This window comes from Microtus oregoni, unplaced genomic scaffold (genome assembly GCF_018167655.1).
Source record: "Microtus oregoni isolate MIOR12 unplaced genomic scaffold, Mior012 000023F_ref0000262, whole genome shotgun sequence".
Lineage (NCBI taxonomy): Eukaryota > Metazoa > Chordata > Mammalia > Rodentia > Cricetidae > Microtus > Microtus oregoni.
Window position 1 is genome coordinate 9,061,437 of NW_024543082.1, and position 72,089 is coordinate 9,133,525.

The 72,089-nt window shown below is 36.7% G+C and overlaps 1 protein-coding gene across 1 annotated transcript; it reads left to right on the forward strand.

The window, feature by feature from the left end:
* The first annotated feature begins 11,177 nt into the window (after positions 1-11,177).
* Zpld1 (zona pellucida like domain containing 1) lies at positions 11,178-54,476 on the forward strand. Its single transcript, XM_041673433.1, has 10 exons — positions 11,178-11,283; positions 30,945-31,165; positions 33,600-33,781; positions 35,338-35,410; positions 41,805-41,902; positions 42,477-42,557; positions 46,487-46,658; positions 47,849-47,957; positions 53,884-53,913; positions 54,301-54,476. The coding sequence occupies exons 1-10, from the start codon at positions 11,178-11,180 to the stop codon at positions 54,474-54,476; spliced, it is 1,248 nt and encodes a 415-aa protein (XP_041529367.1).
* Positions 54,477-72,089: the final 17,613 nt, after the last annotated feature.

Sequence of the window (72,089 nt, forward strand, 5' to 3'; positions counted from 1 at the left end):
TTTGAGAGTCTGCAGCTTCTCTTGTCCTCTGCTAGATCCTAAGTAACAAAGATGAGAGCACATCTTTATTCTTCAGGAGTTTATGGATTCATTAGGAGGGAAAATAAAGGTCAGCAGGGGTGACTGTGGATAGTCACCGCTGTCTGGAGTCTTTGAGGGTCACAGCTTGAGTGGCCAAGTGCGCTGGCATCCCACAACAAAGAATTACCTGAACCAAATTACCAATAACACTGACCTGGAAATTCTGAATTAAATGCAGTAAAATTTTAGGACTAGGATTATAGAATAAGATACAGATTTTTCTTGGAACACAGAAAAAGACACTGTCAACTTTAGAAAGAGAGGAGGTGTATTGATGGAAAAATGCCCTGAAAGAAGAGTTAGCAGTAAAAAACTCCTGAAACATGGGATAGAGAGAGACATTCTTGTGGAAGTGATGGGAGAGGGCAGGAGTTCCTGCTTTCCGGAACTCCATGCAGAGGAAGCAAGGGGAGTCAGGATGATGATACACAAAACAGCTTCTCACCTCTGGCAGCTGTGAGAACCCTTGAGTAGATAGGATGGCTGGAGGGAAGCAGAAACCTGAAGGTGAACAGGTAAGAATTTATTTATTTAGCCAGTTCAGAAAGTCACAGAGTTGGGGCTTTCTTATGCATTTTTTCTTTCTTTCTTTCTTTCTTTCTTTCTTTCTTTCTTTTTTCTTTCTTTTTTATTTATTTATTTTTTGGTTTCTCAAGACAGGGTTTTGCTGTAGCTTTGGAACCTGTCCTGGAACCAGGTCTTGTAGACTAGGCTGGCCTCAAACTCACAGAGATCTGCCTGCTTCTGCTTCCTGAGTGCTGGGATTAAAGGCATGCGCCACCACCCCCAGTTCTTCTGCATTTCTTAAGGTTATCTAGAGATTTAAAAATTATACTGTGTGTGTGGTGTATGTACACATGTGTAATGACAGTGACATGATGAGCTTTTGTTTTCATGCTGTCCTTAGTACAACATGGCCGAAAATACCATTAAGAAAATTTGTCTAGAGAACAGATCTACAATGATTTATGTTTAAATTTGTCCTGCATGTCAGTAGCCTAGTTAGAATACAACATGATCTGCAATCTTTATCCACAGCCAAATGTCGCCATCATGGTGCTCACTTCCTTCCATCCTCCTCCATGGTCACTTTGCCTGCCATCAGTTCTTCCACTTAGAGAGTTTATCACACTGGCCCCCAGCTGTATCTAGAGCAGGGCTCCTCCTTCAGATCCCCAAAGCCACTGCTGTGAATGAGACAGGAGCTGAAAGTCATGTCTGGAGTTATGTTCTATATTCCCAACTCTGGCTAGTGCCAAACTATACTTTTGTTAGAAGTAGGCTCATCTCATCCAGATTCTACTCTACTCCTCATAAGCAATTTCAAGAGGTAATACCCTTCCTTCCTGTCAACCTTGACAGTCTTGACTTTGATACTGGAAATGTCAGCCTGATTTCTGTCCCTTTGTGTAACTCAACTAGGGAAAAGATGAAATGCAATTAAGCACACCTGTGTGACATCGTTATAAAGGCGAGATTACTAGCTTAGACCACGTGGGTCTTTATTTCATCGATAGCGAGAGCTGAAAGAAGGTGCAGTGTGCCAGAGATGCTGTACAGTGAGCTACTCAGAGATCATTTGCTTTTGAACTTTCATATGAGACATTTCAAGTACACTACACTGAAGTGACATAATTGTATAATTGTTTATGTTTTGCATAATTCTCACAAACTTATCTTTTTTGATGACCCATTTTAAAGAGAAATACAGTTGCTACTTAGAAGTCTGCAGTAATAGTTATTTCTTTTTTAATGAGACAGTCCTTGTAACTGAATTTAAGTTTGATACAGTGGTCATCTTTAGTGATGTAAGAATGAATGATTTTTAAAAATTACAAAAATATTGGTAAAATAAAACCAGATGGTGCTTAGTAAGAAGATTGAGCATAGCAGGAGAGATAGTTGGGTGGGAGAAGCCACTTGCTGCCAACCTTGATAACCTGAGTTGGATCACAGACCTGTGTGGAAGAGAGAGGTAACTCACTCCTAAAAACTCTTCTCTGATTGCCATACACATGGCATGACACATTCCCAAGACCTCACTCGCACCCCCTCCCTTCTCTCTCTCTCTCCTTGTCTTTCATAGACATGTACAGCACACACACACACACACACACACACACCACACACACACACACACACTCTATCTCATACACATGCACACTCATCACACGTACAGTCTCTCTGTTATACACATGCACCCACACACATACATAAACACTAAATAAATGTAACAAAAACATCGAAAGGAAGTGTAAATATTGAGATTTAAATTTTAGGTGTTCTCTTTTTTCAGCATTTATCTGAAATAACTTCTGTGTAAAAAGACACTTGCATACTTGCTCAAACTCGCTGCCACTCCTGTGGACTTCACGCTTTCCTCATTATCACTGCATCGCATTTATGTTAGTGGACTGCTTGAAAGCAGCTAAGTCTTGAATTTTAGAAATATTCTGGTCGCTGATTTTTATTCTCTTTATTCGGTTTACTCACAGCAACCATGCATTTAGTCTCTTGCTATCATTTCCTCTCCCTAACAGACAAAGGTGGTCCGTTTGCCTCTTTGGTATTCTTCATAGGGAGGCCACAAAACTTATTATTATCCACCCTGAAACAACTTAACAAATAATACAAAAACCCAGGCACAATATGAGCACAGGGCTAAATGTGTATTTTAGGCAAAATAAAGTATTAGCACAAATTACCAGTGGCCTATTTTATTTTGTGAATATTGCTTCCTAAAGCCATTTGAGGAAAAGCACCAAAATTGTCATAGCAAGGAGACATTAAACAAGCTCACACAGCCAATGGGAATGTACTTTCCATATAATTTAAACTTTACTATTTTACTTCATTTTTGTTTGTGTGGAAGGAAGAACCAAACTATCCCATAGCGACAGGGTTAATGCTTCCTTTAGCTCTAAGAAAAGTAGGCTGGGGGGCTTCCTCCACATTTTTTTTTCTTAGAATGAAAAGTAAATATGAGAGTCTTCTGGGTGTGCCATATACAGCTTCATCAACTGTCATGGTAGGAAGGAAAAAGCAGGTTACCAGAACCTTCTCGTGTAGGGGTCTAACCTTGGGTAATAGACATAAGTGATCTTTCTCCTGCATCTGTTAAAGCTTTCTGGGTTTATAGGCTCCTTTCAGACTGACATCATTCTGTAGCCCCACACTTCACACTTGAGGTAATGGATATAAGTCGATCTTGTGACTTTGTCAGATCACACTGAAAATTAGTACAGAAGAGAGGCAGGATCCAAACCCATTGTTATGTTACTAACAAAACTGTGTTAGAAATTGTGACATATTATCACATTCTAGGAAATAGATACCATACCTGCCAATATCTGTTGGAAGCTAGGAAAAGTTATTAGATGCCTAGATTATGTTTTATGATGGTGCGGCATTTTTCTAAAATTAGGAATCTTTCATTGCATCTGGGTCATATAGCCAAAATTAATTTCTAGAATCTTTACTACTGTCAACACAATGATGATGAAGCTAAAATGTTTCCCCTTTGATCCCAAACTTCCTAAGACACAAACACATGCTGTCTATACTAATGCCAATCACACCACATTGGCATTTACTGTCAACCAATTCAACCACAATTACCACAAACTGCATAAACAGACTTGCCAATATTCTAGCTACTGTGTTCATTATTATATAAATGTAGACACAGCTAAGGCTGAATCACTCTCAGTGAGTTCAATTCTAATGTAACTGTCATACACAGTTACATCTACTGTAAAAATTTTAACAATACTTTTACTTACATTTGTGTGTTCTATCTCTTCATAGAAGGATGTCCAAGGGCAATTTATAATATTCTGTTTTCTTGTATACTGAGTGGGTCTTGGGTTCACATTCAGCTTGTCAGGTTTGGTGGCAAGCGACTTTGCCTGATCAGCCATCTCTCCTGAACAATATTCATGTATGTGACCCATTTTTATGGCATACGTTGATATATTGGAAAAGACACTGCAAGATTTCAAGTATTAATATTCAATCATATATATATATATAAATTCTTCACTTTATCCTTCTAAACTTTAAGTTTAAATTTCAAATCTTTTGAAACTTTACAGCCCTTGATAAATGTTTGTTTTGCTTGAGTACATCTAGTCCTTTAGTTCTAAACCTTGGACTCCTGAGACCAGCCCTTCCTGACATCCTCAGATAAACCAGGTTATTCCTTTTGAATTTCTCAAGGAAGGAACCTTTTATGTTTCTCCTCCAATATCACCAAATGCATTTACAAACACTTTCTGACCTTGACAGTATGATGCTGCCACACTCTTTAGTCTGTAAGTGCTGTGGAGGGGAGGACCATGACTACTTTGTTCCATCATTGCACCTCAAGAACTCCAAGTCTCAAACTTAAATAAAATGTTAAATAATTATTTGTAAAAACAAACAGTGAGCGGATTGACATAGAAATTTAAAATTGTGCAAACAATTTATTACAAAGTTAGTCAAGGAATCACCAAAACATGTAGTTCTATTTCCATTACTTAGTACTGTTGACAAGAATATATTTTTGATTATTAAGAAATCAGTTATAGTCAGCTGAAATAACTCATAATATCCTTCTCACCGGCTGAGTCCTTCGCTGTGTCTTCTGGTAAATATTATGTAAATCATCTCTACTAAGAAAGAAATATTTTCATTCTGTAATAGTCATTCTAATAGTCAATTGTCTACTTCATTAGATGGAAGTGATTATGCTAATCAATGAAATTATCATTTTATTATTAATTGGCTATGATTACACTTCATGTAAGATGGAGGAAGTCAATATACTAGCATAGCACAAAGCTCCTTCTGAATGATAAAATATACGAATGCCCTGCAAAAGAACTTGATGAATTATTAAGAAAAAAAGCTTTTAAAGTGATTTAGTTCAATGTGTCAGCTTCCTTACTCCCCTCAAACTAAGGTGCAAGGGTAAATGTTCTAAACTAAACACTGTGTGTCAGTTAATCACTAGATGACTAGAGGAAACCCTCAGTAGATAGACAAATGGAGAAGGTGGCCAAAGGAAAGACATGAACCCTCCCTGTGTGTCACAGAACACTGGCGTAGGTTTTTCTCTTAGGAGCAACATTTAGCTCTCATATTTCCTTGTGGTATACATCAGCACATTCAGAGCTATAAAATGTTGCAATGTGCTCTTGATAGTGACACACATTTCCTTTATTGTTTGAGGCATTATTCTGAAACTCCATGATGGGTTTTATTCTTTGTTTAGCAAGACAAGGATACTTTATGTAAAGAATATATATATGTGTAATAATGGATGTTTGAGTTGAAGGTTTTATATTTTCATTTTCTTTTCCATATATATGTTGCCTCTAGTGTCCAAGCATAATAGAAATAAACAATATAGAGCTTTAGTCTAGACATTCTGTCAAAAACCATCTCTCTTTATTAAAGAACCATGTTCTGCAGCACTCCAGGACTTTCAAAACAGTGATTCTGGAGGGTTAGTAAAAGCATTCTCTCCCCCTCCCCGCCACCGCAGTGGGAAGACTGCAGCAGCAGGATTCATAACTCGGATACAGGAGTCTCCCTGGAAAGCATCAGTATCTCTTTACCCAGGTCCTGATGCTTACTGCCGAGTGAGAAGTAGCCCTCATTTCCACACCTCAAACTGTGACATCTGTCTAAATACACACATTTGTTTTCCTCTCTTTCTCTGGAAACATCACTTTCCAGTTATTTGAAAGCTGTCTGAGATGTTCAGGATGTTCCCTGGGGGAGGAGGCCGGGATAGATGATGCAGAAACTTGGGGAAGGTGCCTCTGGCTGCTATAGATTGCACACCTGTGCAGGGCAGTGAGAGCAGGGCAAAGATGATGCCAGAGCACACTGCACAAATTTTTGAATCGTGTGTGTGTGTGTGTTTGTGTGTGTGAGTGTGTGTGTGTGTGTGTGGTGTTTCAAACTTCCAGATTTAGCTTAATGAAAAAGACACCAATCCTAGACTGTTCCTTATACATTTGAAGAAATTATACTTAGCTTGCCTTTTCCATTTTTCTTCCTAGCTATATAATCGAGCACATACGAAACCCATACAATTCAGAAAGCATGAATTTAGGTAAATTGCTGCACCCATAGGTCTTTGCAGAGCTATTTTTCAAGAGCAGATGAAAGTACTTTCAGGCATGTTCTCTCCCCACCCGCCCATCCCCTGATCACGGAGGAGGCACAGGGGTACTTAAGGAGTACTTAAGGTTCCTTTTCTCAGGCTCTACTTAGTATCCACCTTTACACATCTGCAAAGGTTGATGCAGCTGTTCAGAGTGTCTAGGTTATTCCTAGAGAATAATTTATGAGCTGAAAAGTTTTTTTTTTCTTTTTAAATTTGGGTAGTACTTAAATAGAAAGAAATGAAGTATAAGTTATGGGCAGAAAGAAATGGTTGTTTATAACTTAGAGCTGTTCATATGGATTGGTGATAAATCTCTGACTGCTTCATAGACAATTTCAGTCCTCCATCCCCACTTCCTCAGTCCTCACTCTTTATCTATTTTTACCGACAGCATTTATCACATACATATTTTATATTGTATTCATAGATTTTCCCCCTTGATTTCTTTTATTAAAATGTAAGTTGTATGCAGACATTCCCTCTCCCCATGGCTGTACTTTAGTTCTGTCCTCCCCACATAGTTCCAGTTACATGAAAACATTCAGTAATTATTTGATAAATAAATGATAGAAAAAATACGACATCCATCAACTGTCCTTTGTGAAAGCATAACTTCCGCTTGATTTGGTGCGTCATTTTGGACTAGGTTGTCACACACTGGCTGGGGGCAGTTTCTAGAGTCTTTGAGAATGGATCCTGTTATAAGCTGGATGCTTAGCTTCAGGCTCATTTGTTAACAATCCAATTTTTTTCATTTTATCCCCCAGAATAAGGAGAATAAATTACCTATTTGTCTAAAAGATACGTATAAAATGCTTAAAACATTCTGGCATACACTTGACCCTTACAGCTCATTTGTACTTTCACTAAGTCAATTTTCGAAAAAGAATAATATTCTTCATGCTCACCCTGCCTAAATAAAATATAGTTATAAAAATTATGTAGATATTAAGAAATATTTTGACTCAATCATCTGAATGATTTTGCTCCGAACATATTTAGGCATTCGTTATTAATATAATTTACTTTTTGTGAAGTAGAAGGACATTAATTTTATTTATTGAAAAACTCAATGAAATCAAATTGCAGTATAATCATTGCAAAGGCCAGGCTGAATTTTTAATTCTGGATTGCCATTTCCTAAATCTGTGATCCTGTATAACTCAATTAAAGTCTTGTAACATGGGTAAAAATTAAATCTATATTAGTAGTGGAATATTAAGCCCTGCTCTGTCATTGGCATACACCAAGTCTACACAAAAAGAAAGTTCAAAATATTATCTTATAAAATCTAGAGAATGGTGTTTATGAGAGAATTATATTAAATTTATGTTAATGAGAGAAGTGAGATTTTATTTATCTCACTTTAAATGTAATCCCAAGCAAATTAAAAATGTATACTTTTGAAAAATTTCCCACTTTAAAAGGAGATTGTAATATGGTAAATATTGGTATGTGGGGAAACAGATCATTTAGCAGCAGGCTTCCAAGGCATTGTTAATACCTATTAGTACCAGTTTGGGAAGTGTCAGGATGTCTTTGTTAAATTGACATTTATAACTTCTTTCTCTTTTCCTTAGCAAGAAACAGAGTGTTATTATGTATCCCGGATCATCCATGAATTCATGACAATTTTACTGCTTTGGTCTCTTGATTGCTAGGATAACAAACACACACTAAATTGTCTGGATTCTAATGTTTTTAAAATTCAGCATTTGTACATACAATCCTCTTTTCCTCTGCTGCATTCAGCTTAAGTTTATGACAGTCTTAAGTCACAGGCAAAAATCCTTTGAATATGAATACTTTCAAGTTTACTAATATCTAAGCATGTCACTGATATTTATAATTTTAACTGTTAGGCCATTTCCATACCACTGTTCTTGCCTACATAGGTATTCTGGTTGTTGTACTTATGAGTGGTGGAGAAGAGTGTCTAGGAAGAGTTCCCTGGAGCCAAAATCAGACATAAGACAGTTCAGAGCATCCCATGGTGGTCTACAGATATCATTTACACCTAAACTTTTTAGTAGAATTAGGACAGAAATAAATCCATGTGTGTAATAAGAAGAGCTGGGAAGCTTAAGCAGACAGAGGCTGCTGTTATAGCAGGCAGAGGCTCCTATTTCCTCTGCTGTTGGGAATGGTGGAGATAGAATTAAGGATAGGAATTTTGCAATTTTGCAAGCTGAAAGCGCGTTGTTTTATTTTCTCTTGTGAATAGACTACAGAGTGCTTTTAGAAGTCTTAAAAATGCCATGAACACTGCCAATAGCATGTGTATTCAAAATATATATTCACCTGTACAGAAGATGTTGCTAATTATACAGGTGAGTCCACATACCACCAGAAAATGAGCAATGCTATCAACTGGCACTAACCCAGGGCACACCCTTGTGTCTGGTGTTGGGGAGCCACAATGTTGAGTTGAGGAGTGCAGGTCTAGTCAGTGTTCTTTTCCTTGGAGATTCCAGTGCCGGAGAGAACTCATGGAGCAGTGTGTGCTGTCCCTGAAATGTAATATCAAAGCTTTCTGTGCTCTCAGAATTAAAGACTCAAGATCAACATCTTGGCTTTGAAATGACAAACGCAACAAATGGCTGGGAAGACCCCAAATCCGTACAAAAATATGTTCAAAAAGCAAAAAGCAATGTGTTTTCTATTAGTGGATGTTGCCTCCCACTTCTGCCTCTTCTTCATCAAAAAATAAAGTGCCACAAGTTTGAATCTTCAGGATGTGGCTTCAGCGTTTGTGCAAAAATAAGAAGCATGGTGAGAGGCCTCTTTGGAATAGCTTCAGATTTGATGTATAGCGCGTATTTCACTAGGGCTCATGGGCTGATTTGATTAGTAGGAGTATCCATCTATTTTCAACAACACAGATGTGTCTGATATTTTTATGTTTTTTCACAAAGAGAGAGGATTGTCACCATCCAAAAGACCATATCTATTTTCAAACTTGCAGTACTAACACTGGATTTGCTTATTCATTCTCAGAGGAAAAGATCTACGAAAGAGTACAATCTTTGAAAATGCAAAGGAAATGGCCACTGCTGATGGACGGAAATGAAAATGACCGCTCAATCATTTAGTAACTGCTGGTGCATAGGTAGCAAGCTCATGCATCAGGCTTGCTCTCAGGAAACACTGCGGATAGAATGGCTTTTCTTTCACTCACTTTTCATGTCAGTTAAACATCCCGAGACTCAGTTTTCCTCTTCTGTACAATAAAATAATGATCCCAACCTCATCCATTCATTAAGGGTTATATATAAATGAGAAGGTACAGGTGAACATCTGCCACACCCATGTGCTGAGAACACACTTGGGAAGTTGTGTTTTGTTTCTTAAAACAGAAGCTTGATGATGTCTCGGTCTAATAAAAATAATCCAACCAGATAAAGTTCCAGTCCATGGACCTGTCAGACACACTCTCTTTTTGGGAGAAAACAGTGTGGGTTTAGAGTTGCCAATATTTCCTGGGGCTTACTAGGGCTCACAGTTATAAGGCTGTGGCAGCATCCCGTTCAGACTGCCCTGCTCTTTTTCCTAGCCATCTTTGAGCCTCTAAAAGAATGGGCTTGTTCTGTTCTATTTTAAGTCTGGATGACTAGACCGTGGTGATGTAGATGTGGTCAGCAGAACCCAGAGTGTGCGGCAGCCATTCCAGTGAGCCCTTTGTTTATGGAGTGCCCCAAGGGAGTAGAAGTAACCAGATAGACAGTTGTTATCGCCAAAGTCATGAGGCTTGTGATTGAGGTGTGGTATGACATCGAAGGAAGGATACTCCTGTTGAATTATGTTTTTCAGTCTATTTTGGAGAGAAAAATCATACCTTCCTTTCCCACATCCCCACCAAAGTAACTCTGTTCACCATAAACTCATCGTTCTAAACATAAATTCAAAAGAGGCACATTTCCTTCCGTATGCTGAATACTTAATTAATCATATAAGTCAGATCTTTAAGGGCAGTTAAAATATTGTTTTTACCTCCAAAGTCCAAGCTTATAAAATGCATTTGACTGAGTAAACATTTATACTTTTGTCTTCTTTGTGCCTTTCATGTGTAGACCCAAACCACTAACTGAAATGATTTTTTTTTTATAGTGTACAAACGTTAGTGTGGGAATAAATTGAACATTTCTGGAAGCCATTTTAACTTCATTAGGCCAATAAAAGCTCATCCAAGAAAACATTATTGAACGTTCAGTCAATGCCCATTTATTTTTTCAAACCCACATTGGCATCTTACAGAACAACTTCCTTTACTTTATCCTAGGAATTCAGTTTTTTTATGCAAAGATAATAGTCTTCACATCTCATTAGGGAACAGTCATTCATTGACGCAACTATAGTGTTATTCCCACACATACAGCTTTCCTAGTCTTTTGCTTAATTCTTGTGCTTCCTGAGAAAATATTACACAAGTCATTGATTCTTGAGACAATGAAATAGTCTAAAATTGCTGTGTTGAAAGAAAGATATTTCTGATGTTCTTTGGTCATTGAGAATATTGATAATATTCTCAGAATAGAACATTGAATGCTTGAATACCCTGGGCTATTTGTGCACCCAGGATATTATTCAGGTACTGTTGCCTCTAAATTCATTAGTCTGCTTAAAGTGTGCTGTGTAAACTGGCTAGATGTTGAGCTGAGTTCATCCTATCTACAACTGATTTTTTCTTTCTCATATTGCATATAATCTTGTCCTCTTTTAGGAAAAAAAACCATTAGCTTTGTTACCATTTTCAAACTGAAGTCAAGGGATTAAAATTTGAGCCACTGTATCCAAAATCTCCATCCTCATTTTTTATGATTACTTTCTATGATCCCCCTGGCTTTGACTGGTTATCTATAAGCTCTTTGTCCAACAGCAAAGAAAAAGTGATGGTTGGTGATGACCACATGCTTGTTATTCTTTTCTAGATTTTACCATGGAACGGATATGGTTGCTGCTCCTTCTAGCTGCTAGGGCACATCCAGGGTCTGCTCAGTTCAACAGCTACAACTGTGATGCCAACCTCCACAGCAGATTTCCTGGTGAGTCTGGCCTTCATCCATTGTTTAATTAATTCTGAGAAGAACAGTTATGTGTGTCTAGCAGTCATTTAAATACATACAGAAAATGAGGTCTGTCTGTCTCTTTACATTGAATAAATATTAACAATGAAAGATGAGATCAAGACAATATTTCTGGATTTTTAATTTATATACACATTGACATTCAGAGTGGTTATAAAAGTCAATAATGTCATAATGACTGCTTGCAAATATAAAAAGTATAGTCAATGGACAATAAATTGTGTGTCTAATTTTCTTCAAAATTTGCCTAATTGATGACATATTTCTCAACTTAATTCAGACTTTTTAAAACTGTCTTTACATGTGAATATATTTATTTGGGAGTCATGTTTGTTGAAATAGCTGTGAAATATTATGTGATATTTCTAAAATATTGTTTCAATGAAATGTTTGTAACTATTAAATTGCATAAATCAATTTTCAAATGAATTTCACAAAACCTACCAATATAATAATAGTTGTGAAATTTGTCCATATTGGTGGACATGTCCTACAGATCAGTAAACCAACACATAATCAGGAGGTACTCTAAACGTTGTGTAAGTGCCATTCTTCATTAGCTAGAATTACCTCATTTCCATTCCACATTTACAAAGTAACTATCAGAGAGTTAGAAACTGCTTTCCAAGTCCACCATGTGAACTGCAAGACCTTTGATCAGCATTTGATCTTCTTCATACTTTCCAAACTTTCAATTTTGGAATATGTGAGAGTAGTAAACCAGAATAGAGCAATCAGTAGGTGGCTTCATTTGTTGAGGTGAGACTGGAGTATGGCCAAATGGTTTCATAAACTCAGACCTATTGTCTGGGTTCTTGGCCTGTGAGGCAAGATATAGAGGAATATATATTTTGTGGAATATGTTCAGAGGTGAATCTGTAGAATATGTGAAGATGAGATTTTAATAGTACTGAGTGTCGCAAATAAATTCTCTTTTAAAGTCACCTTTACAGCTAATCTCTACTTATAAGTGAGTACATACCATGTTTGTCTTTATTGGTCTGGGTTACCTCATTCAGGATGAAATTTTCTAGTTCTACTCATCTGCCTTCAAATTTCCTGATGTCATTGTTTTTAACCGCAGAGTAAAGCTCCATTGTTTAAATGTACTACTTTTTTTTTTTGTATCCATTCTCCAGTTGAGGGGCATCTAGTTTGTTTCTAAGTTCTGGCTATTATAAATAAAGCTGCTATGAACATAGTGGAGCAAGTGTCCTTGTTATATGATTGAGCATCCATTGAATATATGCCCAAGAAAGATATCACTGAATCTTGAGGTAGATTGATTTCCAATTTTCTGGAAAACCACTATATTGATTTCCAAAGAGGCTGTACTGCACTCCCACCAGCAGTAGAGGAGTGTTCTCCTTGCTCCAATCCTATCCAGAATAGGCTGTCATTTGTGTTTTTGTTCTTAGGAGTAAGATGGAATTTCAGAATCATATTGATTTGCATTTCCCTGATGGCTAAGGATATTGAACATTTCTTGATGTGGGAGTCCCTTCTGTATGCTCTGAATATCATTGGTTAATAAAGGAACTGCTTTGGGCCTATATCAGAACTATAAGGGAACAGAGCTAGGCAGGGGAAAACTAAATGGAATTCTGGGAGAAAGAAGGGCAGAGTCAGAGAGAAGCCATGGAGCTACCACCGAAGACAGATGCTGAAACTTTAGCTGGTAAGCCACAGCCATGTGATGATGAACAGATTATTAGAAATGGGTTAAATTAAGATGTAAAAGTTAGCCAATAAGAAACTAGAGCTAATGGGTCAAGCAGTGATCTAATTAATATAGTTTCTGTGTGATTATTTCGGGGCTGAGCAGCTGGGAACAAACAAGCGGCCTCCATTTCAACAAATTGGTACCAAATTGGCAAATTAAAATCTACTTAAAAACCTGAGAGAGCTTGAAAAGGAATTCCAGATACAAAAATACAGAGTTTAACACAGCTTCTTGCTGTTTTCTGGTAGTGTGCTGCAGCTTCTTTAACAGAGGTTTTCCTGACTCAGTGGTAGCAAAAACAATCAAACAAACAAACAAACAAAAACACACAAGCTGCAACTGCTGGCTTTCTGGGCCATGCTGCCAGTGAGACCTCTGGCTCTTTCAGGAGACCGAGAATTTAAGTGGGGTTTGTAAGCAGCATGTTACAAACTGCTTAATGACTTGACATAGACTGGCTGCATACTTGGAACTGAGGCAATGAGCATGGCTTGCAGAGGTGATGAAAGGACTTCCACCATGTTGGACTGTGGGGAGCAAGCATGAAGTTCCGTATATAGCCTAGTAATGCTGCATCTCAAGTTCATAAGAAGCACTTAGCATTTTAAGAATTAGTTCTGGTCAGAAAATAATCATAAATACACAATAAAGACAAATTCAGATTGAAAAGACCTCTAAATTGGTCACAGTGTTTAATAAGTGTATGTAGGCTTGGGAGAGAGAAGAAAAAGAATATAGACAGTTATAACGCGAGGGGTGCACCCACACACTGAGACAATGGGGATGTTCTACTGGGAACTCACCAAGGCCAGCTGGCCTGGGTCTGAAAAAGCCTGGGATAAAACCGGACTCGCTGAACATAGCGGACAATGAGGACTACTGAGAACTCAAGAACAATGGCACTGGGTTTTTGATCCTACTGCACATACTGGCTTTGTGGGAGCCTAGGCAGTTTGGATGCTCACCTTACTAGACCTGGATGGAGGTGGGTGGTCCTTGGACTTCCCACAGGGCAGGGAACCCTGATTGCTCTTTGGGCTGAGGAGGGAGGGGGACTTGATTGGGGGAGGGGGAGGGAAATGGGAGGCGGTGGCGGGGAAGAGACAGAAATCTTAAATAAATAAATAAATAAATTAAAAAAAATTTAAAAGAAGTAAATGGTTTAAAAAAATAAAGTCTTTAAAGAGACAGAGTAAAGAATAAGCCATGTAAAGATGGGGACTATACAGAGAATTTGGATTATGTATATCTTTGTGTTTTCTTTGAATTTTTTTGACTGCAGAGAGACATTTGATACTGGGGACTGCTAAACCAAGCCAACATATATATATATATATATATATATATATATATATATATATATATAATCTTGAATTCAAAATATGGGTCTAAAGATATGTTGCTTTGGAAAAGAGATTCTTCATTTGTTTCCACAGATGATAAGAACCTGTGGATTGCTTCCAGACTAATGTGATTTAATGGACCAAGACACCCTGAAATGTTGCCTTGAATACCCCTCAAAAATTACTTCACCCAACTGTTGATACACCATAAAAGACCTGATTAATAGCACCCCCAATCACCAGGAAGTAGTCTAGAGAACTATGCCCATATTCCCAAATATTTTTCATAAATGTTTGTTAATATTTAAAGGGGAATATGCTATAGAGATGAATACTTTGCATTGGCATGGATCTTGGTTTTTTTGATACAAATTTAAGGTCAATTCTGTTATATGTATTTCTTATCTTGATTAAGGTATTATGTTTGTCCAGCTCTCGTAAAAGTGTAATATATAATTAAGAAATATAGGTTAATAGATAATCATCTATAATAGTCAAGCTTGTAGTCATGTTAGTTAGATTTTCTAGATGTACAGAGATGTATTTCAGATGGATAGGCATTCTTTCAAAAACTATAGAATGTGGCATTTAAAATGTTTTAAGAATTTAAGATTTCTCATGACAATGAGACACATCTCCTCCTGGCAGCACCAAACTACTTCAGGAGGAAGATGGACATTCAAGAGGCTCCTTATGGAGTTTGCTAGTCATTTGGGGGAAAAAAACAAAACAAACAAAAAAAAAACAATGCTTTTGCTTGTATGGGTTGGTGAACTGGACGTGCAGGACCCACAGAGAAATGACTGCTGAACTTGCCTAAAGGTGAGTCAATCCTTTGGAGTTCCTGCTTCATGAAAGAGTCTGCCAGACGTTCTGAAAGACAGAGAAAAAACTGACTGACAAACTTTTAATATAGGCAGAGCTGTCTTTGAAATTTACTGCTTTATGGAAAAATCTGCTTGATACTATGGGCCTGTAGGCTGAAGATCAGATGCCCCAATAGTACAGAAGAACTTTGGGTGACTGTCTAGGCAGTGAGATGTCTCCATCAATTCTAGAGGTTTGGAAGTTGCTTACAATGAACTTACTGTTTATTTAGGTAATAGTATAGCCTTCTGGAGTCTTTGATGGAGTTGAAGAATGGATATTACTATAATTATCCTTAGTTATGATAAAAGATAAAGTAGATATAAATATTGTAACTAATTCTTGCTTGGTACCTGTTTTGTTATATGTAATTTTACTATATTAAAGTTGAAACTCTAAAATTTTTATTTTAACAATTTATTTAAGTGTTTCTTTGCAATTTGAGATTCTCTTGAGAATTCTCTGTTTAGTTCTGTGCTACATTTTTAGATTGGATTATTTGTTTTTGGATGTCTAATTGCTTGACTTCTTTATATATTTTGGAGGTCAACCCTCTGTTGGATATGGGGTTGGCGAAGATCTTTACTATTCTGTATGCTGTCATTTTGTTCTATTGAAAGTGTCCTTTGCCTTACATAAGCTTTTCAGTTTCATGAGCTACCATTTATTAATTGTTAATTGTCGTGGCTCAGTAACAAAGAGGGCCCAATCAGTACTCATGGATTTCCCTGGGATGAGGAAATTAAAGAAGTCTCCCAGGTAGACTGGAAGTAGGAATGGGAACTTGAGGGATCTGATGGGGAGGAGGGGCCATGGAGAAGCAGAGTAATAAAAGAGAAAACTGGGAACGGAGGTCATTTCTGGGTCAGGTAGAAATGTGATACTAGGGAAACTCCCATGAATCTACAAGGATAACTCCAGCTAAGACTTCTCACTGTAGTGGAGATGTAGCCTGGGCTGGCCATCTCCTGTTATTATATTGGTGACTCTTCTAGTTACCATCAGAGAGCCTTCTTCAGCCAGTATCTAATGGAAAAAGATGTAAACACACAGCCAAACATTAGGCTGAGCTAGGGGAAACTGCTGAAGGGAGGGAGGAAGGATTGTAGGAGCCAGAGTGGTCACAATAAAATGTACAGAATCAACTAACTTGGATCATAGGAACTAACAGAGTCTGAAACAACAACCAAAGAGTCTACATGATACTGACCTATGCCCTCTATATATATGGAATAGTTGTGTAGGTTGATCTACTTGTGGGACTCCTACCAAGGGAAATAAAGACTGTAATACTTTGGCTGGCTCTTGGGAGCCTATCTATTCTTTATACTGGATTGCCTTGTTCAGCCTTAATACAAGGGGAGGTACTTAGTCTAACTGAAACTTAATATACCATGCTCTATTTATACCCATGGAGGCCTGGCCCTTTCTGAATAGAAAAAGAGGAGGAGTAGATTGGGGTGGGGGCTGGGCATAGGGAAGAAGAGGAGTGAGTGGAAACTGGTCTGGATGTAAAATAAATAAATAAATAAAGTAAATTAAAACAATCTTTAGGATGGACAATTTCAAATGCACACATAAGTAAGAAATAGTTTAAAAAAAATCTCAAGTTGGCCATAGAGATTTATTTACTATGTATGTTTATAATTTTTCTTTCATCTCTCCCTTCCACTCTTCTTTCTAGGCTATTTTAAGTAAACTTACTTTTCATGCTTTGGTATGCATATCTAATGGAAATAAGTTTAAAAATCATTAAACTTTATGCACATATCTAATACACTTAATAATTCCTTGATATGCTTTAATGCTCAGCCAAGTTGCCTCTAATTTGATCATTTGTTCTATGCTATCAAATCTATAGGATCCTGACACTGTGGGTGCAGCTGCTTGCAAGTCAGAGGAGCTGTCAGCATGCTCTTCCTGCAAACCCTATGAACTAATTAGAGCTGCAGTTTTTTGAGTAAATCATATTTAATAGTATTTGGCAAGAATGTTCTGTTATGTAGTGTAATGGAAATTTTCTTACTCTATTTTGTAGGCAGGATAGAGACCCCGAATCTTTTGTAACATGGTTTTTGGTAGGTGTGATTCAGTCTGTTTTTTTTTTTTTTTTTTTTTTTTTTAACAAAAGACACGTTTGGAAATGTAAAAGACACAAGTTAGAATAGACTATGGGCAGAGAGGAAGACTAAGGAGCTACTGGCAGTGGGAGTAATAGGAGGAGACAACATTGTTAAGAGAAATGTTTCTGTTTCGCTCAGCAGAGGGTGAGATTGATTTGATTTGGGAGAGAAAGGGAAGGCTAGATGATATTTTGCCCACAGGCAACTGGTGTGGATGCTGTTAACTAATGTGGAAAATAAAAATACTTCGTGCTTTAAAAAGAAAGTTGGATTTTGGAAACAGTAGTTTAGGGGAACTTTCTGGAGAATGGATAGTGACATTGTCTCTCTTCTAGTAGGAAGTGCAGCCCCGAGTGTGAGAAGGGATATCCAAAGTGAAAACCGTTCTATAAAGTCTGAATCTCTGCTTGGTGTGTGAACAGAAAATGGGGGTGACATAAATATGGCAGGTTTGTCAAAAAGGCAACTGTTAAGATTATTTTTAAGGTGAAGGAAAAAGAGTAGCCTAAGCCAGAAATTTAGATGAGGCGTGTTTTTAGACCCTGAGTGCTGCATTCTCAGAATGGAAAGTCCTCAGATACTGGAAATACTAAGGAAGAAAGGAATAATAAAGAAAGAAAGTATAGCAACCCTGTGAGCGTAAAAGCTGTTTCTTTCATTTAGGAGAGAAAGAGAAATAAAGACACAGAGAAGAACAGAGACACTGACTGCTCCTCAAAACAGGCAGTGGGAGGAGCCTTTGCAAGAGCTGAGAGACCAGGTGGCTAGATAGGGCAGTCTAGACAGGAACTTATTTGAGTAGGTAAAAGGGTTTACTTTTTCTAAAGATTGCTCAGCAGAGACAAACTGGCTGATGTAATTCCATGTTTCTTCTCCTCCTTTTCTCCTTCTCCTTCTTTCTTTTCCTTTTCTTTCTCCTTCTTCCCTTTCTCTTCTTCCTCCTCCTCCTTCTTTCTCCTCCTCTTCCTTATTGTGCTTATATTATTTTCCAATTTTAATTTTTTTATAAAAATTTCATACACTGTGTTCTGATCACCCACAACTTCTCCAGATCTTTCCCACTGTCCCCCCCACACAACTCCACACCATTTCTTTCTTTCAAAGTAGAATGAAATGTGTTGATTGGCCACAAAGTGACAAGGACAGCAAAAGATTGAATTTATCCTGTGGTATAAACTAAGGGACTATGCTAAAATCATTCATTTATAGTAGCTGATAGTATCTACTGACCACTTACAGAAAATCATTTTGAGTAATTGTGGGATCCACTATCTCACCCTAAGTATGTCATTTTTGTCTCTAAAATATGACTGAAATCTGTATTTGCACCATATAAATGAATCTAATTAACATTTATGATTAATAATAAGTGGTTATATGTTCTTGATTTGTTCCAGAGTCCATTATTCCATTAAAAATGACAATCATGTGTTGAGATAATCACTGAAATAGAATTTCTTGGTCTAGAACTTCTCTGTGCCTACATAGTAAAGAAGAAAACATCTTTGGCATTGAATGAGTATTATTCTCAATGTGTCATGTGTACCATGTCAATGGCACGGATAGTTTGAAGATTAAAGAATTTGTACCCTCTTACCCAAGTAAAGCAGCCATTCTGTGTATGCTTAGACAAATAATAACTATCCTTGGTATAAGATTGTGACAACACCATTAATCATACATCCTAACTTTACCTGGTAATTGACTGCTTGTGTTGTTAATCATGTTTATCTAGAGGAAAATTTATCTTCCATACCATTATAATTGGAGTTGTCTTGCTATTTTGAAGCAAAGTTTACTCTAAAGGCAAACCTTTTCCTCCTCACAGTGTCTAGGAGATAGCGATGTTGTTATCTCCCTTGCTAAGTAATGGTATCCCTGGGTCATCAAGGTTAACCAAGTGCTATCTACTTTTTCTAAATAATCTGTATATATTTCAAGGAGGACAGAAAATACAACACCATGTGATTTAAAGTAAATCCTCTAATAACAGGGAGGAAGGAGAATTCTCTAATTTTCAACATAGAGGACCAATTTAATTTCCTGTTTCAATCTTACAAATGCCAAAACAGTCATAGGCATTTTCCTAGATCTTTCCAAATGTACCTACTTATATACAATCACCCACATATACCCATGTTTAAAATTTATATTAAAGGAACAAAACATCCCAAAACCCAAATAAAGTAGAAGTCTCAGGAGAGCTTTAGGATTTTATGAGTATTACTTCTTATTATGTCTTGTTTTGCAGGTGGTTTGTGGGAGAATAGAGTGCACAAATAAAGCCGAAGAGTTAATTGCTCATTGCCCTTTGACTCTGCATTTCTTTCCCACATCAGAGCTTCTCTTGGGGTCAGCAGGAGCTCCAGGATCTACTCAAGATTCTAAGCAGAGACAGGATGAGAATGAGTTTGGCAAAGGAGAGAAGGGCTGTCTAAATGCAAAGCAATGTTAATAAAGATAGGAATTATTCTCACCCCATCTGACCTCGGCTGTTTTTAGGACATTGGAGCTATTTTCTCTAATTTCCATGGCATTTATTCTTGGACCAAGATAGCCACCATGGTCCTAATTGGTTTAAATTTAAGGAAATGTCGTCTAATTTTGAAAGTAGTGAACTCTTTGCTACCCTAGCTAATGACAAGGAACAGACTCACGAGCTGCTGAGATGATACACACTCCCCAGACTAAACACACAGCTAACTTTTAAATACTGGACACTATATTTGGACAGGTGAAGTTTATCAATAAGAGTGCTGGCCTTTGAGACTGAGGGCTACGTTTTGGAGGCAGCCTCTGCTTTCAGAAGGGAGTAGTAGGGCGGGGTTAGGCAATATTTCTAGTCTTGTGAAAAAAAAGCACAACCAGAGAGACCACTGGTACTAGAACACCCATGTTCTGACACCATCAAAGGGCGAACTAAGTGGTTATGAGAAATCCTGGACAAATCAGTGTTTCCTAACTTTAAATTTGACACTCCATTTAAAATAACACTAATACCAATACTAGGCTTCATGTTCTCAGTGATAGGTACAGCTGTATTTGATTTCTCACAACAAACAAGCAAAGTCACTTTTAAACCTCATTTTATAGTAGGAAAACAGGATTAGATTTTGCCTAATGTTGTCAAGTTAGCACTCAACAGTGATATAATGGTAGGACTCTTTCTTCACTTGTTGAAACTCCTGCTCCCAAACAAACTTTGGATAGCAAGTTTAAAGATGATACTAGGACGATGAATTATGCATAAAATTATCTCCTCGTTAAAGAACCAAAAAGCCATATGGAGAGTTTATTTGTTTAGCCTTTCCAGTTAAAGAATTAAAGGGTGAACTACACATAATGAACTCATTTTGTCTTTGGCTTTGCTTAACAGTTGCGTTGTTCCATTCCTGAGGAGCAGGTAGTAGAATCATAATTTCAGGGAACATGTCTGGTCATCCGTGAAGATAAAGAAATCCATTTCTCCTGTCTTCCTACTTGGGGCAGTATTTTGGTCATCCGTTTGTCAAGGGGATGCTTGCTTCCTGCTTTGCACCTGTGATGATAATTCTTAAACAGATGAGGCTAAAAGACTGATTCAGGCACTGTGTCTGTCACATTCTTATTAATCGACAATGATAAAGCATTGTGGAGGAGAAAGCAATTAGTCAGCAAGAGCAGCAACTGAATAATTCAGCATCCACCCCCCCTTTAATAGTGAAATATTTACTACATGAAAATTGTACTTCCATTGTACAAGTAAAACCTGTATCTCCTCCCTTTTTTTTTCCTGCCTTAAAACGTTTATCAGACTCATCTGGTTCCAAGGTAGAGCAGCAAATGTGATTATAAGTCTTCAAAGTTTGCCTCAGACTCCACATGAATATCTGAGAGCCCAGGAAACAGCAGCTTGTATTTGCTAACGAGAAACAGATGTTGCTATGAAAAATAAGGTGGTGAGAAACCTGTTCAATATAGAGAGGAAACTTGAATCCCTAATCCACTTTAAATTCTTCATCAGCTGCTGGTATTTTGCGTAGATGAAATATCAATACCCCTGAAGGAATTCTTGCTGTTTTAGTACCAAAGCCCGATTCTTTTATAAAAACTTTGTGAAAGGAAATATAACTTTAAAAATGAGTTAAAGAAACACACACATCTGTTCTCTAGGTAATTTGTAAACTTGGTGCAAAAATCCACTGCTTTTATTTTAGGAACAGAAGAAACAGGAACGATATATAAAATATTCTTAAAGCCTATGATGATGGCACAGGTTATTATTAGAATATTTATTGCAGTCCAGGAGGTAGGTGATTTCCAGGTGAATTTTTTTTTTATGAATCTGAAAGCATTTTATCCTTGTGCAGAAAACATTCTTTCTTCTCCACACAACTGGCTTTTGTTTATGCTGTCAGCTTTGCACCGATACTTCTTTTCAGCGTGTGCACATCAGGCTGTGAATGTAAGATTATGTCCATGTGATCCTTGCATCTGAAGTATATGGCGCCTCTACCTGCTCACAGTGGACCATCCACTCTGTTGCACATCTTCAACCATTCCAGAGTCTCCCATGGGCAGGAAATAGTTCTTCTCAGTCCCTTCATCACGATGCACTGACTTTGCTAAATGCATCACTTTTGAAAAAAACCACTCCACTTGGCACAGTAGTGTTCTGCTGTGGTTTGTGGAATGGGGTATAGATGAGGACGGGAGACTGGTTCTTTCCTCAGCACTATCACGTGGGTTGCTCCTGGCATATTAAAGCAGAGGTAGGCTCAAGCTCAAGACACTTTTGTTCGATTTCATTCAGATTCAAAATCAGATATTTTCTTGGACTAAGAAGGGAGTTAAACACACACACACATATATGTTGTTTCTCTCCCTCTTGCTGCTTTTATATTTGAAACTTCCCTCTTATTCTAACCTGTGCATCCTGCATCCTACCCATACCCCTTTGGTGGGAATGCTTAGTTCCTTCAAGTAAAATCCTCCTAAGAGCTTCTGACCAATCAAAATAATTAGCCGTATCTTAGCAACTGAATTGACTGAGAGACTTATCACGTCAGAATCACGTGGGAGCTTGTGAGAGGTGTGAGCAGTGCAGGCCCCTCTTAAAGTCTACTGAAGCAGAATCTGTATTTTAATGAGCTTCCCTGGTAATCCACTTTTTCCATAAAGTATAAGAGGTGACACTTAGAGAACTCATGATGGGCTTGCTGACTCTAGATATTGGAAGCCACCATGCCCGTGCCGTCTACATTCACAACTGTCTGACACTCGCTGCTATTAGCCATGGCAGGCATCAACTAATATGTCAATGGGAAGAGTAAATGATTTTAAAATTTCTAGAAAAAAGGTAAGATAACAAGTTAGCAAGATTAATGCACACTTAAAAAGTAAGTAAAAATACTGGAACAAATAGCAAAACACTATGAACTGCATATTATTTTAAGTTTTTCAACGTGAAGTCAAATAGTAGATTCCAATAAGATTACCAATGTTCACTGAAAACTCTGAAGGCAGAGCCTTTCTTAGGCAGTCGGTAGAGACAGAATGAGGTACGGACAGTCAGGGTGGATCTGTCTGTCACCATATCTTTTCTTTGAAACTAAGAACCTCATGTTACATAGTTGGTAACCACGTGTGCTGTTCATGAAAGATTTACAGCAAAGGCATAATAGAAAAACATTTGCTAATATTATTAGGCACTCTGGGAAGAAAATCTAGAACCTTTGATAAGTTTATAATTTAATGGAAAACAAAATATCCGCTCACAGATAAGATGAAGGTAATAAAAAAAAAGAAAGAAACTTAGCCTCATTCTTAAAACAGTATGGAATAGAGCACATGATGAGAACCAGGTATGATATCGATACTAGGTAATCACAGCAAATGACTGCTTGGATATTACTTTGTCTGCTATTAATTTAATTTTCTTACTTGATTGTTTTCCTGAGTGGTTCCAGCCAGCAGCATAGCTCACTATTTAGAGTTGACAGAGAGCAGTTTATAGTCCCAATTCGCATTTTTGCTCTTTCCCATCTGATATTAATTTACTCTTCTTTCTGATGCCTATTGTCCCGTTTGTTTTGAGTGTACCATACAGACACCAGCCTCTCAAAAACTAATTCTATCCTCTTTATTTCCCTGAATTCTTTATCTCAGGGAATAATTTCTTCAGCCACTACATCACCTCCCCCCCCCAAAAAAAACTGATTGTCATTGATACCCACCGCTCTTCATGTTGTCACCTAATCAATTTCTTCTAAGCCTTAGACAACTGAAATGATTTCACTTTTTACTGACCATCTCTTGCCAAACACCCTTACTTGACCAAGGTAGGTGATAGGTCATGTTTACAAAGTGCTTCCGTAACATCAGGCTATTGTTGTCAGGGGCCATTTTCCAAATTTCTCCTTTATTGACTGAACCACAATCCATAAGCTTCTTGAGGTAACGGTGTATCCTCAGGCTGGGGGGGTGGGGGATGATACCTAATAAGTATACAACAAATGTACTTTTGAGTCTTTTATTGACATGAGGTGGGATTTAGTTTGGACATAGTAACATTAATAGCCTCTAGTCTATAACAAAAGTAGTCCATGATTTTTAAGTACTAAAATTTATGTATAATATTTTTATGTTCTAAGTAATTTTTTGTACTAGATCATGGTCTAGAACAGAAGTAGTTCTAGAACAAAAGTCTAGAACATGCTTTTTCATGTTTTCTGTTTAAAGATACTGAGTGCATTTAATTCAAAGACCTGCTTACATAGTCACATGATAGTCATAACAGTCATCATGCCTTACCCTGATGCAAATTTATTGAAGTCATGCAAAGTATAAATGTGCCATCATTCTGCTAACTATCTAACTCCTCATGTATAAAATAAAGTATCCTGATTGGAAGTTCATAGACTATACTTATCCTATAAATGGGTTAGATACATGGCAACCTCAGTATATATATGTGAATAACGGTAATAAACAACTTCTTTCTTCATGAGTAAAATGCTGTTCTTTTAAAATATAATTGTACTTTTGTCTTTAGACAGCACTTACTAGCAACATGTTTGCAGAACATTATACATATATGGAATAAGTAGAGCTGTCTTTGCTCTTTTCCTCCACAACCCCACAGTCAATTTATGTCAATTCAGCAACATACAGATAAGGCCACAAATTCTTAGCTTGTAACAATCAGACTCATTTTTATATCATCTTAGTACTTTTGAAATTTTAATTAATTTGTTATTTTACATATCAATCTCAGCCTCCCCTCCCTCCCTTTTCTCTTTTTCCCCACCCTCAACTTTTAACTTGGAGATCTATATCACCTTTCAGTGCTCTCAGAAGACTTAGCTTTGTCAAATTATATTATACTATTATAAGAACCAAGATCAGTGCAATTAATGATATCCTTGGTATCCTTGTATCTTCTGATACTGGGAAAGAAATATCCTGAAATCTGGCTTTAAGTTAGTACTAATCATTGCAGCACAGTGATTAATATTTGCCTGATAACAGAAACATCAAAATGGAAGTCAGTCTTTACTATGTTTTTAAGTTGTAGGATGCTCAAGAGTCGAACATAAGACAGAACATGAAAAATCAGAGTTAGATGGTTGACAAAGTGATGGCACGTTTATACTTTGCATGACTTTAATAAATCTGCATCAGGCTATCGCATGGCCACACTGATAGGTGAATGGAATATGCAATGTTGTTTTTACCAGTTTGATTTATTAACATATATTTTATTTTTTTTAATGAGACACTTAGGCTGTCTATGATCTCCATGAAGTACCTTGGCATATTGGCAATGTAACTGCACACAGACTGTGTAAGCAAGCATATCTGTGGGTTAAATGCATTCAGTATCTTTAAACACAGAACATTGAAAGTCATCTCCTAGGGACAATCACTGCTTTGCTCTCACTATTAACTCACTCTTATTGGGTTAATAATAAGTATCACAGAGCAAAATCTCATTGATGCCAGTCACTGGCAACTAACACTTCCAAAAGATTAGTTATTCAAAACAAGTATTAAATAACTGGAAAAATATCTACTTGGGCAGTAATTGTCCTTTAGCAACTTGAAGTATCCTTTGGTTTTCCTCTCCAAGTTTCCCAAATGGTGAAGTTGAGCTGAATGGATGTCTTTAGTATCTACAAACAGGAAAATGGGAAAATGTGTTTCTCTGAGGGACAGTGAAAAGTCCTTAGAAAAGGCCAGGATGGATTTGTACAGATCTCCTTTCTTCCCCTGTGAAAGTCCTTTAATTTGTTGCTATATCTTCAAGTGGAATCAGTTTGTAGTGAATTCAGCTGGGTTGCAGGGTTACAAGGCTTCAGCTGCAAAACAGAAAATGGAAGCAAGCTTAAGTCTGAACCCAGAAACCATTTCCATCCTCTCAGTGAACTCTAAGCAGTAATTAATTCTTTCAAACAGAGGTGTGAAAGTTGAAGACTCTGGCTGGCTTAAGTCAAGGAAAGGAAATCTGTCTCTTTGAATATGTTTATTGATATGTATTTTTATGTACTTATAATATATCAAGTAATATAATCTCACTTGTTCACTGACCATCAGGCAAAATCTTAATGAACCTGTTAAATGCTGAAGATTCCACTCAACTTTTAGGTAGATATTTTACCATGGTAAAGAGACAGATCATTTGGTTTACAAAGGTTTTCCAGATCTTAGCTGTTTTTGCCATATGGCTTCATTTCCTGACATATTTTCTTTGTATTTTAAAATATGATGGAAACGACACTACCTGCATCCCAAACACTCAAAACATAATTTTTATTCACACTACCCCACTGGCTTTTAATATTTTGCACTCTTTTATTTTACATAGCTAACTCCTGCAAAGTTAAGCTCAATGCCGTCTTCTCCAGAAAGCCAGTCTTAATGAGCTCACCTGGTCAACTTTGGCTTTTTCTGTCATCCTCACATATGCTGCCCAGTTCTTCTCTGGGTCGTGCTATTGTTCTTGCTTTCCTAAGTTGATTGATATAAGCAGTCCAAAACCCTTAGTGCAGTCTATTGCTCCAATACTTGATTTAATGAATTAATTCCTCTCTGGGGTGCATTGGTGAATATAATAGGTTTGGTACCTTCTGTGACGTTCAGTTTATAAGACAAATATCAAAATGCATGCATAATTTTAACAGTATATGACAGCAAAAACCAAAAATAATATACTTTGCATTTGGTATCAAGGAAATCTTTGAGAAAAAATATAAAATTTGAGACCTGCTGTGTTGAGTCAGGTACAGCCTGGGTATGGGAAGAGCTTGCAGTACCTTGTTGAGGATTAAAGTGCATGGAGTAAGATGTGCCAATCTTAAGGATGCACTTTGAAGTCTTGGCATTTTTAACTTGGGGCACATTTATAGAACCCCAGCTAGATCACTAATCATGAATCCTCCAAACATTCTTTATGCGCCCATGCTAGAAAGTCCTGTCCTAGGAGGTAAACACATTCTGGCATCTGCCACTCGGCACAGTCCTTTTAAATACCTGAAAAACATTTTGTTTAAGAAATTGGGGAAATGGGCACGAAACAAAGAAGAGAATGTGGAATGAGGCCAGTGGAAGACCAAGGGTAATCTTGAAGAGCTGGTTAAGGTGTGGACTTTGACCTCTAGGAAATGACTAACTGTTGAGGCTCTAAATAAATAGTTAGCACAGTTGGATTAAAATGCTACCAACTACTGTTGAGAAGTCTCTGTTCAGTTCAGTGCCCCATTTTTTAATTGGGTTAATTAGCATTTTAAAGTCTAGTTTCTTGAGTTCTCTATATATTTTGGAGATCAGACCTTTGTCTGTTGCGGGGTTGGTGAAGATCTTCTCCCAGTCAGTAAGTTCAAATGGCCAAAAGACACTTAAGGCCATGCTCAACTTCCTTAGCAATCAGGGAAATGCAAATCAAAACAACTTTGAGATATCATCTTACACCTGTCAGAATGGCTAAAGTCAAAAACACCAAGGATAGCCTTTGCTGGAGAGGCTGTGGAGGAAGGGGTACCCTCATCCATTGCTGGTGGGAATGCAATCTTGTGCAACCACTGTGGAAGTCAGTGTTTCGGTTTCTCAGGAAATTCGGGATCAACCTACCCCTGGACCCAGCAATATCACTCTTGGGAATATACCCAAGAGATGCCCTATCATATGACAAAAGCATTTGTTCAACTATGTTCATAGCAGTATTATTTGTAATAGCCAGAACCTGGAAACAACCTAGAAGCCCTTCAATGGAAGAATGGATGAAGAAAGTATGGAATATATACACATTAGAGTACTATGCTGCGGTAAAAAACAATGACTTCTCGAATTTTGCATGCAAATGGATGGAAATAGAAAACACTATCCTGAGTGAGGTAACCCAGACCCAAAAAGATGAATATGGGATGTACTCACTCATAATTGGTTTCTAGCCATAAATAAGGGTCACGGAGTCTACAATAGGTGAATCTAAAGAAGCTAAGTAAGAAGGTGAACCCAAGGAAAAACATATAGTTATCCTCTTGGCTAAGGGAAGTAGACAAATGCCGGGGAGAAAATTGGGATCTGGGGGTGGGGTGGGATGAGGGTAAGGGGAGATGGGGAAAGAAAAGTTAGAAGGGAAGGAGGGGGGGCCTTGGGGAAACAGGAGGATTGAGATAAAGGAAGGTTGGACAGGGGAGCACGGAACCACAATTCTTAGTTAAGGGAGCCACTTTAGGGTTGACAAGAGACCTGACCCTAGAGTGGCTCCCAGGTGCCCAAGCCGAGGTCCCCAGTTAGTTCCTTGGGCAGCTGAGGATAGGGAACCTGAAATGACCCTATCCTAGAGCAATACTGACGAATATCTTGCATATCATCATAGAACCTTCATCTGGTAATGGATGGAGATAGAGACAGAGACCCACACTGGAGCACTGGACTGAGCTCCGAAGGTCCCAATGAGGAGCAGAAGGAGGGAGAACATGAGCAAAGAAGTCAGGACCACAAGGGGTACACCCACCCACTGAGACAGTGGAGCTGATCTATTGGGAGCTCACCAAGGCCAGCTGGACTGTGACTGAAAAAGCATGGGATAAAACTGGACTCTCTGAACACGGCAAGCAATGAGGGCTGATGAGACGCAAAGGACAATGGCACGGGGTTTTGATCCTACTTAATGTGCTGGCTTTGTGGGAGCATAGCCAGTTTGGATGTTTACCTTCCTAGGAATGGACGGAGAGGGGAGGACCTAGGACTTACCACAGGGCAGGGAACCCTGACTGCTCTTTGGACTGGAGAGGGAGTGGGTGAGGAGTTGGGGGAGGGGGAGAAGGGTGGGAGGAGGGGGAGGGAAATGGGAGGCTGGGAGGAGGTGGAAACTTGTTTTTTTTTTTTTTCTCCTTTTCTCAAAAAAAAAAAAATGCTACCAACTACACCAAAACAAGAGGTGAAAGTAGTTCACAGATACTCAATAAATACTTTTAAATGAACTTTTTTTTTATTGTAGGAAAGATGATCACATAAATTTATGGTTACTTTTAAATGATTAATGTTGTTTAAGGCTGTAGAGATATCGCCCAAACTAAGTAGATTTGTTATCATCTGTGTTGGCCAACATATATTCATTTGTCTGACTTTCCCACCTATGAATGATTTGAATTTTTGTCATACACCTATCCATACTATTTTTCTTTTGTCCACAACAAAATTTTCAGTTATTGCACACAATTGTAGCAAGTTTAAAATGATTATCAAACATGGAAACTTCTACATTGACTTATCCACTTTCTCAAAAGATAGTTCATTTTACTTGTAAAAAAGTATAGAGAATCATATTTCAAAAAAATCTACTATTGACACTATTTAGAAGACTGAGTTTTTTAAGTAAATTAATTTTTTGCTGAATATCCTGAACAAGATTTACATATTTATCAGATGAACACTGATGTGGGATATCATTTTGTATATGTGTTGCTTATATTGGTTGATGAATAAAGCTTTTGGGGTCAATAACATAGTAGAATAAAGCCAGGCGGTAAATCAGAACACAAATAGAGAGAGAGAGTAGGTGGAGTCAAGGGGGTCTGGACAACCGAGAACGAAGGCAGTCTCCACCAATAAAACAGTCTATATCATAAGCCAAAAACTATATTACTGTATTTAGTTTTTTTCTTAAACAATCAGGGTAATTTATCAGAGCAGTACAAATGCCTCTTGCTTGTTTCTACACTTTGTAAATTCAATGCCTGCTCCAGATTCTTCGTTTTGCTGGGACACCCTGTTAAAAGTGGTGAACTTGCTGTATTCATTTCCTGCACAGATTTAACAAAGTCTCACCCAGCGAGCAATTTAAAACAATGGACACATGTTGTCGCCCAAGGGGAATTAAAGCCAGGGATGATTATCTCATGCTTCTGAAGGCCAGAAATTCAGCATCAAGGTGTAGCCACATTCCCATCAAGAGTGTCTGACAAGCACTCTGTCCTGTCCTTCTGTGGCCTGGTGATGTTCAGACAGTCTTGATGTGCCTCGGCTTCCAGACACGTCATTCTACTCTTCTGTCATCAGCTCAGGTTTTTCCTTGATCTTTCTACTGCATCAGCCATATTCAACAAAAGTTCACTTTACCGCAGTGGCCTCATCATCTCTTAATTAATTAAATTTGTAGCAATCACATTTTCAAATAAAACCTTGGGATAGGATACCACCCAGTGAAAGTAAAACCTGTCGCTAGGAATTACTTATCCTTGGAACTCTCCTTTTTCTACTCATTTTTCTTTATTATTTGTAGGAGAACGGTTAGAGGCATGAAAAGTCTCCCTCTCTCTCCTTCTCTGTGTGTGTGTGGTGTGTGTTTATGCATGTGCTCATTTCATGTCTAGAAGAATGCTTCCTGATAAATAACAGAGCCATGGGAAACCATGCAAGCTATGTTTTACTTTTCAATGGCCAGCTAATGCATTCATAATCACTGGCAAACTTTTTCTTTGAGCAACTGTGCATTTTGCACTCAGTATCAGCAAACTATTCTTCATTTTCTCTCTCCAGGATGATTTACTGTAGGCTAATTAAAATGGGCCTGTTCACAATGCCTTCTGTTTCTGTGTGCTGGTAGCATGAGCTACCAAATAGCAATGTGTTGAATAATTTGGTGGACGGCAGGTTTTAGCTGCTTCCTTTCTCTTGAGAAAACACATCATTTGTCCTGCTTCACTCTAGACAGGAGATCCGAATAACTCAGTTACTCCAGTCCTAAATTTCCTCAGTATACTGATTTTCTCCACTCAATTCTTCTGTCATTCAACAGTGCTAGACCGACATTTCATGTATATCCTCTGAACATCAGGCTCAAGGAAACAGAGGTAACTTATAATATCTAAAAAAAAAAAAAAAAAAATCTTCCCTTAAATAACTAAGTCAATGGTGATATTTCATGGCTGTTTTTCTTAAAGACCTGTATACTGGATTAAGAGTAGAAATGAGTTACACAAAGGAGATGGCAAATAAACCAGGCAGCACTCAGTCATCCACCTGCTTTCTACTGCGCTTTTATGACTAACTTTTGCTTTTATGTATTTTTTGTTTCAGCTGAAAGAGACATCAGTGTCTACTGTGGAGTGCAGGCCATTACAATGAAGATTAATTTCTGCACAGTCCTTTTTTCGGGTTATTCTGAAACAGATCTGGCACTGAATGGAAGGCATGGGGATTCCCACTGCAGGGGCTTCATCAATAACAATACCTTCCCAGCAGTGGTCATTTTCATCATCAATCTCAGCACCTTGGAGGGCTGTGGAAACAACTTGGTGGTAAGACTCCTATAAAACCCAGTGCTATATCTGAGGTCATAAATAAACACGTTCCCATTTCATGAAATAATCAGGAGCCCAATCGGTCTTCAGGAAGAAATTCCAATAAAGCCAAACAAATCACTTTCTTTTGCCTGTTTGAAGTATAAACTCCCAAATATACAATTCTGTCTTCTCATAATGGTTGTGTTGATAGGAGCTGGGCCGTGGAGAGGCATGTGCTGGGCGGTGCTACTCTAAGCAGCTCTGTTAGACTGACTTTGATGGGCATCTCTAAGTACAAGCCATATTCCTTACACTTTATGGATGCAACAGTTTTTGTTCTTTTGTGGTGATATAGACCTGATGACCCCATTCAGTAAGAAATATTAAATATAGAATGGGAGACTTGAACTCTTATTTCACATTTACCCTTGACTGGTTGTCGCTGATACTTTGTAAGACAGCTGTGTTTCTTGTGTGAACTTCTTTATGGCGTGGGATTGCCCTTTGCATTTAAAGTACTTATCATACCCAATTTTACCCATGCAATTCTGGCAGCACCTCTTTTCAGTTATTTTGATAACCAAATCAGTGTTTTGAGCATTTTTACCCTGTCTGAGAATTTATAATTAATATCATTCATTATTTTATTAATTCACTCAACACCGAAAATAGGAATAAGAAGAAATATACACTCCAGGGAATAAAAATTAATTGAAATTAATAATATGTGATGAGAGTACTAATTACATTAAATTTCACCTAGTACTATATTTTATTTAGCTTGCTCAAATATCATTTTATCAATAAATCCTAATAAAAGTGGCACAATACACACAATAGCACAGTAAAGAAATAAAAAATGGCTTTCAGTCTTCAAAAAATTATGACCACGGATTAAAAAGGAAGGCTTGATTAGTCTAAGAACATGGTTTCTAAGATTTGGTAGGGGCTAGCAGACAGGAAAGAGATTTATTTGAATCTCCTTCTTTATCTTTTCCCAAAGGGCAGTTACAATATTGTGCCCATGACCATTTCTAAGCCTGCAGACTACGTATTGTTGACTCCTTTTATTAAAAACGTTTATTCATCTCTCTGAGTTGTGTTCACAGAGGTTATGAAGCAGGCCTAAGGGAGAGGGCGGTTAGTTGATTATTGCATGTTTTGTTTGCTAGTGGAGGGAGCACAGGTAGGGACCAGTAGAATTTCCCCTTCTCCCACTGTGTTCCAAAGCCTCACTTTCATAGATTGATGTCACTGTTGCCTTGCTGCCTAGAAAATACCTCCAGAGAAAGGGCATGGAAAATGTTATTTTGCACATGTGTGGTCTTCACATTTTAGAAAGCAGCTGAATATAAAAAGTGTGTGTGTGTGTGTGTGTGTGTGTGTGTGATGTGTGTGTGTGTGTGTGTGTGTGATGTGTGCGTGTGTGTGTGTGTATTTTACAGAACTGATACACTTACCTAGTAAGTCAGGCAAATGGTGGAAGGAAGAGAGGCTTTCTTAATTTCCATATTTTATCTTTGGTATCACCAGTTTTGGAGACTCCTCAGAGGACATTCCTATGTGAGAAAAAGTCAATAGACTACTATGTCAGTAGGTTGGGATTAAAATGAATGCTCCCTTCCTGCCTGTTTTGTCTTGTGCATAAACAAGCTATTTGCCTTTTCCCTGTCTGTGTACTGTTAGGCCCATGCATAAAGTTTATCCTATTACTGAAAATCTAATATTACTTATTACAGTAATATCTCCTAATAATATTTAGTAAATGCTGTGTGATACTTGGCATGATGAGAGAACTACTGTGTTTTTCCTTGGTCTCATGAAAATCATAAACATTGTTATTCCAAAGATGATTTTTTTTTCAGTTTTAGCAGTATTTGGGGATCTAGTGAAAGCTAAGCAATGTTAGGAAACACAAAAGTAAGCAACCTTCTCTATAACTTCTGGGAGTTCACGGTCTCCTTGAAATTTGTCTGAGAGTGAGGAACTCCATGATCCACCAAAGAAAACAGTGGAAAGGATCATTCTTAGTAGGTTTGTGACTTGCATTTATTTGTTCAAAAATTAGTGGTAAGACCCATGACATGGGGATGTGGTCAATACACCAACGTAAGGTTGAGGTGGGACCTGTCCACCGGGCGTTCTGAGGCTGGTTGAGGGAATGCAAAGCAAGCAGGCTGCTCGTGTGCTGCAGATAGAAATCATTGCAGGCATGTGGGCAAGTGAGAGGGTTTACTGGGGAATACGTGGTGTTCTACATGGGTAACGGTCCTGAGGAGGAGAAAAGGAGAGAGGTGGTGGAAGTATGGAAGGCCAGAGCAAGGAGGGCTTGGTGCAGGAGCGTTTTATTCATAGTGGGAGTCTAAACAGGCTGGCAGAGTGTTTGTAAATTGCATGTATGTGCAGATAGAAACATTTAATTATTGAACTTGATTTGATGTCCTAACAGGTTTCCACACTTCCTGGTGTTGGTGCTTCTGGAAATGCAACCTCAGTACAGATAGGAAATATTTCAGGATATATTGATACTCCAGACCCGCCAACGGTCATCAGCTATCTTCCTGGGCTCCTTTACAAATTTAGTTGTAGTTATCCATTGGAATACCTGGTTAATAACACCCAGCTTGCTTCGTGAGTTCACGTTTTATTCTTATTTTCTCATATTTTCTTTATACTTGCTTCTTATTTTTGATGATTGTTTGTAGTCAACCTCAAACAATGTGATGGAGTGGAACATTGACACATCTATCTATCTATCTATCTATCTATCTATCTATCTATCTATCTATTAATTTATCCATGTATCCACCAATCCACCTATCATCTTTCTGTCTGTCATCTACCTACCTACTTACTTCTCTATCTATCTATCTATCTATCTATCTATCTATCTATCTATCTATCTATCTATCTATCTATCTATCTCTGTCATCTATCTATTAATCTATCTATCCATCCACCCATCCATCTATCACTTTCTGTCTGTCTGTCTGTCATCTATCTACCTACTTACTTCTCTATCTCTATGTATGTATGTATGTATGTATGTATGTATGTATGTATCTATGTATGCATGTATGTATGTATGTATGTATCATCTATCTATCTATCTATCTATCTATCTATCTATCTATCTATCTATCGCTATCTAGCATTCTTCTTATTTCCTTTGCTCAAAAGTCGTGGGTGCTTATGTAGTTCTGAAGTTTTGCACAGGTTATCATATCTGGTCACTACAATTCTGGGTTCTGCCTGATCCAACTGCCACTTGTTCTCCTGCTGAATTCTACAATTCCAGACTTTGAGTTCTTATGATTTTTGCAGAGGGGTGAAGATGGATGCAATAATGCAGGCCCAAGGAATTTTAGACAAAGGACTGGAGCTATAGGATATATCCATGGAATTATTGATCATTTCCAAAAATACATAAATGAAGAGACAGTATGTCTAAAATATAATGACCTAAATTTTTTTTGAAAATTTTGACAAAATGGAATAACTGAATAATGAGTTTCCCTCTCTAATTTGATGGTCTGTATTGTAAGATTCTCACTATTATTTTATCTTAGTACATGGAGATAAGGAAAGTACTTTTTGTTTCATGGTTAAAAATACAGAACATTTTCCTAGCATATTGATGGTATGTGATGATGTCAAAAGCAAAGTTTAGATGTGGCTATGTCTAAAGGATAAAGGTATGGGAAGAAGCATCCCTCATTCTATCTTCACCTGGCATATCTAAGGAATATGCTCATTTATTCAGTTAATGCTTATTAAATCCCTATTACTTATCATGTACCCTGTATTCTATTATGGACAAACTAGAATAAATCCCTCACTTCATAGAATGTCTTGTGAAATTGATGACATTCTATGTGCCTCAAATTTAAGTTCTTAGGAAATGAATTTTCCAGAAAAATATCTTACATATGTAATTCCAAATAAAAAGATGACTTTATCAACAAAATATCATAAATGACAGTCTATCTTTATTTGAGTTTTCTTGTTTTTTGATTTTTTGATAGCTTGTCATTTTGATCATTTAAACACTACACCTATTGAAGGTCTAGTTAAAAGTGTGTCAAGCTAACTCCAGAGTTTATTGTCTAAAATCTAACATCTGGGTATAAATAAAATTTTTAATTTAAAATCTCATTAGTGCTTTCCCTCTTTCCAATCGGTTTTAGGTCTTCAGCTGCTATTTCTGTGAGAGAGAACAATGGGACATTTGTCAGCACTTTGAACTTGCTCCTTTATAATGTGAGTTGATGGGTGAAAGACATTATTTTTTCCTTTCACTGTTGTGAGGAGTCATTTATGTGAATAGCTTTTTCTAGAAAAACCTCCTGAAAGCCACATTAACCCTGCTGTAGCTTGGTAACATTTATCCATCTTATTTTCATTTTCATTTATCTTTGTTATAAAGGTGTGCTATAAGCTCTGTTAAATTTTCTAAAAGTTGATGATTGAAATTTCATACCAAAAATGTGATAGTGACTTTGAGAATCCATCTACATTTATTTGCACCTCTGTGTGTGCATGCGTGTGTGTGTGTGTGCATGTGTGCACATGCACATGCATGTATGTGCATATGTGTATGTGTGTGTGTTCATAGTTAAGAGAATATTTGGAGGAATAATGTTTTTATCAGATGATATACACAGTTTGAATGAAACTTCTTGGAGGCATCACTGGTGGTGAATGTGTTAATATTTTGAACATGGGTTCTGACTGATGGTAGTTCTGTCACATCTGAAATAATTTGGATTGATGACATAGCATTGTCTAAACTTTTTTCATGTAAATATTGAGAATGGCAGCAACACGTGAAAAATACATGGATTTCTATTTATAACTGTAACATTAATCCCCCAAATGATATTTTCATGTTGATTAAAATTTTTATTCATACATTTTAAATGCCTGATTTAAATATCAATTTTTCAATCTATCAACCAACATTTTTGTAAATTATGAATCTGATTTTTGCATTATTATTCATGTCATCATGGCACTGAGTTATAATTCATGCAACTGATTTAAAAGTCAGTGCTTTATCCTTTGAATATAATGAGCTATAAATATTGTAGTAGGACATTTTCCAAAGGCATTTTAAAAATCGTGTTTATAAGTTTGTAGTTTGACACCACAGAGTTCTAAACAACACATTAATATGTGTTGAACTGAAGATTGCTTTTCTGTCATTTGTAAACTTTCTTCCGCAAAGAGACTCTGCCAATTGACTTGGTTCTGTACATGTAGTAACCATGTACTGATATTTTGTTCAGAGGTTGGTCAGCTATTTTATTGTTTGCAATATTTATAAAAGTAGTTTTCTATTGTAATATTTGCCTCTATTGAGTTTGATGTGTAAACTCTTTAAGGTAGAGTTGAGGTAGAACATGTTAGAGTCAACAATACTTAATAATGTTACTGAGTGAGACAGAGATGAGAATTTCCATTATTAATACAGTGAAAAATATGTCCATATGCCACTCAATGGCATCTTTGTTTTCTGTGAAATTAGACTACTTTTTTCCATTGTAAAAGTAGAAAATCAAATCATGGAACTATGAATCTCTTCAAATTTCAATTCTGTAGTAGAAGATAATCACTTTGTCATATTATAAATGAAAGAGTGCTAAAAGTTGAATTTTTAGTCAGTTTTCAATAAAATATTAATAATTGAATTATGACAAGTGGTGGTGTTGCACACTTTTAATCCCAGCATTTGGAAGACAGATGCAGGCGAATCTCTGTGAGTTCAAGTCCAGCCTTGTTTACAAGAGCTAGTTACAGAACAGCTAAGACTGTTACACTGAGAAACCCTTCCTTGAAAAATCAACCAAATAAATAAATAAATAAATATTGAAATTTTAAAGTTCCTTACCAATTACATCTTACAATTCAATCATTTCCAACAGTTTCTTTTGTTTCTTTTATATGTCTCTGTGTGTGGAGTATGTGTGGGAATGTGTATCTTCTCTATGTGAGAATGCATGTATGCTTGCAAAAGCAAATGTGGAGACCCTAGATCATTGTCGGTAGTCTTCCTGACTTTTCTCTCCTTACTGAGTCAGGATCTCTCAACTGAACCCAAACCTTGTCGATGGGACTAGTCTAGCTAGCCAGCTTGCTCAAGGGATCCCCTCTCTGTGCTTCTAGGGTGCTGGGCTACCGTGCTCACCTGACATTTTTGTTGTTGTTGTTGTTGTCTTTGGAGGAGAAGATTCCTGATTTTCATGCTATATAGTAAGATTTTTAATCATTGAGCCTTCTCATGCCAGGTTTGAAATGTAATTTTCAATAAACATGCTTACTATTTTTGGAGCAAATTTAGGATTATAGACAATTTGATTTAAAAAAAATAGAACATTCCAACACATCCTCATACCCCTGTATACATTTCCCCCTATTATTGTGTCCTCTACTATTATAGTTTATTTGTTAGAACTAATGAACTGCTTTGGAGACATCCCTGTTAGCTAAGAGTGACCATTTACGTTTATTGTACCCTTCATATTGTACATTCTGTGAATCATAGGATATACATCCATTGCTGTCTTGTGTAAATATCACTGCCGCAAACTATTCTAACATCATATTATTTTGTTATATAGCAAGACGCTAAAAATTATAAATTCACATTGTACAAGAAAGTGTTGGGATACTTTCATTAACTGATTCCAAACGACATTTATTATTTATTTGGGATTTTAATATTTAGTTACCTAATTGTAATTGTATTGTAGCATTTAAATTTTAATGTCATTTTACAGCCATTAAGAATTTGTTTTCCCCTAGAGAATTTTTTGTTAGTAAATCCTTAGGCATGCTTTCAAGTTGTTTTACATGTCTACTGCTGAACTCTTTTCTCTGGTTTGTTGTTAGGACAGAAACAACTGAACACTGTCCAGAAACAACCCTCTTCCTTCTTTTGCATTTATATATAATAGACACTATCTATGTGCATGGAAAAGCTGTAGTTATAAACAAATAATTTTTATTGATGATGAATTCTTTAATTATGAAAGCTATTTATCTATCAATACAACTATCTATCTATCATCTATCTATCTATCATCTATCTATATATCTATCTATCCATCTATCTATCATCTATCTATCTATCTATCTATCTATCTATCTATCTATCATCTATCTTATCTATCTATCTATCTATCTATCTATCTATCTATCTATTGGTTTTTGGAGACAGGGTTTCTCTGTGTATAGCTCTACCTGTCCTGGAACTTGCTCTGTAGATCATACTGGACTTACACTCACAGAGATCCCCTGCCTCTGCTTCCAGAGTGCTGGGATTAAAGGCATGCACCAAATGCGGCCTTCTCTTTGTATAATATAAAAGTAGCTGTTTTCTCCTTTGTGGAAATAGAAAGCAAGGCTGCCTTTTCTGTTTGAACTGTATGCAACTATTACTGTTTGCTGAGTGGTTGAATAAATAGGACCGTATAGTGAAGAGAAATTTGATGACTCATGACCCAAACACAAATGGGTTGTGCATCATTTGCAAATGTTTTATGAGCTTATTTCTTTTGAAGAAAGTCAGCATTCTTTGGGACAATATTAATGCAAATATAAGGTGTATGAACAAGATAGGTAAAGAATGGAAATTTACTGAAAGATATTGCAAAAGGAATCCAGAAACATTATAAAAAGAAGCACTATCTGTCTGCCATGGCTATAGAAGCCATTGCTGCTAACCACAGAAGTATATAAAATAATTAGAAATTCAGTGCTAATGCTTCCCCAGATGAAGCATGCAGTTCCTTGTATACCTGCAGTTTCACGAATGGAATGTTCCTGCATGGATACAATTCTTTCAGATTCCCAACATCTAAATTTTAATCTTAAAAATTAATTCTATATATACTGCCTTTGTCCAGTCAGATAAATGTGATATTCTCCATATTCTTTGGTGACTAAAATTTTACAATGAATGTTAAAAAACGATTTCACCATAAAACAGCAATCTCTTTAGAAATACCAACTCTGGAAAACAATTTTTTGAAAGCTAAATGATTTGACCACTTAGATTTCTAAGAATTTTTCCCTTGACATTTTATGTATTTCTTTATTTCTATTATCAACTTATAAATGCTACTTTTTAATTTCTAATTTAATGTGCTTTAACCTACTACTATGTGTGTGGGGTGATAGGAATGCCTTATTTAAAATGCTCTAAAATAAAGGAAAGAAAAATTAGTTTTTTAATATTAATTTATTTCTTAAAAATACAAATATCCACATTCCTACTCCCTCCACACACCCTCCCTCCCCCCTCTAATCCTTAGAGAGGTAAGGCACTTTGCTTTGTGGAAGGTCCCAGACCCTCCCTATTACATCTAGTCTGAGAAAGGTATCCATCCAAAGAGAATAGGATCCCAAAAAACCAGTTCATGTAGTAGAGACAAATCCCAGTGCCACTGTCAGGGGCCCCTCAGTCTGTTCCAACTGTCGACCATATTCAGAGGGACTAGTTTGATCCTATGCTTATTCTTTCCCAGTCCAGCTAGAGTTGGTGAGCTCTCATTAGCTCAGGTAAACTGTCTCAGTGGATGAACCCTTCATGGTCTTGACCTCTTTGCTCATATTCTCATTCCTTCTTCTCTTCAACTGTACCTTGGGAGCTCAGTTCAGTTCTCCGATGTGGATCTCTGCCTCTGTTTCCATCTGTTGCCAGATAAAGGTTCTGCAGTGATATTTAAGATAATTATCAGTCTGACTACTTGGCAAGGCCGGTTTGGGTACTCTCTTCTCTATTGCTTAGGGTCCTAGCTGGAGTCATCCTTGTGGATTCCTGGAAATCTTTCTAGAGCCAGGTTTCTTGCTAACTCATAATGGCTCCCTCAATCAAGATATCTCTTTCCTTGCTCTCATATATGTCCTTCCTCCAACTGGACTTTCCCATTGCCTCAAGTTCTCCTCAACCCTCCCCTTCTTCCGTTCCTTCTACCCGCTGCTCCCATGCTCCCAACTTTGTTTGGTGATCTTTTCTGTTTCCAATTTCCAGGTGGGTCTATATATGTTTTTCTTTGGGTTCACCTTTTTACTTAGCTTCTCTAGGATCATGAACTATAGGCTCAATGTCATTTATTTATGGCTAGTATCCACTTCAGAGTGAGTAAATACCATATTCATTTTTTTGGGGTCTGGGTTACCTCACTCAAGATAGTGTTTTCTAATTCCAAACATTTGCATGCAAAATTCAAGATGTCATTGTTTTTGTTGTTGTTGTTGTTTTGTTTTGTTCCCACTGAGTAGTACTGTAATGTGTAATTGTGCCACACTTTCTTTATCCATTCTTCAGTTGAGGGGAATCAGGTTGTTTCCAGCTTCTGATTGTTACAAATAATGCTGCTATGAACATAGTTAAACAAATGCTTTGTAGTATGATTGAGCATCTTTTGGGTATATGCCCAAGAGTGGTATTGTTGGATCCTGAGGTAGGTTGATTCCCAATTTTCTGAGAAACCATCATATTGATTTCCAAAGTAGTTGTACAAGTTTACATTCTCACCAGCAATTGGTGAGTGTTCCCCTTATTCCACATCCTCTTCAACATAAGCTATCATTGGTTTTTTGATCTCAGCCATTCTAACAGGTGAAAGATGGTGTCTCAAAGTTGTTTTGATTTTTCATTTCCCTAATAGCTAAGAAAGTTGAACATTTCCTTAAGTATCTTCTGGCCATTTGAAATTCTTCTGTTGAGAGTTCTCTGTTTAGTTCAGTACTTCATTTTTTAATTGGGTTATTTAGAATTTTAATGTCTAATTTCTTGAGTTCTTTATATATTTTGTAGATCAGTCCTTTGTCCGACATGAGGTTGGTGAAGATCTTTTCCCATTCAGTAGGATGCCTTTTTGTCTTATTGATTTCCAGGATTTTTTCCTTTGGCATTTATGTATTTCTTTATTTCTATTATCAACTTATAAATGCAACTTTGAAATTTCTAATTTAATGTGCTTTAAGCTACTGCTATGTGTGTGGGGTGATAGGAATGCCTTATTTAGAATTGCTCTAAAATAAAGGAAAGAAAAATTTGAACAAGACTTTTATAGCAGGCATTTTCACAACTCAGAGGCTATATTGCATGCTTTCTCTCTCTTTCTCTGGTTTTAAATTAAATTTTGGTAATTTTAGATATCAAAGAAAGAATTCTAGATTAATGAAATATTACAAAAAAAAATGAGCACCTGACACTCCACCAGTGAAATGCTTCAATTGAAGCACATTTAATTAATGAAAACTGAAATTTATGACAAATATAAAAAAATGGACACCTAATTTAAATCAATTTATGATTGGAAACTTAATACGAAAAAATGACTACTAATCACTAACTATTGAATATAATTTACATATACTGACCATTGACAACCATATATGATGAATTCCATGATTTATCACACATATGGAACAAAGATGGTGTACGCCCTGATATAAACTTGTTGTATTTACTATGGGTTAAGAGAAGTTCTGCCAAGATGTGCATAAAATAAATCTCTTTAGAGTCAGTGATGTAGGTATATGTTGATTTGATTGCTCTTTGTTTCTTTATCAGTTCTAAATAGTAAATTTTCTGTTGATAGAAAGATAATGACATGTGGATTGTTTATTATTTCATCAATAGGATTCAACCTACAGAGAGCAGTTAATTATCCCAAGTATAGGATTACCTTTGAAAACCAAAGTATTTGCAGCTGTGCAAGCTACTAATCTGGATGGAAGGTAATTGTGCACTCCTATCTTGATTAGCTAAAATACTTAACCTTTCCCAGTCATACTGTTAGCTTATTCATTCGAAAGTATTATTTGACATATATGGTCATTGCCACAGCATTAAGTCATTCTAGTAAAAATAAACAACAAATTATCATGTCTAAGAGAGTGCTGCTCATTTTATGTCATTAATTGAGAAATAACAAGACTTCTGATAAATAATTGGGAGTAGTGACTGAAGGAGGCTGTGTGGAGATCTTCTGGGATGCCAGAATGTTCTCTATTTCTCCCTCAGATATATGACTAGCCTAGTATCATTTTTGTTCCTTTGGGTTTTGTCCATCCACCTGCCTTATCTCTTATTGTTTGTGACATTACTCTCCATCCCATTTGACAATTGTTGCAGAATTTTAAATACGTAGATTTTAGATAAATTCTTAATAACCAAGAAACTTCTGCAAACAGCAAGTAATGAACATATGATTCATGTGGTAAGAATTTGGCTAATGCTTACTTCTTTGGATTAATTACCAATGCTCCAGGGAGGACTCTGATGCCAGATCATGTTTGCTTCTCTCTGCAGATGGAATGTATTAATGGACTATTGCTACACAACCCCATCTGGGAACCCAAATGATGACACTCGATATGATCTCTTCCTTAGGTAGGTGTCTAAGTCTTGCTCTGAAACTAAAGACCCAGTTATAGATCATTAAAATGGAATGTATAGGACAGACAAACAAAATATGCAGCACTCCTGGGCCTTCTCAGTTTATATTCTTACAATTTGAACTTGTAGTCTTCAGTACAAAAGTTAACAACCATCTGTGACATAAAATGCTGATAAGGCTAACATAGAATGAGAACTGTCACTAAATGACATTCACTAACAATGTTTTATTCATGTTTAGGAGATATGGGCTATTTCATTGTCTTACGTATAGCAAAGTAAGATTATCATTCTCAATAAACGATGGGAAACAGGGTGGTATTGCTTATTGGCAGCTACGCCCTCCTATCACATGTCAAAAAGACAGTAAAATTAAAGTAATGGTTGGATAATTTAGATCCCAAAGTACTTCTGTTCATTTATCAGTATTTAATATGAAAGTGCAATACAATCTGCTACTCCTATTTTTTTCCTTTTAACCAGAGCCAATAACTTCAACTTTGTTCTCCAATAGACAGTGATTGAGTGAATGCGATCTATGCCCAGGGAAAGGGGACATTGATCATAAAACCATTCAATCATTCCAGGTCCCTTTCAGCATTTTTCTCGGACAACAGAATAGACTTGAGAGTTAAGCAATGTCTTCTAATCATGCCTGTAAAATACAGTTGGCTCAGATCGTTGCAGTTATTGACACATGATGGGAGTAACGTAATGGAAAGTAAAGAATGCTTTATTGGCTAATCAACATTAGGGTGGTGTCAGTGGATATGGCCAGACTACCACTTTTAATATATTAGATTGTTGGAAATGTTAATCTCAGCAAAGGTTTGGAGGAAAAAAAAATGTCAGTGTGTATGAAGAGGCTTAAAAGAGTTCAATTGTATTTTTCCAAATTGAAAAGTGTATTTTGAAGTATTTATGATATTCTAGTCTCTATCAGTTTTATTAAGATAGTAAAGAATGGGAGTAAATTGCATATACAGCAATAAAAAATGACCCAATGAATGGCAGAGACCAGTAAGCCAGGCAGTTCATTCTGATGCCACTATCATGTGGTCACTTACTAAATGGAAAAAAAAAAATCAGTGATTTTATTTATTTATTTATTTTACCTTTTTGTCTTCTTGATATTTACTTTTCTGAAAATTAAGAATGTAACTGTATTAAGAAACAAAGTTAAAGAATTGACATGTTTACTTTTGTATATCCTGAGAATCATTTATCTAAAAGAAAACATTACAGGCCAAAAGGCTCACTGTGGGTATTTCTTCTAAGTGGAAGGATTATGCATCATCTGATATTTGTTTTCCAACATTTCTATAATGATCACAAATTAGTTATATGGCATGTGATCATAAGACATGGAATAAATATGGTGGCAACTTCTAAATCATCTCAGGTTTCTTATTGGAAATTTTAGAGGGTAAAATATGAGTGCTTATGCTGAAAAATTATAGAAGCAACTGGAGGGAATGTGGCTGTGAGCCTTCTCAATTGGAGATGTTGGGAGCAAGGCTGAGGTCCAACAGCTGCCAGGGATGGGGAACATCAGCAATGAAGCTGGGGAGACTTCCTGGAGATTTCACAGTGGTAGATCTCATTAAGTGAAAAGAAAGGACCTATGAAATAGGCAAAACACTTACCTGTGAATGTCCCTCCCTACCTTTGGAGGGCAGTTAATGAATTCTCTGAATTTCTTCAAGCTCAGACATGCAGAGAAAATTCCTCTATAGAACTGCAATGTAGCTAAACACTTCTGTCATTATAAAACAGAAGCATGGAGCCCTTGAACTTATGCAACCGTGAAGAAAGTTGTAACCATTCTACTTTGCTTTAGGAGTCTCTGAAAGTAGCAAATCCAGCTAAATCCTAATACTTCAGATAGGAAACACAATCAAAGGCAGGTATTTCTTTGCAGTGTTGGAAGGCACTAAAAGGAAAGAAATTGAAAATGTCAGAAAAAGTTTTAAATATAAATTCATCAGAAAGAAATAGCATAGAACAGAAAGCGCTTGTAACTCAACATCTCAACGCTGATTTTAAAATTATTAAAATCAAGCTTCAGTGGCAATGATTGAATTATAGAAACTTAGGAAAATGAAAATAGAAAAATAGAATGTTGGGGTATGAGAATGTGAAAACGGAATTGGACAAATTTTAGACGGAAAGGAAGATGTGACTGGAATATTTTTATAGGAGTAGAGAGACATAGAAATAGAGCAAAGAGCATGAAAGACAAAAATAATAAATGTAAATAAAAAGAAACAATTCTAAAGACAAAAAGAGGATATTGATGATGAAATGACAGATCTAGGTAGCTAAGGGAATAAAATACATGTATTTATGTATATATATGCATTTGTGTGCATTATATTATATAAAATATACAAATTATATTATATAAAATTATATTATATTGAAAATTATATTATAATGAAATTCCTCATGAAAAATCTAAAATAATAGAACATTGTTTAAAAATACAATTTAAGAGTATGTTATTAATCTGAAAATAATTAATCACAATGACTTGTTGAAAAGATATGCATGGTGAAATTTAAGGTTTCCTAAAGTGACAACTGAAAGAAACTGAGAACGACAGAGTTAAAAATCCAATCAAAGTTGGAGACTTTATTTCTCAGGAAACTTAATTGAGATTAGAAAATAAAAACACGTCTCAAAGAATAAGATGGAGAGTAATTGAGGAAGACAACTGAGTTCAACCTCTAAACTCTGTGGGCATGTACATCTATAACCCCTCCCCATACCCACACCCCACCGTACATGCGTACACATACATACCCAATACACACAAACCCCCACACCCAACATGCATACACATACACACCCACAGACACACATACACACTCACACATATACCTCCACACCCCACATACCGCACACACCCTCATACATGCAAACACACATACACACACATGCATACACACATACATATGCACACATGTCAGTGTGTATATACATATGTTCTCTCTCACACACACCCATACACACCCATGCATAGATACACTCTCACATTTGCACACACAGTATTGACATAATGATTATAATAATATCACAACACAGAATGTCTTGTCACTGGGACAGTCTAAAACTCAGAAATAATAGTTGAGTTAAAAAATGAAATACATTAGCAATTTCAAATACATTAAAGAAAAGATTTGAACAAAAACAACAGTCACAGGCTGAGGTGATTTAAAAAAAAATGGCTTGCTGATACATAGAAAATGCAAAATGTCAGGTAGAGAATGAGAATGGAATCCAGGGAGCATGGTCCATTAGATCATTAGTTTTTTATGACAATGAATGATCAAAGAAATCGATTGTATATAAATAAGGAATTGACTAAATAAGATGTTAGCATATGTATACACTGAAACACTATATAATTGTTTAAAAATAATGAGGGTGCTCTTATTCTTACATAGAAAGATCTGTGTAATGAGCTACTAACTTAATAAAAAGCATGCATTATATAAAATGGACTAAATAACAGTACATTCTTATTTGAATAAACATTTATTTTAATATATCCTGGTAGAAATAAAAATAAATGCAAGGATCTTTACTATATGGTTAACAAGTGGGTGTGGTGATGGGAGGGTGATTTAGTAATGTTTATTTTGTATTATTTTCGACTTTTGAATCCTGAGATAATATGGTGTTCCTAAAACATGACATTATTCTATGATCAGAAACTGCTCTGCTTGCAATTTATGATCGTGTTACATTTGTCAAAACCACCTCATTTATTGATATTCTTCCCATTATTTGCAACACTGGCAGATTCTTTTAGCTTAAATATAATGAGGGTGTCCTTTGTACCACACAGATTGATGTATAAATCCCACTTGCTTGGCACTTCCCAATGATTTTCTGTTTTCACATTCCCTAAACTATAGCTGCGACAAAGATCCTCAGACCACCGTTATCGAAAACGGGAGAAGCCAACGGGGCCGGTTTTCATTCGAAGTGTTCCGTTTTGTGAAACACAAGAATCAGAAAATGTCCACTGTCTTCCTGCATTGTCTCACGAAGCTCTGCAGAGCTGATGACTGTCCCCTCCTTATGCCGGTATGTTTATAAGCACTTTTGTTTTAGCTCTCTGAATTAATCTAAGCTGAAAGACTATCAGATCTCAGGAAAGTCATAGGTCAGGGTGAACTATGACTTGATAGTTCATCCAGTAAAGATTTATCGAATGTTTACTGTGTGCCAAGATGAGGATGAAGTGATGAAGCTATCATGGATTAGAATTCAATTGGTTTATCTTTTAGGATCATGAAAGAATGATTGAAAAGAAAAATTAAAATAGTAGTACCAAAGGCAGACCTGGGTTGTAGTAAAGGCGAGTGATTGTCATTTGAGAAAGGGGAGGGCAGATTGGAGGGATAGACAGAGGAGATGGTCTGGCTTGTGATTCTGAGAATGGATGATCCCCAGCAGGGCAAAGATCAAGTGTGTGAGAGAGTCCATACCAAAAAATGCTCAGAAGTTGCAGACACATGTTCCAGGGTGGTTGGAGCAGAAAGTGGAGGGAAGCATGAGGAGGGTTCAGCTGGTTCTAAAGGTAGATTAGCACCAGATGGTTCAAGAATCCTTTCAATTAAAAGTTAAAGTCATTGAAAGATCTGCTTCCAATGGGATGCCGCTGCCATCAAAATATAGATATAGTGAGTAGAAAAGAATTTTAAAAATCAGAACTTTTATTCAAACAGGCTTCCTAGAATTACATTACTATTAACTTGAGGACAAACGTAAGTACTTTTTCAAATTTAAATTAGCTTTAATACGTGTGTGTGTGTGTGTGTGTGTGTGTGTATCCAATCACTACATAAATACGAAGTTATCAACTCATTGATTTCTTTGGTCTTAACTCGCTGTGTCAGATGGAGGCAAATTCAGAGTTCACATTACCTTGGTTCTGTGCTGACCAACATTTTAGGGAAGAATTTATTAAAGGCTTGAGAGAAATAAACATGGCAAAGTTTGATAAACACAGCTCGTTTTCAGGAGAGCTGTTGAGCTATGTAAACTAATGAGGCAGTGCACAGTTACAGCAGGGAGGGAATAAGAAATGTGGTCCAAGCCAGAAGAAGAAATACTGTAGCAGTTATATGCAAAGTAATTAAATAAATGCACAGAAGGAAATGTATAAAATTAAACATGTGGTGTATCTTCCAAAAGAATCTGCTTTCCAAATGGCCATAAAAAACCAATTTTGTGCTGGTGTGGAATTTCATTTGTTTCCATTAATACCTCAGATTTGTGGCAACAGAAAAAAACGAGATGTTGGGAGCAGGACAACTTGGGTTCCTCAGAGCACTTCTGGAAACGCCGTCCTGTCTGCTGGTCCCATCATCACTCGCAGCGGTAAGAAAGCCCTTCCTTTTGTATGTAGCAGGAGAGGAATCCGAACAGGCCAACTACTTGGCCTCCAAGAACTCCAGGTTTCTAAAGAACACTAGTTAGCGGTGAGACTGGTGAGCAGTTCTCCACTTAGTCAGTGTTTAGGCCAGAGGCAAAGTGTCTTCACTACATTTTTGTTTCACATGCCCCCCCTACCCGCCAGTGCAAATGTTTCATGCTATGCCTCCAGTTTGCACTTCCTGCTTATATTCTTGCCATTGTGGCTTACCTGTATAAACTCTATCCATTATTTTTCTTGTTATCTATTTTTTATTAAAACTGACCAGCAGGAGGCACTATCGAGCCTGGCCGCCACACAAAAGTAAGATCCTGTAAGAGTTTCCTTGGTGCTGAAGAGATAGCTCAGCAGTTAAGAGCACTTGCTGCTCTTGCAGAATACCCATTTGACCCCAGCTCCCATGAAGGTTCACAATCTCCTGTAAAGGCAGATCAGTTACAGGATGCCTCTGGCCTCCAGTGACACTGGAACATACTTGCACACATAAGTGTGCATGTGCACATATATACAATTATAAATACAAAGATAAGATCTTAAAAATAAGCAACACTTTTCTTTCTAAAGCTGCACTCTCTGGAAGGCTTTCCTTAACCTTCCGCCCAAGAAACACACTTACTCTCATGAACGCTCTACATCTTGGTAAAGCATCCTAGCAAATACTCCTGAGCTGCCCACTTTGAGTACCACTGCCTCATTCCTTTCTTATGTACCGAGGGGACACATCCACATTCATACATTTATATGAGCAGATGGACACGGGGTCATACACACATATTCTCATGGAAACAAATGTTTTCCCCGCACATTTGTGCACAAAACTACATGGATGAGACCAAGGAATATGGATTTCATTCTGTACGAAGCTAGAAGCTTCCAGAATTGACCAGATAAAAGAGGCATGTGGTAAAATTTGAATATGCTAAAACTGAAGCTGGACACACTTGACTCTAGGTCCAGCTTTTATTCTAAAAAGCCACGTGACTATTAATAACTGCATTTCTCTGTGCATGCTTAAAAGCCAGAGTTTTAAAAGGTAGGTTTCAAAATTCTTTATAATGTAGTTGCAGAATGTTCTCAAAAGAATAAAGAGAACAGTTTGGGTTTGGTTTATATGCTAATAGTGTTTTCTCAATTTTGTGTGGCTGTAAGGCTCTTATTATCTTTCAATTAAATTCCCTTTACCTTTTTGCCAATGTCATCTACCTAATAGTAAAAAAAAAAGTTTGCCTGAAATACATAAATAATTAAGTAAAAGTACTTTAGCTTAAAAAATGTATGAAATTGAGTTAATTATTCACTTCCTTGTGTTTATATAAGCATACTATTATTGAAAAAGAAGCTAATAGGACCTTTAAATAATGCAGAAATATTTTAAATGTAAAATTTCTAACTTGTTATCTATTCTCTGAGGATTTGTCTGGAGGGTTTAAAATGACTGCTTTGCGTTTTGTGAAAGCCCCACATCTTATCTCTATCTAGTTATAAGATATTGCTGGTGGAATTACATTGGATGGAAATCTAACTCTTAGTTCCAGTAATTAGGAATGCTTCAGGATAGGCAAAACAAAGCTATTTGTATATTATGGAGTATTTCCTATTAGCAAAGCACTTTGAAAGAGACATCTGGGTCCATTTTGGATAGATGATTTAGTTGTAACCCTGTTTCCTTCATACCCAGCCCAAGAAAATCTAAACATCATAAGATTTTGAATATTTTGTTAGGATAAAATAAATTTCAAAAGTCAAAAAAGTAAAACCTTCCAACTCTATTAAAGATAGCAATTCAAGCTTCTAGATGTCACCAACCCCATGTCTAGATCCTTAAAATATCTCTTTTTTAAAAAAACATTTTCTTAAGTGTGAGTGAGACTCACTCTGTGTCTATAACACATATGTGAGGCCAGAAGATAACTTTATCCAGATTTTTCTCGAGCTGGAGTCACAGGCAGTTGTGAATCTCATTTAAGAGGATACTGCTTGTTCATTTCCTGGCTGCTCAGACCAGAATCACACAGAAACTATGTTAATTACAACACTGGACGATAGCTTAGGTGTATTCCTAGCTAACGCTTACATTTTAAATTTTTCTATTAACCTGTATATCACCACATGGCTGTGGTTCCAGAATCTTTCTCCTTCAGCAGCTACATAGTTTCCCTGACTCTGCTCTCTTTCTCCCTGCATTCAGTTTAGTTTTCCCACCTAACTCTATCCTTCCCTGCCATAGGTTAAAGAACCTTCTTTAGTAACCAATGGTGCTATAACATATTTACAGCACACAGAGGGGACTCCTACACCATTCACATGATGTGAGTTCTGGGAATCTAACTTAGGTACTCTGGAAGATTAGCTAGCACATTTAAGAGATGTGCTATCTCTCTAGTCCCAAAGTATCTATCCTTAAAGAATGAGAAACCAAGTAGAGTGCCTCTGCCATCATGATCAGAGTTCGTTTTTCCTGGTTTATGAACTCTTTCTACCTGAAGAATGTCTGACACATGAGAATTTAGTTTTCTCCACTGACAAATCCTGGAAGAATCCTTTTCAGATTTTTGAGGCACTTTTGAGTACTTCTCTCTCACTCTACTTCATTTTATTTTGCTATTATTTTGGTAAGTAGTGTAAGCTTAGTCTTTAAAATGGCTTCATTGTTTACAACTTAATATATCAACATTGCAATAATACAAGAGCCACGTACTCTTAAAAATTCCTCAAGATATAGAATTCAAGTTGTGTCTACTCTTGACACTTCCCATGTAAACTTTCTGTTGGGCTTTATGGCCTAAGCTATTGTTTTTGCTGTGTCTAACTATAGTTTCTGCTTGAATTGTTTAAAATTTGTCTCTCCAGGTTCAATGGTGAGTTTTCTATAGACAAGTGCCATCCAGGCTTGTTTTGTTCTCTCCAAAGTCCTTGCTCAGTTAACCTAAAGAGCCGCTGCTTGACCCGAGATGTTGTCTGGTTTGGGTGAAGTCTACTAAGTTGAAAATTCTTAGATATGTTCCTTTGTTTTGTTAGTTAATGAAATGAAATCTGCTTTGGTTATTTTTGCTCGATAACATTAATACTTTTGATAGCTAACTTATGAAAATATTCATATTTTTTAAATGTAAAATCCTTAAAGTTTCTGCAGTGTACTTACTAAATGCTTCCAAATGTTGATGTTTCTAAGGTAGACAATTGCCTGTAGCAAATGATTCTGCTACAAATGCTGGAAAACAATAACAATTGTTTTGTTAACATAAGTTGTTATGAATAATCCAAAGCCAAACTCTTACACAAGTAGAATCATAGTTTTATGGGTAATTAATAATTCATAAGAGCACACATATTCAGTCTCTACATAAGACAGGCATGATGCTAGAAACTAACCCATGATGTAACTCTTTAAGAATTGTAGAGTTCAGGGCTAGACTATTAGCCTGCATTATACAATCGGAATTTAAAATACTTCAGTGCTTTTTAAAATGTAAAATAAAGGATTCATTTTACAGCATAGGTAATTAAACATTTTTGAAGTTTGCTAGAGATAAGGGAAATATTTATTCTGCATATATTTTCCCAGTGAGTGATGTTTATATTTTCCATTTAGTACGACTTTTTAGATGAGACGGAGACACGTTGTAGCGATGTTTGTGCCATTCCTGGCACAAACAGCTGGGGTACTGCTACTGCTGCCTCTCCTGCGAATCCTCAGACAGCTGTATGTTATTTTGAGGAGCTCACTGAGTTTTTATATTCAAATTTATTTAGTTCCTTTAGGCTTCATGCATTTCTTTTAGCACATATGTACCTATCACCAACAAAATGACTGGAGGGAACACAGAAGTGGATGGTGACCTAACACTCCAGGAAAGCATCTGCTTCCTCTTTGGAGTTAGATAGTATTTTTGTTATTATCATTATTACAACAACACCATAACTTAGAGAATATCAGCAACAACAAACAGAAAGGCAATTCCCCATTAGAATTTATTATTCAAATTTAATTTCAAACTGCATTCAAACAGTACATGGCTTGATTTCAGCTATCTGACAACAGTACTATACCTTCATCTGTTTTGCTCTAGAACCTGGAACTAGTGTTTTTATTTGACATGAGGGGTTTGGTCCTAATACACAGGGATGTTTTATCTATAGCAAAGTATTCATGAAAGTATGCAGAGTATGTTTTTTTCACATAGTGGGTGGTGATAGAAATACAGATGTTCTGATTTTTTCTAGCCTCAGGATGCAGAAAAATTGTGTGTGTGTGTGTGTGTGTGTGTGTGTGTGTGTGTATGTGTGTGTATGTGTGTGTATGTGTGTGTATGGGATGGGTATTTAGTCATAGCATTTCTGCCTCATTCTGTACACTTTATAGGAAGGAGCTTTCCATTGAAAGCAATCTTAAAGGACTTAAATATAACTCCTGCAAAAAAAAGAGACTGTATTAAAAAGATTCCAGCTTATTCTGTGAGCAGGACATGGATGTCATTTCAATGAATTGCCACAGTCCATTCATCCTATTTATTTCCACGAGAAGGAAACTGCCTTTGTATAGATACATTAGAAGGGATTAGGATCTTCCTGTGAGTGTCGCTTTTCGTTTTTTGTCCTATCACAATGCATTATACACTGTAAATCATCCTCTGGGTACCAATGCACACTGTAAAACATCCCCCAGATGAACACCCATGTGTATTGTAAAGAGTGCCCTGAGTAGGTGCCATGTTAGCTTTCAAATCTGTATTTCAGGACCTGACAACAGATCTGTATTTTTTGCTATCAGTCAAGTGTCTGAAAGGAAACAAAATCAGATATTTTGTAATATTTCCCCAGGGCCCATGTATAGAAAATATTTTTGATTATGGAAATTAATACTTCAGGCTATGAAATATTTTCTATTCTCAGTCAGTTTATATCATTTTAGACAAAAAGGCTCTGAACTAGACTGTTGACTTTAGCATATGTTTACTTTGCCATAGAGGCAACGACACAGGGAAGTGTCCTCAGCTGTATAAAGGAGGTAGCAATGCTGTCTAAACCACAGGGCTATCATGAGGATTAAATGTGACAACACATGAAACAGAGTTTTATGAAGTCTGGTGCTACACAGTTACACATCCATTAATTGTAATAATGTGTATAATCTGTAGTCAACAGTACAAACCTTATGACTTAAATAACAACCAAAAGTACACATGTACATTTTAACATGGGTATGGAATAATCTGGTTGCTGGCTCAAAGGTTAATTTTAACATGATTGCAAATTGGTCTGTAAGAATGGGGAAACTAAGAAAGCGTGCTCATTGCCTCTGTCGTGTTCACCAAGGAAAAATGACAATCAACTGCTTCATTCATTAATTTTGCAGATACAAATAGAACTCCAGCTCAAGCTTGGAAGTCTAGTTGTCCTTTTGTTTAGTTATTAAGTGTGAACTCCTCTTCTTGGATCTCAGAATGATATTTTTGCAGATTATGCTAGGCACATTGGCAGCTCTTAAAACAGAGTGACACTAAATAATGAATATTTCTCTGTAACAGAATAACAAATGGCAGGTTATAAGTCCATGAAAATGTAGTAGCTGTTAACAATTACTGCCCTCACTAACCTGGCAGAGATAAAATGATGAAACAGCCTTTGCAGGGGAGAATACAGTATAATATATTTTGTGATGTTATTTGTAGACTTGAGGATGAAATCTGGTACACAGGGAATAGAAAATGGCAAAACCAAGGTTTATAGGCTTTCATTCATGAATTGTCCATGGAGCTTGGGTGGAGAAGATGAATAGGGATGAAGTTTCAAAGTTAGCGAGTTAGAATACAGAAAAGCAAGTGTCTGGAGAGACATTTTCATTTTTGTTTTTCTGTTATCTTTCCTCAGATGAGACTCCAACCAACAATTCACAGCTTGGTAAGATAATTAGCAAATAAAAGAGTAATGTTTCAGAATGTTTTGGTGATCTGTTATCAAACTGTAGCTTACTAGTATAATGAGCTCTAGCTTCACAAGTTTTTAAATAACAGCTCACAGGAGAATTTTAAACCCATATGTGATGCCTTGGGCAATTTTTATAGCATTTTTAGCTTTTGTTTTGTTTTGCTTTGCCTGTTTATGGGATACCACACTTCTAACTCACACAATACTTTGGGTCTTTGGTTGAATTATTGTTAATAGATTACTGCATACTCCAGTGTGACACTGTGAGATAGTGGTGAGGGATATTCTGTGGAGCAAAGTGGAAGGAGGTGAGATAAAGCCATTTTGAAGACATTATAACAGTGTCCTTGATTCTTACAGGTTCCTTGAACGCACCTTCCTTCCAGCTGAATGCCGTCACCAGCTCTTTGATATCAGGAATGGTCATTCTGGGAGTGATGAGTTTCTCCCTCCTCGTGTGCTCACTGGCCCTTCTACACAGAAAGGGATCCAACAGCCTGGTATTGAATGGTGTAAGAAATCCCGTCTTTGAGTGACAATGACTGGTTCTACTCCCAGAAGGAGGCTTCATTGATTACTCCATGAGACTGTGGTCAGAATTCCATCTGAATTGAATACCAGCCACATTTGATATTCTTTTTTTAGTTTAGATATATTTCATGTTGTAGCTCATGAGTGTTAAGATAGTGAAAGAATTTTGATGATATTGCTACTGCCAACTCTGTAAGTGGCCAACCCTATTTTCCTATCACCAATGGGAACACTGACAATAAATACAAATATTCAGGACTTAGATATTAAAGGATCAGTCATTTCTCACATTATTTGCAATTTCTGTTGATGGTTGACATAAGAGGTAAATGTAAGCACATGTGAAAAAAGAATTCATTGCATTTTCTGCTAAGCAGTTAAACCCAATACAATAATATTAAATTGTATATCTGTTCTCAAAATGGAAGTTACTTTTGTTTTATTCCAGATAACTCCAGCTTAAGGTTACATTTTAATGGGGCACCTGAGATTTAACTACTTTTTCTATTGATCTACCTGTGTAATGGGTTGATTTTCATCCCTGATGACGTTTGTTTAAAAAGAAAACACCAAATAAAATGAAAAGCACTCTTGGGAAATCTATTTGTAAAACAAATAGTGAAAGTAGTTGTTAATGTCTGAAGGATACAGAGTGTCCCTAGAAAATTACTCCTTTGCATATGAATGGCTATGAGGCCCTGGTCCTGACTGCTGTGAGAGCATCAGCATAGATGACTCCTCCTGCCAGGTAAACTCTCAGCTTGTGGGTGTCCAGCAGCGATGCCACTATGGGAAGGTTTTTCTTTTTTTTTTTTTTTTTTTTTTTATTTTATTTTTTATTTTAATTTATTTATTTATTAAGAATTTCTGCCTCGTCCCCACAACCGCTTCCCATTTCCCTCCCCCTCCCCCGATCAAGTTGCCTAAGAAGAGGACACTTTCAACACCATGCATGCATTTCGCTCCTGTTAGGGTTTTCTAACAAGCTAGCATCTTTCTAAAATCCCAGAATAAAGATGAAATGCATATGAAGTTAAGTTTGTGGAACACTTTAGGAGCCAACATGAAAAAGTTGTTCCTTTGTTCTCAACATTTCATGACACGTGGGGCAATAAATGTCCGAAGGGGCTCTCTCTGTCGAATGTCATTTTTTAGATGTCGGGCTCAGTCGGGAATGAAAAGCAGCTTCTCTTAGTACTCAATAGTGAAAGGATTTGATCTTTTAACAGTTCCGCAAACTTTTTGTAAAGCCATTTTTTAAAGACTACATGTTTAACATAAAAGCAATAAAAAAACACAGTTTTTTTTTTTAGTGTTCAAATTATTCCCAGAGCTGAACAAGCGCAAGAATTCAGTGACAAACACCAGAGCCCGGTGTGTAGCTCCTGGTAGTACTGTACTAACTGAAGACATGTCACTGCTACAATTTGTGACCTGTTATTCAGGACAGATTCTTAATATGCAATATGCAAATCAATATTCAGTTTTAGATTTGTTTCAAGGGGAGTATGCACACTGCAAATTAATATAATAATTAAATCAATCACCAAGTTAAAAGACCGCCCTTTCTCCAATTTGCTGGAATATTTCAGGAGCAAGTGTTTATATTACAACAATTAGTTATATAATTGCCTCAACTTTTCTATTTCAAGGTGGGAGGCACAAAGTGAAATGGGATGGGGAAAAACAAATCCTGGATAATTTCTTCAATATTAAACAAAAATTAAATCACTTAAAAAGTCAATCTTGTCTTTGATTCTGTGTTAACGTGATTAAGGGACCATCACAGTGTATGACCCTCTGTGTATGCAGACAGTACTGGAATGCCATGACAAACCTATCTCAGATGCCTAGGGTAAGTAGGTGTTCAAGTTTAAGCTCTGTGAATTGGGCATTAGATCCCTGAAACAGGTTTGTCTGTTAGAACTCTGCCTTTGGATGGCTAAGAGTGATTAGCATGGCTTGATTGTGTTAGCTTTTGGCCTTTGAGTCCTACACTTCATTACATAGAACTAAATAATCAGCAACATCATTTTGGAGACAATGTAAGTCTCATGTTATTTTTTTGCTGCCTTTTTTTTATCATGGACAAGAGAAGCAAAGTTATACAGCAGTTAGTGAGGTTTGCTTCTTTCAGCTTCCTCGGTAATCTCCGAACTGTAGGTTCTGTTTAGTTTCACTGAATTTTTTATTTGGTTATTGTAGTGGGAAGTCCTTACAAACATGTGCAAATGCCTTTTCAATTTTAATACCTCAAACTGTTTTTTTTTTCCTGAGCTTCAGGGGTAAATTCTGATGACCTGTACAAAATTAATAAAATAATTATAAATGAATATTTTGAAAATATTACTTAATTATTTAAGATTGCATTTCTTTTCCCTATCCACTGTATCTTATTTTTTCATGAATTCTGAGGAAAGGTGATTCTACCATAAGCTTCAAAATGGAAGGCTGGTGATATGTGTAGACATATGAAATCTGTCCTAGCAGCACTGAGTTTCCTGGCCACAAGGCTGATTTGGGGGTCCTTTAGTAACTTTCAGTGGGGATAGATCTACCCTTTACCTGGAGTTAGAGTGCTGACTAAAACAGACTTTCATACTTTGGTCGGTGGAGTAAAAGGTGGAAAGGAAAGAAGCTCGGCTTCTGTGTAGTTACAGATCCAACAGGTTCTGGCTGGCATGCATCCACCTTAGGGAAGCTGAGGTGGAGATCAACACATTGAAGAGAACTTTTCAGGGAGAATCCAATCTTTCTAAGCATGGCATGAGTTCTTTGGTCCTGAGAATTAGCTTAGGGAGCACCACTGCTTTGAGAGTTCTTGGGGGAAGTACAGCACGTAACATCACTATGGGTAGCCTCCGAGGCAGCCATCAGAAGCCAGACCAGAGGGATTACCTGCTGTGAAGATATATAAAGCATAGTTCCTTGAATTCTCACAGTACTTGGTGGGAGAGAATTATGAGAGAATGGAGAACCTGAACATAGATACTCTCATTCCATATTTATAAGTAAAAGGCCAAACTGACCGTAGATCAGTTGCTTTTGGCAATGAGATTATTCACTTATTTGCAAGTGAGGACACCTCTAACACAAAACATACCAATTTGTAGTTTGGAAAAGAACTTAAGACTTGGTTAGTAAACAAAACAAATACCTGAAAAAGTTGAAATATTCCTCAGAATTCTCTAGGAAAGGATAAACACTATCATATTTAGTACATAAATAATGATGCACAAGAATAGTATTTATATACAAAATAGAAAGTAATATAATTATATAAATATAGTAGAAAGCTACATAATATATAGAAGGGAATTGACACATACTTGTGGAGTCTGAACAAGCACAAAGTCTGCTGTATGTAGGGAAGGCGAGTTCCAGGGAGACTGACGATCAGGCTGCAATCAGAAAGCCTAAGCCAGATCCAGGAAGAATTAATGTCTCACTCAAAGTCGAAGGTAAGAGAGAAATAAAGTCAAAGTTTGGGAGGCAATAAGAAAGGAGATTTTATTCTTGCTTTTTGTTCTCATCAATCTCTGATACAACTGGATATATTACATTGGTTATAAACAAAATTTCCTACTAAGTCTGAGATATTAGGGCATGGATGCATAAAACATGTTAGAAAATTTGAAAAAACTGTTAAAGTCGTTTAAAATATTTATTATCTAGATCTAAAGGATCATGAGCCAAAAATCTGAAACTAGTTCTTGGAGGAGACAGTCCTAGAATCGTTGATAGCTATTACCCTTATGCTACAAGATGCAGCCCATCTCTGGTACAGGCTCAGGGTAAATGGAAACCGGATGAAACATTATATGTTTGTGTTTGTGAGCATGCCTTGCCGGACAGCTTTTGGGAAAACTGTATCAGTCTGCAATTTCAAGTAGTACAAGAGAAATAAAATAGCCTTGACTAATGTACTTTTCTGAAAAAGCAAGGAAAGACTTGGTTTGGGCTGGGGTGGGGTTGTGCTCATTTGACATAACTCTTTGAAATCCCTGTTATGTAGTCTTCATTTTAAAACCAATATGAAGAGAAATTGAGAACTGCTTGTAATCTGCAATTCCCCTGTTCTTCAGGAATCTGAATGTTCCTTTCTTTGCCTCCATTATCAAGGCGACTATCTCAATTTTCCTTTTTATTTTCTATAAAGAAAAGAGCAACATTGTTATGGTGTGTAGCTACAGTCAAAAGCAACAGGGTCCATGTTTTCAGTTTCATGAGGAGCAAAGCTGTGTTAGCATTACACAGACAGCATCCATATCATCTTGTTTGTCAGGCTAATCAATTTAACAGTGTGAATTCTGGGAGAGTGGTGCCTTGAAAATAGAATGCAACTTTGAATCAAGGATGCATAGGTCATGAAGCCATTTCTTATTTCCTATGTAGCTTTGTACCTGTGTTTTTAAGTTGTGGAAAATTGACTACCATGAAAATTTACCTTAGAGAAGATATTGTTTTTAGTAACTATTGACTTCTTGGAAATTAGAATCAACTTATTATTTAAAAGCTGTCATTTGTTACCATGGAGGTGCAATAGACAGAGAATAAAATAGCTTGCTGTTTTTGAAAGACGTTGGGCCTGTTTGACATTTAAAAGATAAAAATCTGTGTTTTTAGGTATTTTACCAGTGAGTACAATATGGAGCAAAGTGGATTATCTCTCTCTCTCATTAGTGTGTTCTTAAATTTTTAATTCTTTCTAGTTTGTCAAAGGAATATATGTGTATGATTTTTGTCTTTACAGCTCTAACACAATCTCATTTAAAATATAATGAACAGTATGATTAAATCAATAGAATGGGATAGTTATTTAGTTAATAAACTATTGCAAAGATTTCTAGGATCAAACATCGTGCATTCACTTGACGTTACGTTCACAGTTTTGTTTATGAAGAAATTTGTCTCTCACTACTCTACTGGTTTCCAAACCCATTGATTCCTCTCTTTAGGTTGGTATTGCTACCATTTTTTTGTACTTATGCATTGAATTACTTATTCAAAGTGCTTGAAAATCAAAGTAATTATCTCTATCTATCTATTTTGTCTATTTATATCAAATTTCATACGCATATATGTGGTTTGAATTAGGAAAGTAGAGCTGTGGCTTGAGGATAAAAAGGATTAATCAAGTCCATAACATAAACTTACCGTTAAAATCCCGTAAACAGTTTTAAACTTACAGAAAAATACACGTTGCAGGGTTTCTACAATCCTAGAATAGTACATATGCATATTTTGATTTAATTGCTTAGAATATATAGAAGTTGGAATTTTCATGTAAGTTCAAGTCCATTTTGTTTTCTCTTCTGGTCTAATTCTTCCATCTGGTGACCAAAAAGGAATCTATCTTTAAGGACGGTGACTTTCCCTATTAGTATTTATTCACAAGATTTGGATGCTTTCCTGACAATAAAGTGTATCCTGATCACAAGGCACATGTTCTTTGATACTTCCAGGTTTAACATCAACATCCTGTGGCTGAAATATCTTCATCCTCGTTCAGATTGCTTTCCTCCTCAGAATGGGAGCTGAGCCATGTCGCCCTTAGGCAACTCTTCTGAGAGTGTGTGACTCAGACTCTGGCTTTCTGGTTCAGTATTGCCAGGTTGTTAGCACAGGAGGACACATGGGCTTTTATGTTTTTACAAGTTTGCTTTTAAAGTAGTCATTTTCACATCAGTCACATTTTTCATCTTGAAAGATAAAATTTATAAGATGCTTAAATTTAGGTTGTGTTTCCTATAGATTACTAAAGAACATTTACCTTTTCTGACTTTGTGGCTATGAGAGGGAAAAGAGCTGTGAGTGTGTGAGTGTGCTACAGTGTTCTTGAAAATCTCATGTTTGCGGGTAGCAACAATCCTGTCTTGGAAGCCTTGGAGCAAAAAAAAAAAAAAAAAAAAAAAGAAACCAACCCAAACCAAAAAACCAATCAAACAACACCAAACCAAACCAACCAACTAAGCAAACAAAAAACCTCAAATGCTGGAAACCTAAACACTTACTAAGTAAAAGATAATGTCTTTCAACTTGAAAAGATGCCTTTTTAAAATAAAACCTTCACATTAAAATTAGGTTATAAGTTTCTGTTCGGAATGCCTATTATATGTGTATAGAATTCATTGAGTTGAAAGGGTTTTATGTCTAGTTAACTTGTTATGTGAGGTTTTTATTTACTTGGAAGATTTTAATAATAGAGGTTGGTTGTAAAATTAGAAATAAATCCAAATTTCCAAGTCATATCTTTGATACTACATGGTGATGGCAGTGAAATAGCTCCATAAAATGCAAATGTGATCTCACACTTTATACACATGGTCTTTAGAAAATTATGGACCACAATGTAATCACTAAACTTTCTCTATTACATGAATGATACTTTTAAATCTATATGTAATATGAAAGAGAAAAAGTATAACAAAACAGTATATTTACTATTTACAGAATACTTTATGTAGTATATCTTATAGTGATGATTTCATAATAGAAATTTTGCTTGGGAGTAATACAAAGCATATTTTATTTGCACACATTCAAGGGATTATCTGTCTTCCAGGTTTAATTCATTAGTTAATTCACCTTTTGGAGTTAAATATTAAGAATTTACTCTTACCAAACTCTTATTCTTCATTTGGAACAAATATTCTTAATATACCAATACTTGTGAAAGATGAGGATTGATTACGTTTTATCGATTAATGTGATTTTATAGATAGTGTACCACTAATAGAGGCAAATTTACCCCAATTGGATTTAGCATGCAGTGGCATTACAATAGATGCTATTGCTGTGTGTTGCAAGAATATGGTTATTTTATTTCATTATAAAATAGGTATATTCTTACTGTCTAGAACTTCATTCTATTGCATTCATTAGTTACAAGATGTGGTAGGTCCAATATAAAAATAGAGTTTTTATGTAGCTGTCAGAGCTGTTGGGAGAGACAAACATACTTCCTAGGATTTTTTTTATGACAGCAAATCTTCCATAATAAATTTATCTGAGTTTTCCACTGCCGGTTTCGAATACATGAAGGCCCATGTTCAATCTTATTATGAAAATAAAAAGGCAAGCAGAATTTTCCGAATTTGGCAACATACTGATGAAGATCAAGAAGGTGTTGCTTCACAAGACCCCTGGTAAAATCTCAGTCTACTCCACACAGCCTTCGGGCTGAGACTCCTTTTGTCCCACTGCTCCTGTAGCCCTTGTTCTATGATTTAAAAATGGAGAAAAGTACAAAAAAGAGACGTGAAGCATGCGTAGTTTAAGGAAGGGCTTTGGCCGCTCCTGCAGGGCACTTTCATTACACACTGGGCGAAACCTAATCATGTAGTCAACTGTACCAGCAAGAAGATCTGGGAAATGTGGTCTTTAGTGAGCATGTAAAGAGGAGCAGCCTATCTGAGGATCCAACTTTAATGTATCATCGTTTACTCATGCCTTTAAAATGTTAGCTATGTTGCTTTGTATACAAAGATGTTCATTATTGCATTGGTTACAGAAATATTACATAATACACGTTCTGAAATACAGAATTCTTAGCTTTATCTTCGTTGTAGTATGGTAGTTTTGTGTGATATAACACTAATATAAAAGCCACAGAAAATTCGTTACAGAAGACTTTTTAATCAAACTAGAAAACTCTTATGCTGTAATGTAAAAAAAATTAATAAAAACAGGGTACACACACAAGCATAATATGAGCTCAAACAGAAAAAGACAAGAATGAAGCTGATAGAAACAATTACAACCAAGGAAAATTGTTTTAATACAATATCTTCTATAGCTCTTAACACTTGAGAAAATCTCCAGGTCATTTTTCTTTAATTGTCTGCTAATTGAAAACTGAGAAATGTATTTTGTCTGTATTATTATCATAAACAACAATTTTTAACTTTATTTATGTTCATCTATGGAAAAAATTGTACCTAAAAGTGTACAAATCAAGAAATAAAATTTTTGAACCTTTTTTTTTCCCCTGAGAGGTAGTTAAAATTCAATGGTTTTGCTCATCCTTGAACAATTTTAACATTTTACTCAGCACATAAATGATCTGCAGTGTACTTCGGATTACACCATGGCAGCATACTAAGCAGATTCCGGAACTCTGACTCCTTTTGACAGCAATGAAAGTGCTATTTGACTCACTCTTTTTCTACTCTGCAGTTGTTTACCCCATATCACGAGCATTAGGGTCACACAACCAGGCACACACAGAAAATGAGTTGTTCTCTGGGATATGGCCGAAAAGCATCATCATCTCTATTATGTCAACACTGAAAATTATGTTTGTGCACACTCTCTGGAGCCATTGGCTGGAATGTGTAGGATCATCATCTAGGCATTTTCCCTCTCAAAAACAACAAAAATCCCCCATGCTGGAGATTGCAGCTTTTGTTTGTTTGTTTGTTTGTATCTAGGATCCCACAGTAAACACAGCTATCATACCCCTCCATAGTAATGCAAGCACCATTCCGGCCAGGCTAAGAGAAAGGTAGTAATGTCAGCTTCTCCATTAACTTCTCTTAGGTTGGGCACTTCCTCAAAATGACAGCCATGTGAAAATTGCTTTATTAGTATCCTACAGTGTTAAAATAAAGCTGGAAAGACAGCATTTTTTTTAAATCATCAGCTGTACAGATCCAAAAAACAATCACATTTTGCTTCAATTCAAAAATCAGCGTTTTCCCTTTCAGATGGGATAAGAGAATAACAGAGCCAAGGATAGCACAGCAATGTGTTTATCTTTGGCTCTTTAGTCAAAATTCTTCAATGTCTAAACTCTGTGTTAACTCTAAATGGAAGGAGGAAGCAAAGAATGATACGCTGCTTTAAATGTAGATGGAAGATAAGATGTTGAGACTGAATTTAAAAACCATGCTAGGACAGATTCATTTCACACTCACATTTAAATAATGCTCACATTAAATAATTGTACCAAAGGACCTGTCAGAGAGAAACAGTCAGTCATTGCTTTGCCTATCTCCATTCTGACAGCTCTAAAAGATGCAAAGCTCACAGTAAAGTTATGAAAAATATTTTTTTAAAAAAAATGTCATTTGCAAAACATGAGCAAAACCTTATTTCTGTCTGATTATTGACAGGTAAATGAACAAGTTCTACAATATTGAAGAAGGGAAACATCTTTGATTATGTTGGTTATATAGGACATACTCAAGGAACTTAAAATTAGCACAGTCTATGCCTAAGTTACAAAGCTATGGACAATATTGTTTTTAACTTTCATCTTATTTGACATTGGTGTCTGCTTCCTAAGCTCAGGAAAAGGTGGGACTCACTATGGAACGCATCGGGTCTGCAAATCGTGTTTGGAGCTTTCTCGAAGCCTTGATATGCTTGAAGACGAGAAAAGGAGCACTTGTTTCAGAGGCATGGTGTTAACTTCTGATAGATGGCATCCGCTAATGAGTGTTGGTCTGAAGTAAAGAGAAGTGAATAGAAACTCAGCGTCACTTCAGGGTCTGGCTGAACATCGTGATTCGCACCTGCCATCCCAACATTTGGTTTGCATGAGGACATCTGCAAGCCTGAGGGCAGCCTTGTCTATACAGCAAATTGCAGGTCATCCAGGGATACAGAGAGAGTCTCTGTTTCAAATAAAACATATTCTTCCTTGTACTACGGTCTTTAATGATTCTCAGATGTGTGCTCATGACTGGTACCCTTACTACTTACTATCAGAGTACTGGTCAGAAGTACTACCTAGGAATCTATATTTTCTGCTTAGTACCCCTTCTAATTGATTCTCCTAGCCTCTAAGGAAGGTAGTTATTTTTTGGGTCAAGTTCTTATGTTGTCTTCAAAGAATCCTTGTATTCTTCAACTAAAGTTGTTTGGATCATGCCTAGAACATTCCTGTGTACGATTTTATAATACAAACTGAACATAACCCAAAGTGTTCCTGCCTGTCAGTTCAGCCTTTTACAATTATGTTTCATGTTACTGAGCAAAATATGCCTCTCTATCTTACTTTCTTCATCTGCAACCTCAAACTTAGCATACTCAGGAACACACTTAATCACACATCCTTAGGAAGGTGCATGTACTTTCCTGTGTGAGTACACATAGACTTCTTAATGGGAAATTCTTGGTTTCGCTTCCCAATAACTCCCATGCTCTCCCTCCTGATATAACCAATGAATTGTTTTCTTTTCTTATCTCTTGACTGTGCTTATTTTGCTTGTACACACACCAAAATAATATCCGACTGCATTCACTCACAATTCTATTGTCTGCCAGAACTTCCGGAACACTTTCTAAAATAAGAATGATATTAACATCAGAATGTTACAAGGGAGAACCTGAGGCAGTGGCACCATATGTGTCCCCTAAGAAGACAGACAGGCATATTGTACACATTGTATAAAACTGGAACTATGCCCTCATTATGAAATAAATCCACTCCATTTTGCACAGCATTTTCACCTAATTGATTGCACTAACCTGTGACTTCTTGGTCACTAGGGATGCTTCAGTTGACCTGGTAGGATGAGAATATTCCCTTACAGATCCTTGTTTATTCTTAGAGGTCAGAATACACATGTTGAGTTAATGGAATCAGAGTCGCAGATTGGGAAAGCCATTGAAAAGCACAAATACTTGGATTCCTTCGTTCTCTACCGCATGGCTTAGAGACACAAATTTTTACTGAGAGCGAACATTTGTACTTGTCTAGATTGTGTACGCTTCGCTTCAACAATATCATATGTGATAGATAAGGGTTGCATGATTTGGAACTGGAAATGGTTTGAATTACATTTTTATCATTTGTTAGTTGCCTGAACTTGCGAAAGTCCGGAGGCCTCTTTGAATGTCATTGGTCTTATCCTGAGTGGAAGTTTCACGAGAGCATTTAGGGCTATTGTGAGAACTAAAGCAAATCTACTTAATTTTAAGACCCAGCGTGTGGTAGAAAGCAACCTTACACTTCTTGAACTCCTCTTATCAATTGCACCTTTTCTTTGTCACTATTGTCATTTTTATTTAATTTTAGGTGGGGTTGTAGTGAGTTCTAAGACCATGAGGTGTTGGCGTTAGCCTAGCACAGTTTAAGTTCGAACTGAGGTGTATCTTATAGTTTCCTTGTGCATACCAAATGAAAGCACAGTAGTATTTTTACTACTTAACTTTGCCAGGTCTTCTAAGGAGTAATATCAGTTGTTATCAAGTGACCAGAACACTGCCAGCATCCAATGAAGCTGAGTTACTACTGGAGCCTTTGTTCCTTGAAATATGAAGAACTACTTTGCTGTTTCTTAACTTCTCTTCCCTGTTTTACTTGTTGCGCTCTTGAACATTGTCCGTTGGCGGAAAGAAAACTCACCCATTAATTTCTTCACACAACAAGTATTTTTGTAGATGTCCTCTGTGGGAGACCTTGGGCACAGAAAGACCCTCTGCTTCTTTGATTGGAAGCTAAGATCTGCATTTATAACTCACAAATGCTTGGATCAGGTTCTTAATCTATAGAATGGAATGATAGTTCCCTTAGGGCATATTAGCATTCAATAATTAAGACGAGGGTGTGAGCAGGATTCCAAATGCTAAAGTGACGAGCTTCAAGTCAGACTCACTATAGCTCCATCACTACCTCTGCAGATCACCTAGGTTTGAAGCTGAGTGATAGTGATAGATTGTCTCCCCACATGCCTGCTCACAATTGCTTTTGCATTTCTCTGACAGACTTTGCACTCTTAATAGAATGAGGTTAGGGGAAAGAGCAAATAACCTCACAAATGAGAAAACAAATCAGACAGAGCACACTCACCAAGGTTTATGCATTTTTGAGTACTTAAACTGACGTTTAAGACACCACTTCATTGCCCTGTCTATCACCAGATTATTTGCTGCAAGGATCACTCATATACTGCCAGAACTGCTGTGGTCTGAAAGTTTGTGTCTTGTTAAAATGTATGTGTTGAAGTCTAATTTTAAAATTAGTTTATATGGTTTGAGTAAGTGATGTCTCCCATAGACTCTTTATGTTTGAATAATTGGTCCTCAGCTGGTAGCGCTATTTGGGAAGGTTTTGGAACCTTTAGGAGGAGGAGACTTGTTGGAAAAAGTGCAACACTAGAGACTGAGTTTGGCATCCTTGTTTGTTTTTGTCAAGGTATTTATCACAGTAACAGAAAAAAAAATAAAGAGAAGTGAGATTTTACCAGGTGACTTGGGAAGCAACACCCTGATCTTCATCAGTCTGTTGCCCAAATTGGAACATTTTTCTTGCCTTTTTTTATATTAACAATTGAACCTGGGGCTTCATGCATTCTAGGCAGACGCTGTACAACTTATCTAAATTCATTATGGAAGATCTTCCCTCATAGAAGAGTCCCAGGAAGTATATGTGCCTCTCCCAACAGTGAGAACTAAGGTAGATGGTACTAAAAGCAGTCAGATTGGCTCTCTCTGAACATTGAATTTACAAGTGCCTTCATCTTTGATGACAGTCTCCACAAATGTGAGAAGTATGATTTTTATTTGCTTATATAACATGCAACTTACAGCAGTTTTGTTGTTGTTGTTTTGGTAGACCAAATAAGCTAATACAAAGATTCAATTCTGAAGAGTAAGAACTTTGTTTTTATCACCAAGTTGGAGCACTTGAGTTCCATTCTTCTGGAGGGTATGCCAGTCTGACCCTGCTCTGAGCTGCCTAGCTGAAGGTACTGCAAAGCCAGTGATGAGAAAACAGATTTGTTTATGTTTCAGAGCTACCTCATCCATCAAAGGGGATGAAAGGACTTATATTTGTTTATCTTGCTCTCTCTCAGACCCATTGACACTGGCTCTCTTGAAATTACCTGGACCTCTGCATGTCCATCAAACTGAACTCTTCCTCATTGTCACCTGTCACAACTTCATTTCTGACTTACTCACTTTTATGACAACCTGCCTAGCCTTTTTCGTCTGTCTCTGTTTCTATCAGTTGCTGCCCATGTGGAACCAGGAGCTGCAGGTAAAAAGTCTTGCGAATGCTTTCCTCCTTGGAGTCATCTCTATCACTTATTCCCTTTGGAGGTCTATGCTTGTCTAGATCCGTCTCAGTTTGTGTGAGGTTAGGTTTTGACTTTTAGATAGATGTGTAGTTACCTCTGCAGTGTGGGAGGATTCCTCTCCACTTCTCTTAAGACTCAGTCTGCTGAGCATGCTCACGACTTCTATCCACTTGAACTAAGTGATTAAGACAGGAAATCCTAGGAAAGAATCCTTTTCAAGCATCTCTAGACAGCAAGTTAAAATACCATGGTCATTCAAATCATAAAACTTATAAGAGGGCAAGCAAAAATACTGTTAATTAAATGTTTAATCTTTATTATAGCTAGCATATTAATTTTAAGTAGTTTGATTTATAGGATAATACAGCTTTATTTATGTGCCGCATGTATACTTTATAGCAGAATACTCTTTTGTATAATCAATGCATGTAAGATATTTATGCTTATTTTATTGGACTCTGAGCATAATTTTACTATTAAATATATGGAAGAATTTTATGGTTGTTTTTTATAGCATCATTGGCCTAAGCTAGACTTACTTTTATGCCAAGTCTCTTGTCAAGATCAGGGCTCTCAATTTTAACATGGTTTCTATGGTAAAATACATAAATCCTCTGTCTTTCAGGAATATCTGCCTATTCACAGTTTTTAAGGAATAGAAAGGAGTGAAGCACAGGGTATCTTTTCTTCTCTGTGGGTGTATCTTTTGTAATAATGATTTTTCTTGCAATCATGTGGTTACATCATGGACCTTTTAATGCTAGCTAAACACACATTTCCTTGAGAATCAAAATCCTCAGGAAGCTAAGCATGTTAAAAGGGATGTGTGAGTGTGTTTGTGTGTATGTGGGGCACATGTTCAATATGTAGATGTATTATAACTTTTCAACAAATTCTCAAAAAATAATTTTAATTAGAAGGAAAGCTACTGATATAAAATACAAATTTGATTTTTACCTTTATTTATATAGTTTTTTAAAAGGATTTATCTTATTTTTATTTGTATGTGTCTATGTGTGCGCACTGGTAACGGTGCAGGAGCCAAAGAAGCTAGAGGAGGGTATGCATTCTATGAGAGTTGGAGTTACAAGTGGCTATGAGTCACCAAACATAGGTGCTAGGAACTGAACGTGGGTTCTCCCAACAACCAGCAAGCACCCTTAACCACTGAGCCCTGGGCTTTTGTCTTTAAGTAATAGTGTTTTAACCATTCTCCTATCAATATACTTTAATTCACTGTCATATTCAGAGATCTAGACCTTGTTTGAACAGTGAGGTCTAGAAACTATCTTGGCGGTCCTCTGGTACATGCTAGAACCTGACAGAAATGAATGGCTGATCGCACCCTCAATGACATGGGACACCTGGTGGTCCAATGAAGGACAATGCACTAGGCAGCTTTGATAATGGAAATAATAGTTGGAATTAGTAAACTACTAGAAAGATTGTTGAGCAAGAGTTAAAACAGCTACTTTCGTTTTGGCAAGTCCTAATCTCTCATCCACTAGAGACCTTGTTAATAACTTCATTACTTTTGTACAAGCAGATATTATTTTTCTACTTACTGTGTTAAACAATCAAGTACATATTAAAATATTAGTTTTAATTAAAATAGTATAATTACATGTATAATATGTATATATTGTAATGGAATTTCCTGTATTTGGGTTGGTAATAACATTTTGACCTACATGACCTTAAGTTAAACTAAGAAAGAATGTAAGTTGGTAATTTACTAGCTACTTACTAACTTTTAAATTACCATCTTACACTTTTTTTCAGGCTCTATATAGTAACAAAATCTGTAATAACAAAATCTCATAAGGAGAAATTATCTAATCAGCTTTGTTATTAAAAGCTTTAAATTTTCTGGCAGTTTTTCTTTATCATTATATATTGTAAGATGTTCGTCTTTGCAAATATCATTTTACTACTAATGAAAAGTCATATAAATTTAGAAACTGTTTTATTTTATCCTTGTAACACTAATTTCAATTGAGAAAAGTATAATATTTCACATGCTCACAGAGACACTCTTACAGCCCCATTTTGAGGTTGTCAAGGGCTCTGATTTCCATCCTATTTGACCAATTTAAATTGCAATTTAAATGGTTAGATTCTACCATCAGATTTTAATCACCACCAATTCCATCAGAGTTAGGTTCCACAACCCTTTGTAGCAAGTTCATTTTCTTCTTAACCAAAGAGACAGTACGCTTTAAATAGATATTTCCCCTGTTAGTGCTTTCCAGGGAGAGAAACAGTTTTATCACATTCTGTCCTTTATTACCTTTTTTTTACTCTTAGACAGATACATTATTTAAATAACGTGGCATCTGTATAAGGGTTAGACAAGAAGGAAAAAAGGACATGATAGTGTCCATTTTGAAAGACAAAAATCCTTCTTGTTTTTCTAATATTTTTATGTGGCCTTTCCATTTGAACCAGGGGCTACATTCTCGTAAAAAATCTAATTGAAGATCTTTCAACATTTCTTTTCTTAGAGTTATTCCAAATACATTCATTTTTGAAACTATCGCTGTATAGTTAAGTGCAGTAATGATAAAGAGAGAAAAGGAATCTCCGACCTTTATGCTGTGATTTCAGTTGTAGTACAGATGGGTACCTCACACAATCTTTTGGTGTCATCCACATTTGCATTCACACAAGAGCACAGTGCACAGGAGGAGCAAGTGAGGGACTCATTCTTATGCTGATGCCATACCTTATGGACAGCTCATTTATTATTTCATGTCGCCACTGTCCTACTTAGTGCAGTGACCTTCTAAGTGGTCTCAGTGGCCTCAGACATTTGAGTTGGACTCCAGAATTAGCCCATGGCAGTTTACGCAGAAAAGTTAAAATTCAGGCACGTTGGAAACCTTTTCTTTGACTGTATTCAATAACTTCGGTACAAATATTGCCACGTGTGCATGAATGATAAAAGGAAAATGGTTTTCATCACTTAAGTTTTGGAATTTGTGATGTAACAGTGTCTGAAAGTGAAAGTGACTCTACCATGATGCTCTAGCAAATGGGCAGAAACACTTCTCAGTATGTGCATATCATCATAATTAAAATAGAATGCGGCTGGACATCTTCATTCTTCTTTAGGAGGGGGTCTACTGCTATTATCATTAATTCTGGAAGTTCCTTTATCATAAATTGAAAAACAGTGTCTCTTTTGAGCCAAACAATAAATAATCTAAACACTGTCAAATTACACTTCTGGAGACTCTGTTGGGGAATATTATTTTAAGGTGTGTTGTTTTCGTTTATGCTACATCTGTTTAACTCCGAGAAGCTGTGATTCTTTGCCTGTCTCAAATACCTGATGGTCTAATGATGAGCTGAATGGTCAATAGTGAGGCAGGAGCAAAGATAAATGGGGCTGGTAGGCAGAGTAAAAAGAGGATAAACAAGGAAGAAGGAGGAATGAGAGAACAGGAGGGGGACATCAGGGACCAGCTCCGCAGCCATGCAGCCAGTCGCTGAGTAAGAAGGAAAGTAAAATATACAGAAATAAGAAAGATAAAAGCCTGGAGAGAAAAGGTAGATGGGACAGCTTAAGTTAAGTAAAGCTGGCAAGAAACAAGCCAAACTTAAGCTGAGTACTTGTAACTAAGAATAAGCCTTCGTGTGTGATTGATTTGGAAGCTGGGTGGCAGGCCCCCAAAAGAGCCTAAAGAGCAAAAATATCACACAGCAAAGACTTGCAGTTCTAGTATTAGAACATAAAAATATAAACAATGTCTTACATGTCTTTGGATAAATATGTGAAGATATTCTTGAAGAGTTTGCTTTGATGCCCGTCACCAACTAGAGTTATATAGAGAGGATACTACATATGAAGATGTTTGCCTGCTTCCAGATCCACTCAGGTTTTGGTTTTGCCACCTACTAGCTGTGTGACAAACTTCTTTGTATCCTTCAAGGCTCAGTTTCCTCACCTATAACAGAAGAGGAGCCAGGGAAATTGTGGTGAGCATTTTCTGAGGTCATGTGGTGTAGGTTCCCAACACAACTGTCAGTATGGCCTCGTGTCAGTGTGTCACTGGTGACTAAGTTAAGCCACTAGGAATGACATTTCTGATCAATTTCTCATGTTTGTACCTAATAGCAAACAGGTCCTTCAAGTTAGTCTCCCTAAGGCCGTGATTCTCAACCTTCCTAATACTGAGACACTTTAATACAGTTTCTCATGTGGTGACACCAAGCCATGAAACCATTTCATTGCTACTTCATAACTAATTTTTCTATTATTTTGAATTGTAATGTAACATCTGATATGAAGGAAATTTGATATGTGGCCCCTGTGAGAGGGTCATTTGATCCCCCACCCCCAAAGGATCACAAACCACAGGTTGAGAACCACTGCACTGCTCTAAATGGCGCACGTCTATGTCTTATTAAGTCAAGTTCTAGTCAAATGAGAAAATGTTTGAGATGATTTTTACAGATTTTAATTTGATAAAAATTTTAGTTATTTATAGCATTCATTGAGTAGTACCAGAACTCTAGTAATTAATTGACGTTTGTAGCTCCAGGCATTGTGAATCCCAATCCATCTTAAACAGCACTGCAAAA

Bases quoted from the DNA above. Each gene is read 5' to 3' on its own strand.
- Zpld1 (XM_041673433.1), top strand. From the start codon at position 11,178: ATGGAACGGATATGGTTGCTGCTCCTTCTAGCTGCTAGGGCACATCCA. The intron at 46,659-47,848 runs GTATGTTTATAA...TTAATACCTCAG, and splicing joins ACTGTCCCCTCCTTATGCCG to ATTTGTGGCAACAGAAAAAA. The intron at 47,958-53,883 runs GTAAGAAAGCCC...ATCTTTCCTCAG, and splicing joins TCCCATCATCACTCGCAGCG to ATGAGACTCCAACCAACAAT.